Below are 60,789 nucleotides of genomic sequence, written 5' to 3' on the forward strand. Positions count from 1 at the left end.
TTTTCAATATAGAATGGTGTGATGGGCCTTTTTTGTATTCTGGACTGGGTTGTTTCCTGTCGTACTATGGCCCAATAGTTGTTTCCTGCCGTACTTGTGCACAAGCTAGGACCCCTTTTCGCAAAAACCCTGGTCACGTGCCCATGGCAGGGGGCGTTGTCACAAAAACATTATGGCAGGAGACACATAATATAATAGGGTAATAAAAAGATCAACCAAGGATAATATTTAAACAACTTTGCAATAGGAAAGAGAAATGATAATATGAGTATGGCAGAAATAAGTTAGCAACAATGAAAAGAGCAGTGTTTATGCTAAAACAGTCATGATAAAAGAGGGAAAGGGGATTGGTTTGTTAGACTTAGCTCCTTGGCAGATTTAAGTCCAAGAAGGGAACCAATCTCCAATGTGGGCAACCTCTCAGGGTAATCCTGCCGTAAAAATTGCCCACTTTGGAAGAACTGACCTAAACGGTTTATTCTTAAATCTCTTGGCTGACTAGAAGGTAGGTTGTTGAGAGAGAGAGAAGGGAGCAGCCTGTTGGTGCATGCCTTATCACACTTTTGTTTCCTCACTTTTCTTCCTACTCTCTCGTTTTCTTTCTTTCTTTCTTTTGCTTATCCTTTCTGTTTTTTCCTTTAGCTTTCTATTCCTGATGATTTTTTCTACCATCCTAAAGTCTGTTACTTCTGTCCAACCCTTCTTGCGGTCTAGTGCTTTTGAGTTTTGGAGCAGGCGTTTCACGACAATCACTATTCCAAGTTCTTAGAGAAAGGGTCTCTGCACAGCTGCGATGCATGGGTATTGACAGGTTGTGATGACTTTATTTGAGAAGGAGTTGTTTGGTAGCCATGGGTTTTCTCTCATTTCTGCTAATGGTCTTCATGCCATTATATCTGCCAACCCTCAGTTACTTCTTCCTACCAAGTCTGTGGTGGTGTACGCTAGAAAGCAAAGTCACTCTGCTATATTTGAGTGGCAAGTAAAAGAGAAAGGGTGGTATTTGTATGTTGGTGAGTATCCTACAGGTTGGGAAAAGAAAGTGAAGGTGGTGAACCTTCCTACACCTACGAAGAAGAGCTCAGTGTCTCAGTTTGCCAAGCCTAAGCCTGCCAAGAAAGGTGATGACTCCTTTGAGACTTGCTCTAACATTGTCCCCTATAAGGGCAAACTCCTTCCCATAGGTAATATAGTTCTTGAGGGTTCTCCTCCTCCTTCTGCTCGCACCCGTTTCAGCTAGCGGCCTACTGCAGGCAAGCCCAGGCCTTTCGCTCCACAGCCATCCACAGATGCTCCACCTTCTAGTAGGACTTGCAACAACAAGAGAAAGACATCTCTACCACCTCCATCTGCCACTGCTGAGAGGAGAGTATGTTATCTCTAACCTTGCTTCTTCTTTATTTTTTCTTATTCATGAGGCCTTCCTGTGATTAACCCCACATGCATATTTATTTACTTCCCTTCTCTTTGTTCCTCTTTTTTCTTTTTTCTTTTTTCTTTTTCTTTTTTGCTTTTTTTACTTCTTGGTAGTCTAAGCATAAGGAGGATACTTCTACCACCCGCCCTATTTTACTTGACGAGCCCGAGTTGGAGGTATATCCCTTCCTTTTGCATGCATTCCCATTGTCACATGTCACCATGTGCTCTTTTTTTTTTTTTTTTCTTTTTTTCTTTTTTTTTTCTTTTATATATCACTATTCATCCTTCCTTCTTCTCTTCTCTTCTCTTTCTTTTGTTTTTAGGTTGACTCCGAGTCCCTTTCTATTTATCACCCTACAAGTGAGGAGGTCTCTGCTACCATGGGCACACCTATGAAGGGTTTCTTTGATGGGACAGATATTATGGCAGAGGCCATGGCCTCTACTCCTGCTGCTTCACAAGGATCTCCTGCCGAGACTTCGATTCCTTCACCTAAGCCCGGTCCTGTTGAGGAAAGTGCCCAAACTGAGAGGGTTGGTGAGTTCATTTCTATTCTTGCCGAGGCTCCTACTCGTTAGAAAGGAGTCACTCCTACGGATGCATCTCAGACTAGGAGTGCCTCTCTTGCCACTCCTCCTATTATTTGTGGTAGTGATCCCTTCGCTACCTTCTCTCAGGCCATAAAAGATGGCTCTTTCTTGGTAGTTACTCCCTCCTCTATTCCCAGCTCTACCACCAGTGGGCCTGATGCGGATTTATCTTCTGATGAGGGATCCAAAAAGGTCTTTGAGGATTCTGAGGATGATTCCATCACGAAGAAGAGGGTCTCTAATTTTGACGAGGATGATGGTGGCGAGCACGAAACTGAGGCCATGGGTATATGTCTCTTACCCTTGTTAGACCTTCTCTTCTCGCCCCCCCCCCCCCCCCCCCCCCCCCCCCCCTTTTTTTATTTTTTTTTTATTAACTCTCCAATACAATTATTTGATTATTCTATATGTTCATTCCTTTAGCCACAGATATTCCTGAGGAGCCCAAGACTGCAGTAGACACTACGATGCCTACAGCCCCCATTTCTGTCACACCTGCAGCCCCCATTCCTACGGGTCTTAGTACTTTCTTTCTTTCTTTTTCTTTCTCCCATATATTCCTTAATCTCCATTACGAATTCATTCCTTCATTTTGTCCATCCCTCATGCTATATTTCATGCTTCTTTCCAGGTCTGACTCCTGTTAAGGTGTCTCCGTCTTCTTGGTTTGAGGTTGGCAGACGTTCTGCCACAATTCCTGATTCAGTGAGTAAGGCTGCTACTTTTTTTATTCGGTTTGACCAGCCTGAGACCAATGACCTAGATCTTACGGATTTCTAGAGTGCTGGACCTCCTTATGTTAATTTTCATGGCTTTCGAGTCCCTAGGGATTGTATCTCTCATTTGGAGGCAGTGTACAATAGCCGTAGGGACTTCATGCAGGGGTTTCCTTTTGGCTGATCCAGGAGGGAGCACTTCCTCAAGCTGTTGAGAAGCGTGATGAACGATATTGAGCATAACTTCATTGACACCGTGTCTGCTAAGAGGATTTTGCAGTGGAGGGCCGCAGTTCAAAAGTTTATCAGAGTTGGCTTTGCTGTGGAGTTCCTGTTGGATCACCTGCTCGAGCCTTCTTTATGAAGAAGGTTCAACCTACTGTGGATGTCATAGATGCTCGTATTGAGATTTTGAAGAAGGAGGTGGCAGACCTAGAGGCACGTCGCGAGCATCTCCATTCTGGTGTTGTTAGCCCTATTCACTTTAGAGATCAAACCCTTATCTCAGGCCTTTGATGAGACATATTACATCATGTAGTTTCCTATTTATTTTCCCCCATGTCTATTTTCATTCCCTTTTCATTCTATCCAATACACTCCCTTATTTTCTCTAGCACTTATTTGATAAATCTGACATGACTTACATATTTTGGGTTTGTAATCTATTATGATATATCTGCTACTATACCTGCTATGGTTATTACTATGATTATGATACAATATGTTTTTGCTAATACGCCATAGTTTTCATTACTTTTTACAAGTGAAAACATACTAAAATACTTTCTTGTGACATCATCCTTTGTAAAGGTGATCACTTGGAAGGAGAGAGAGGAAAAAAACAACTACACAATGTTTCTTAGGCATAATATTGCTTTAACCATTTGCCATTAATGGGATCCATCAGATCCTTTCCATTCATCTGGGCCAAATAGTAATACCCATTTGCATGTGCTTCCCTTATTACAAAGGGTCCTTCCCACTTTGGTGAAAATTTAGATGGTCCTACCATACCTCATCTGACGTGGCTTGCCATTTTCAGTACGAGCTGTCCTTCTACAAACACCCTCTATTTGGTCGTCCTGGCATAAGCTTCCGTCATCTTTTGTCTATATCTACGACTACGCTTTTGGGCCTTCTCCCTTTTTTCATCTAACCCTTCCAAGTCTTCACATCTTTCTGACACGAAAACTTCCTTCTTCTCCTCCTTCTTTTGTGCTTGCATGACTCTTAAAGAGGGTGTCATTACTTTTGCTGGGCTCATTACCTCTATTCCATTGACTAAGGAGAAAGGTGAAAATCTTGTGGCAGACTTGGGTGAGCTTTGGTAGGCCCAAAGGGCGTTTGGAAAATGCATTGTCCATCCCTCAATATATTCTTGATTCATCTTACTAATGATCTTGATGAGGGTCTTGTTTGTTGCTTTTGCCTGCCTATTCTCTTGGGGGTAATAGGGCGACAACCGGTGGTGTTTGATTTGATAGAACTCCAGTATCTTTCTTACTTCACTATTGACAAATGGTGTGCCATTGTCACTGATGATCCTATGAGGTACTCCAAGCTTGATAATTATGTTTTCCTTGATGAAATTTGCCACGGCTTCTTTTATGGCCTTGCGGAGTGGTATGGCCTCTGCCCATCTGGTAAAGTACTCCGTAGCCACAAGGATCCATATGTACCCATGCGAGGGTGGATTAATCAGTCCCACTAAGTCAAGCCCTCAAGTGTGAAAAGGCTATGGGTGACCATGCTATGCAAATTTTGCAGAAAAGTGTGGATCAAATTGGCTTGTACTTGGCAGTTGTGGCACTTCTTCACGAATTCTAGTGTGTCTTTCTTCATGGTGGACCAATAATAGCCCATCTACAGCAGGCACAAATATAGTTTTTTCTTCCCTTAATGCTCCCCACATTCCCCTACATGTACCTCTTTTATCATCTCTCTTGCTTCTTCAAGACCCAAACATCGTAATGGGTCCCCATCATACCCTTTCTTAAAAAGGATTCCCTTATGCAAAAAGTAGCGTGCTGCCAGCCCTTTAAGTTTATATTTTTTTCACTATGTTTCTATGGCAACATACCCTCTGTCAGGTATTGCACAAACGGACTTCTCCAATCTTCACTGGTGAAAAAACGTAACTCTCTTCCCTGTCTATTGCAATATGGCAGGCCTCACATTAGGTTTGACTAGGTCTGCATCCTTACCCATGCTTGGCCAATAAAAACCCACCCTCTGGAGTCTACGGTAAAGGCGGATCTCTTCGCAGAACCCGTAGGTTCTGTCGTGCACTTCCTTCAATTTTCTTTGGGCCTTCTCTTGCCCCACACATCTTGACAAAATTCCTCCTGGCATTTTGCGATATAATTCCCCTTTCACCAGGGTATAATCCTTTAATGTCTTCAAATCTCTCCTTCTTTTATTAAGAATTCCTTTATGGGGATTCTCCAATCCTCCTCACACCTCTCTTTTTTGAACCTTTCCTGCAGTATTTCAACTATAGATTCCCTTCACTTACTGACTTCAACTCTGGTGTTACTTCCTTCGAATGCTATTTGTGATCCCAACGCAGCTAGCGTGTCTGCATACCGATTCTTGCTCCTTTGAGCGTGCTCTATCTCAAATGTTGAAAATCTTTCCTCCATTTTCTGGACCATCGTCCTATACGGGGCCAAAACTGGGTTCCTTCAAAGATAAACTTCCTTTGGCCTGACAGACCACTAAATTGGAGTCACTTATCACCTTCAAATGCTTGTTTGAGGGTTGTGGTCAACTTGGTGAGATAGGCCTCATATTCTGCAGTATTGTTTGAATAGGGAAACTCCAATTTAAATGAGAGTGCCACGGCTTCTCCTTCACGATAGAGGACTATTCCCGTGCCTCCCAAGTGGGCTGTAGAAGAATTGTCAAACTTCATCACCCATTGCTCTTTGATCATTTCTGATGTGGCTACTTCCCTTAAAACCTCGTCATCTAGCAGGAATTCCTCCTCTTTTGGGGATTGCGCCAGTAAATTTGCTATAGCCTGACTCTTTACTGCCTTACGTGTTCCCTCCTTCAAATCTTATTGTAACAATTGTAACAACCACTGGGATATCTTCCCAAAGAGGATTGGTTGTCAAAGCAGAGCCTTGATTGCGTGGAACTTCGTCATCAACCATTTCTCATAGGCTAAAAAGTAATGACGTAACCTTTGTGATGCGTACACTATTGCCAAGCATGCTCTTTCTACCTTAGGATAGCGGGTCTTCACATCCTTCAAAGCGTGGCTTACATAATAGACTAATTGCTCAACACCACCTCCATCTTCTTGGACGATCAAAGTACCTATGGCATAGGGGCTGAAGGCCAGGTAGAGCAACAATGGCCTTCTGCAGATTGGGGCTTGCACCGTATAAAGGTTCATCATGATTTGCTATAGCCTTCAAAAGGCTATCTGCTGTGCTTCTCCCCACTCGAAGCTTTGTCCCTTCTTGAGTAATTTGGTGAAGGCTGAAATGATTGATGCTAAGCCAGGGATGAACCTTCGAATGTAAGAGACTTTCCCTAAAAAAACTCTTCAATTCCTTCACCGTGGCAGGCGGCTTCATAGTTGCTATAGTTGTAGTTTTGGATGGGTCCACATCTATTCCCCTACTGTGGACCAAGAATCCCAAGAATTTTCCAAAAGACACTCCAAAGGCACGCTTAAGGGGATTCATTCTCAGCTTGAAAACTCTGCATCTTTCAAACACCTTTCTTATTATTTTGACATGGTCTTCTCGTTTCTTTGACTTTACAACTATGTCATCCACATAGTCTTCCAATTCGCGATGCATCATGTCATGGAATATGGCAGTCATTGTGCGTTAGTAAGTTGCGCCTGCATTTTTCAATCCGAAAGGTATCACAGTGTAGTATAAATTGCCTATAGGTGTTCTGAAAGCAGTTTTATCCTCATCTCTTGTCGCCATTCGAATCTGGTTATATCCACTGAATCCATCCATAAAGGAGAACATGTCGTTTCCTGCTGCAGAGTCTTTGGTAGTGAGAATTCGTCCTTTGTGCGGACTCAGTTAAGATTCCTAAAGTCTACGCAGCACCTTATCTGCCCATTTTTCTTCTTCACTAGCACGATATTGGACAACCACCGCGGGTGCTGAATGGGTTTAATAAAACCAATGGCTAATAGATTTTGCACCTCTTTTACTATCTGTTCTTCTATTTTGGTGTGAAATACTCTGGCAGTCTAAGCCACCGGCTTAGCCTCGGGATCTACGTTGAGCATGTGCACTACCAATCTTGGGTCTGGCCTAGGCATTTTGTTGTAGTCCCATGCAAAGACATCCTTGAATTCTTTCAACAATAGTATTAGTTCTGAATTTTCTTCTCTTGATAGTTTCGAACTTATCGAAATTGGTCTTGGCCTCTGTGGGTCGGTGCCCAAATCGACTTCTTCCAATTTCTCTTCTGCTGCTATCTGTGTACCCTTTTCTGTTGCAATTCCCTCACCTTTTTCTGTATCGCTTTCTTCTTCCAAATTTTCTTGGGCCACACAACACACTAAACTCTTATGTTGTGGCCCTTGCCTAGGACCCCCTTGCGGATCGCAAGTGGGCCTTGCACACCTTCATAACTTGTAGACTATTCTACCGTCAGAGGTCTAAACCCTGATGCATCGTGGTGCATCACCTGACTCCAAAGCAGGCACTTCTTTCCTCTTCTTCCTATGCATTACAGTCCCCTTAGATCGGGCTCAGGGTCATTTTGAATATCCTCCCATCTGGGGAGGAAGGTGCTTTGTGGTTTAGATACTGAGCTTTCACCAGATTGTGCCCACTCATCGTAAAACATGTTTTCTACTATATGAGTTTTTGCTTGCTCGAATGGTGATGGGTTTGCCGCTATCCATATCATTCTGCCGTTTAGCCTTCCCTTTACGTATTGATGGTAGGTAGATGGGACCAACCGGTGTTTATGCAACCACAGCCTTCCCAATAATATGTGGTATGAGACTTCTGTTTTCACTACATGGAAGCGGGCCAAAGAGGCTATTGGTCCCACTTTCAACCATAGATGGATATGGCCTGTGGTATATTCACCTCTTCCCCTAAATCCTGTCACCTCCATTAGGCACCCCTGTATTTTCCTTTATGAAATTCCTGCTGCTTGCAATGTGCCCAGCGGAATAAGGTTTATGGAGGCGCCCGTATCGACCAAGGCTCTTTTGATAAGAATTTGGTTTATGAAGGCCGCCAAGTAGAGGGGTCTCCTATGATCTGAATATCCCACTTCCATTTCTTCATCACTAAAAGTGATCTCGTTTGTATCCTGTAAGAAAGCTTTGTCAGCTCTGGCTTTTACCGATAAGCATTCTACTCCTGCCCTTGAGGCAATGCTTACTAGGGCCTCTATGGCAATTCTTTGTTTATTTACTATGAGTTCCAACTGGTCAAACAGGCTCTTGAACCTGGAACTCTTTTGCAAGGTGGTAATTGCTGTGGCAGGCAAGGTTGGCCTTTCCTCCTTGTCTTCCTTTGGTTCCGCACAAATGACAACCGCTGCCACTCCCTTTCCCTTATGGTTCAGGAGCAGGTTTCTTTGGACTTCTAATTGTGATAACTCGAGAGTTCCTTCTTTGATTCTACGATGTACCAGTCTGCGAAGCGGCCAGCATTTTGCGGTAGGGTGTTGCACATAATTGTGCAAATAGCAGAAACGCAGGTTTCTCCGCTTCTCCTCGATAGGTTCCCTGGAAACTTGGTTGGGCTTGTTGGGCTTGAAGACCCCATCTACAATCTATTTGTCTAAGAGCACATCTAGCTCCTTTGGTGTACATGGCAATGGTGGAGGAGTCTCGTACTCCCTTCCATCTGATTTCCTTTTCCTTTCGCCAATGGATACTGTCATGGCTTGTGGAGTGGCCTTCCGTTCTTCTTGCCTGTCAGAGCTTGGCCTTACCGATTGAGTGGTCTTCCTCACTTTCTGCAACAATTGTACAAACTGGGAGATCTCTAAGTTCTCTAAAATAGCTCTATATTCCGTAATCATGTTACCCATACACATCTCCACTAATGTCTTTTCCTCACAATGATCATAGAGAGCTATGTATCTAAATCTCTTGATGTATTCCATTAAGTCTTCGCCACTTCTTTGCTTGGTTGCTTGCAAAGTTGCAAGCGTTACTATCTCCTCTCCATGAAAGTATTTGGTGCAAAATACGTCTACCATGTCATCCCATGTTGGAATTGATCCTGATTTCAGACCGGTGTTCCAAGTGTACATGCAGTCACATAGGGATTTGGAAAATTCCCGAAGACACAAGTCCTCATCTGCCATGTAGGGACCAAGGGTGTCAATGAATTTGCTCACATGTTCGATAGCACTTCCTCTTCTGCCATCATATTGTGCGAAAGTTCGGGCTCATACCTCTCAGGATATGGCTTGCTGAGTATTCTCAGCGGATAAGGGGGCCTTCGTTCATAAAATCTTTCCTTAGGTGCTTTGGCCCATTCTTGTTCTAGAAGCATTGCAATTTCGGCCATGGTAATGAAATGTTGCTCTATATTTTGCGAACCACCTCCCATAGGGGTTTCTTCCTTGTCTGCCTCATGCTCTGGGTCATGCTAGCTTCCTTTTTCTTTTGTCTTATCCACCTTCATTTAGCGAATTTCTTCCATTATCTACTGCTGGGAATGCTGCACAAACTGCAGCACCTCGATGAAAAAGTTGGCATTATCAGTGGAAACTCTTTGCTATTGTTGAGGTTCATCCCTCGCTCCATTGACACCTTCCACCTGGTTGGGCTAGTGCTGATTGGGCGTTGCTAGTCTTGACTCTGCTAGCGAGGGCGCAATGCGCACGTTTTGCATCACCTTTGATCTCGGGGGCATTACTTACGAGGGCTTTTATCTACTTTCTCTGTCTTTTTCCCAACTCCCTAGTAAAGTCGCCAATTTAAATGTGGTGGGCCTTTTTTGTATTCTGGACTGGGCTTTCTCCTACCGTATAGTGGCCCAATAGTTTTAGGGTAGGAGAGTTGGAACTAGCTCAATTGAAACTCATCTCAAGCCAGTTTGTGCACAAGCAAGGACCCCTTTTTGCAAAAACCCTGGTCACGTGCCTACAGCAGGGGGCACTGTCACAAAAACATTATGGCAGGAGACACATAATATAACAGGGTAATAAAAAGATCAACCAAGGATAATATTTAAACAACTTTGCAATAAGAAAGAGAAATGATAATATAAGTTTGGAAGAAATAAGTTAATAACAATGAAAAGAACAGTGTTTATGCTAAAACAATCATGATAAAAGAGGGAAAGGGGATTGGTCTATTAGACTTAGCTCCTTAGCAGATTTAAGTCCAAGAAGGAAACCAATCTATAATGTGGACAACCTCTCAGGGTAATCCTGCCATAGAAATTTCCCACTTTGGAAGAACAGACCTAAATGGTTTATTCTTAAATCTCTTGGCTGACTAGAGGGTAGGTTGTTAAGAGGGAGAGAAGGGAGTAGTCTATTGGTGCATGCCTTATCACACTTTTGTTTCCTCACTTTTCTTCCTACTCTCTCGTTTTCTTTCTTTCTTTCTTTCTTTTTCTTATCATTTCTTTTTTTTCCTTTAGCTTTCTATTTCTTTCTATGTTTCTATTCTTTCTTGTTTTTCCCCCTTCCTTCGTTGATCCTCACTATGCACAGCTAAGGCTTTTTTATATAGCCTGTCGTGATAAGATTTACCATTTTACCCTTCAACTACTTTTGGCCGGTTATGGGTGCCCTTCCCTGGCCACCCACCGGTCTGCTAGCTACCCAGCCACCACCACTACCCTATGCTGGCTGTGCCACGTTCCATTCCCATACAAAAAGGAATTTTGTTTTATTTTTCTTGCTTTCCATAGCATTCCATCCAGATAAGGGTTGGGTGCCTTCTCTCACTAACTTCTATGGCATGCACCTAGTAATTTCAGCTCATCTCTCCCTCTTTTAGGTGGTATGTCATCCCAGCAAGACATTTCCTCCAAAAAAGCTTGAGTGGGAATCCTAGAATAGACTTCCCCCTTCTCCCCACCACCAACCCATACCCTCTCTTACCTCTGGGCCATGGCTCACCATGCTTGTATTGGCTAGGTACAAGTGAGTGGTGCCTGAGCCTTGTGCATGCTCTACTCCCATGTGAGTCCATGGTTTGTCTGTCGTCCATACATTTGTCATTGTCTATGAGTTTGTCTGGTCTCGCTACGCATTTCTGGTGCTTATTTTTAACCTTTTGTGGTGTGGGTGAGTCTGGGTCTTCATTCTTTGCATTTTGTTTCCTTCCTAGGCTAGGTCTTGCTTGGGCATAGGGCCTTTTGTCTTCAATTCGGCCCTTGTTTCCCTTTATTACTGGTTTGTGGGCTGACTAGTATTCCTACCACACCACTCCATTGCTTCTGCCATGTTATTACTTGACATGTGCTTACTGGGCCTCCTTTGGGCTTGCCATGTACTTTTCCTTGATTTAGTTCACATTGCCCAGTATTTCTGCTGGGTTAATTCTCATACCATTTTGTGCTTGCTTGGCCCATTTTATTCTTTTGGGCATCCTTGGCCCGCTTTAGTCTTTTGGGCATCCTTGGCCCATTCCATTCTTATATTCTCATAGGCTTTTGCTAAATCTTTCGGGCTTCCCCGGCCCAATTACCATATCCTTTACTAATTCTTTTCTTTGGGCTCCTCCAACCCATTTTTGCTTGCTTTCTTATAATTCATGTGGGCTTACTACTTCCTTCTCTAGGCTCCCTTGGGCCCGTTTGTTTTCTTTGGGGCCTTTTTTACTATTTTATAGGCTTGTGGACCATTATTCCTACCATTTGGGCTTAATGGTTTTTTTTTCTTGCTTTGCTAATTCTTCATTCTTCACTCTTTGTTATATTGTTGGGCTTTTTCTTGCCATTGGCCCTTTTCTTTTTTGCCAAAATGGGCCGCAACAAATGGTCACCACAAGTTGGCGCTAGGATATACTCAAAATCCAAACATGATCCCCCACAAGGACCATGTGCCTACTGCCTAGTTCATCATATGGATCTCATTGTTCCTCTTAGACTAATAGCAATATTTTTAAGAAACAGAAGTAACAATTTTTTTTTTTTTTTTTTTTTGAGAAGACTAGAAGTAACATGGTCCATCAATTAATGAGAGTAAGGGTCTACTAAGCAAACATTAGTAAAAGTGATAGTGTGTGACCGCTATGCATGCTCCACAAGTTCATAACAATTTATACCATATTTTCATGGTAAAATTTTCAATTTACCTTATTTTAATGACAAAAATTCGATATAGTTCCACATTACATGGTTTTGTGTTTGTGGTTGCACCAACAACATATGACATACAAACGGTGCATAGACTGTGGCAATAGCTTCTTGCAAGGTACATGTCATTAGGCTTGCAATAGAGTACTTGTACTATTAAACCTCATTAGGTCTATATTAAGGGCCTTTAATTTAAGGCTCCATCTTTACAACTTAGTCTTGCAATACAAATAATGTATTCCTTTCAAAAATAAATAAATAAATAAATAATGTATTCAATCTTTTTAGTGTTTATTGTCCACCATACCCAAGGTAGAGGCAAATTGTTGGACTTTGGCCACTAGATTGGTATTAAAGCTCGGTCACGGTTCGACTTCCTACTATGCACATGCAAGTGTTAGGGGTGGAATTGTTGGGTGGAGGGCTAGTGGGTCAAGTCCAACATCCTGCTAGAGGGGGAGGCCAGGTTGGGCCAAGTCTCGGTCAACCCATTGGTGTTGGGTTGCCACCCTTGAGAGAATAAAGTTGCACAACTATAGCTAGGGGTGTGCATGGGTCGGGTTAGGTCGGTTTGAGGGGATTTTTTGACCCAACCCATCATGGTGGGTCAAAAAAAATTCAACCTAACCCAACCCATCACAAAAGTCCAACCCAACCCACATGGGTTGAGTTGGGTCAAGTTGAACCCATGGGTTAGACATTTTTTTTTACTACTATTATTATTAAATTGAGCAAAAAAAATATATATATCACACTTGCCACCTGAGTTGATAAACAAAATATACATTAATATATAAACTAATATTCCAACTTAGTTGTAAACAAAATATGTTTAAGCATTCAATTGAATTGATAAACAAAATATAAATGAACTAGTATCCTAATTCACTTATAAAAAAAATATACATGAGTTCCTAATTCAGTTATAAACAAAATATATCTAAAATTCTAAAAAAAATTTATTAATTATATAATATATTTAAATATATATTAAAATAACTAATAGGATTTTATATTATATATGATAGTAGGAACCAAGAAGTGCTATATAGCTAGTTTTTTTTTAAAAAAAATTATTAAATATATAATATATTTTAAACATATATTAAAATATGGGTGGGTCGGGTCGAGTTTCGCAGGTTTGTAATTTTATGACTCAAACCCAACCTGATCCGCTATAAAAAAATTTTGTAACCCAACCCAACCCGCTATAAAAAAACCAACCCAACCCGACGGGTTAGGTTGGGTCGGGTTTGGCGAGTTGGCAGGTTTTCTACACACCCTTAGCTATAGCTTTTGGTATAGTGGGTAAGCACTTGGTCCTAACACAAATATTATAGCAAAACCTAGATGTAGCTCTGTGCATGTTGATGGAACTTAGGTTTGTGGGAGATCTATTGGCACTGGATAAATTATGGAATTTGTGGGGAATAGACTTGATCTTTGTTTGGAACTAATACGCCTGATGTAATAGTAGTGAAGGATTATGAAGGATTGCTAAACATAGGGGATGTCTAGACAACGCTATTTGTAATGAAGATAAAAGGATTCAGTTCCCCAAAGCTAGAATGAAGCACATGCTTGCACTGCAGCTGACCATAGCCCTTTTATCTAGTCTTTGAATAGGCATCTTAGGTAAGAGATGGAAGTAGTAAAAAATTATTAAGGAGGTGTGAAAGAAGGAAGTGGTTGGTTCTGTTTTTTTCTCTTTAAGTTGATGAGAAAATTGAGGCCATCCATAAAGATATAGAAGGCTAGCATTAATTTTGTTGTCTTTTTGGTCTTTAATCTAATTTGTTAGGTTCATATCTATAATGTTGGCAATACTTGAACAATGTAAGTCTTGCCATAGTTTGAGTCTCTTAATTTGTTCAAGACAATGCACCCATGTGCAAAAAGTGAAGTTTTTGTTTGCTTCTATTCCTCTTAGATTTTTGCTTCTGACTGTTTGAGCTTCTATAGCCTTTGATTCTAGTCAGGGATTTTGGATTTTGCAGAAAAGCTTTTCAACCAACCCATGTCTCATATGATGACCTAATCAGAAAAGTATATATACACAACTTATGGGGAAAAAAAAAGAGAGAGAGAGAGAGAGAGAGAGAAGGTGTTTGTGCCTCCTTTAGAGTTTCTATAACCGTTCTCTCAAATCATCAACCCCATAGAGCATGATTTCATTGAAGATCATTCGGTGAATTCTTGGTGATCACGTAGAAGACATATCAAAAACACAGACATTGCACTTTAGGAGGTTATTGGAGTCAGTCAAAGGTTCCAATGGTGATCACGTGTGCATCATCCGTGGAAGCAATTCAAATGTTAAAGGTTTTCTCTGTAAGTTGTCTACAAGTCAATAAAGCCTAGGAAAATGTTTTTCCTTGATTGTAAAATTTCTTTTATCATGGTGGATTTGCTTTATTGTGGAAGGTCTCTCTCATAGTGGTTTTTCCCTTGGCTAGTTTTCCTTAGGTTTTCCACTTCATCACCATATAATTGTCTCTTTGTGATCTATTTGTGTGATTGGTGACAAACTATTTAATTTTCCTTTACACGCTTTAATTGCTTTACTTGTGAATTGAACATTGGCAGAATTGAACTAGTATAACAATTTGGTTATTTCACTTGAAAATAAACAGTTGAATTCTAAAACCTAACATAATTTTTCTCTTAAAGTCACAAGCCTACAATCTTTTTAACAATATTCAAAAAAGGTAGCTAAGAAGGGACTAACCATCTCCATAAGTCTAAAATGTTTAAGTCTTTAGTTGGCTGTGATATGTGGGTTTGAAACAAAATTTTTCTTACTGATGCAATTATCACAACTGGACAATGCTAACCAAAACTCGCCTTATTTACTTAGGATGATGGAAATGGACAACTCAAATGTTCAATCTTCACAAACAGTTCTAAAGTCATTGCTATTAGTCTACTGTTGTTGTGTTGCATATGTTTTTGGTTTCAGGTTCACACACCTCCATTAACTATCAGTACGAATAAGGATTTTCCAACAATACATAATTTGATCCTGAAATTTGATTTCCTACTCTAGTCAAAATGATACTGATATGTGGCTTAAGAATAAAAGACTTTTGGGCATTAAGACCCCACTATTATGATGGCAGCCATGAATCAAGGAAATGTAATTATGTAGTTATAGATGAATCTGATGTATAAATTGAACTATTGTACTATGAATTAATTAAGCAAGTATTTTCACAAAGCTATTTCTTCTATAAACCTCTCTCATCCTCTCTTCTTCTTCTTCTTCTTCTTCTTCTTCTTCTTCTACTCTCTCTCTCTCTCTCTCTCTCTCTCTCTCTCTCTCTCTCTCTCTCTCTCGTTCTTGTTACTCTTTGTTATTCAATTCACTTGCTTCACTGTGTACTTGCAAATTCAAGCTTTGCTGAGTTTTCTTCATGGTATCAAAGCTCTCACACCACCATCTACCTATTTCTCTATATGGATGATATCATTATTACTGGTAATGATCCTCCTCAGATTTCACATCTTATCACTGTTCTCAGTCATGCCTTTGACTTAAAAGACCTTGGTGCTCTTTCCTACTTCTTTGGAGTCCAAATTGTTCCCACTCAGTTTGGTCTCACCTTATGTCAATCCAAGTATGCCTCTGATATTCTCCACAGATTTCACATGGAGAATGCTAAGCCAACTAAAACACCTTCTTGCTCTTCCACTAGACTTACTCCTTACACTAGTTCTTCCTTACCTAATCCATCTAAGTACAAGAGTATGGTTGGGGCCCTATAATACTTGACTTTTGCTCGCCCTGATTTGGCCTTTAGTGTCCATCAGTTGTGCCAATTCATGCAACATCCCACCACCACGCATTTAGAGGCTGCCAAGCATGTTCTTCACTATGTCAGAGGTACTTTACATTTTGGTATTCATCTCTCTCCAGGTCCTCTTACTCTATCAGCATTTTCAAACGTTGATTGGGCTGGAGACCCCTCTGATAGGAAGTCTACAACTGGATTGTTGGTTTTTCTTGGTTCTAATCCTGTTTTGTGGTCCTCCAAGAAGCAATCTACTGTTTCTCATTCTTCCACTAAGGCAGAATATTGTGCTTTGGCTTCCATTACAGCTGAACTATCCTGACTTCGTACCTTGTTCATGGAGCTTTGCTTGTTTCTTCATCATATTCCAATACTTTGGTGTGATAACATCTCAGCTATTGCCTTAGCTTCCAATCCTTTTTTCCATTTCAGGACAAAGCACATCGAAGTTGATTATCATTTCGTTAGAGAGAAGGTTCTCAAACGTGATTTAGGGATCAAATTCATTTTTGGCAAGGATAATTATGCTGATATTTTCACCAAGCCCCTGCCTAGGCCTCATTTCTTGTTTCTTCAAGGCAAACTCTTGGTTGATTCCACCTCGTGTTTGAGGGGGGATGTTGAGATAACTAAGGATAAACCTCAAGCCACAGCTAAGCTAAAGCTACTAAACAACCAAATGGATAGTTCTAACGGCTAGTTTTTAAATGGAGACACAAAGTCTCAATACGATGTTGTTTCCTTTAATGAAACTAGCCATGAGTACTTTAATGAGGGTTGTGAAACGCTGTCATTCTTGGAAGCCTGGAGTTAGTTAGTTTTAGGCGAGAAAGTTAGTTTTTCAGTCTTAGCTATTGAGCTTAACCACCTCCAAATTTCATGCATTAGATCTGTGAATCAAGAAAATGTAATTATGCAACTATAGATGAATCTGATGCATAAATTGAACCGATGTACTCTGAATTAATTAAGCAAGTATTTTCACAAAGTTGTTTCTTTTAGAAATCTCTCTCTCTCTCTCTCTCTCTCTCTCTCTCTCTCTCTCTCTCTCTCTCTTGTTCTTGTTACTCTTTGTTATTCAATTCACTTGCTTCACTGTGTACTTGCAAATTCAAGCTTTGCTGAGTTTTCTTGAAGGACTTGCATGTGCTGCTAATATGGTTGCCAACATGAGTTGGCATAAGTATTCCCAGTAGCAAAAAGACAAATAAATAAATCCATTGTAGTGAAGATTAGAAATGCTTTCTTGCTTCATTTGTTGTCTCTAATTTTCATTCTTTCTCTTCATCAAGTTTTCTTTTCTTTTCTTTCTCAATTCGCCATCCTTTATTAGTCATTCAACATTGTCAACCTCTCTTACCCCCACAACCCTCACTTGTGACCTCCACAGAAATTCTTCTTCCATTCTAAATGCTCTTATAGTTCCTGATAGGCCAAAAATGTATTAACCCCTTTAGGAAAATTAATCAATTAATTAGCCAAGTAAAATTAATTAGATTCAATTTCATGCAATAAGCGTGGTGGCACAAACAAATTACCAACTAAGTTAAATGCAGCGGAAAATAAATTTGACATAAGTGTTTGTTTACGAATGGGGAAAACCACTGAGGCAAAACCCCACCGGGTGAATTTAAGGTCACTACTCCTAAGAATCCACTATTATCAAAACAAGTAGTTACAAGTAAAAGGAATCTCAGTACCTACTATCAACCTACAGTTGAACCCTTACCCAAATACCCAATTGGACTTGTAGTGTAGCAACAATCTCTCCTTTCAATACACGGCTCCTAGTACGTGACTAACCAATGATGCACGGATCCCAGTACTTGACTAACACACCAACTTGAGGAAGATGTTGACTGCAAAGTTCTTTAGTTCATCCAACAATGAAGATCAAGAAGCTCCTTAGTTACAAAACCCTTGGCACAAAGATGCAGTAGCTTCTAGAGAGAATATAATGAACTAGGGCAAATTGTCTCCGGTCACAATATGCATGTATAATCACTTTGCATCAAGTTGCATCATCTGTGATGGCCATTAAAATAATCCTTATATATGTCTAGGGTTGTGAGAAAAGAAACCCTACACAAATACAGATGGCTATGCGTGAAATCAGATCTGGAAATTCTAATTTCCTAATTCTCAACAGATACAGCTTTTGTCAACCTTCAACATTAAACCTTGATAGATATAATTCTATCGAGCTATTTGCCTAGCTTTAATGAACAACACTTCTTCACTTGTTTCTTAGACAGATTTGCATGGCTTCAATACTAAACTTAAACTCTTATTCCTTGAAGTACTAAACCCATCATAGATCTACCCAATTACAAGTAAAGTGCGTTTTGTCAAAGGATTAGCCAATTTATATAACATATGTTTCTAACACTCTCACATATGTTCTAACAGTTCCAGACTTTGTATTTTGTCTTGCCACAGAGGTACTATACTCAAATTCATTGTTGAATAGCCTTACAATTAATATCAAAGATAGTATTACAAATTCTAATTAATACCAAAATGAAGAAAGAATTCCTATCTCTCCATTCCATATATGTTATCTTCCTTGTTATCAAGACATTTTTAATGCTAGAAACAGCAATGGGAGACCCATGATCCCAAATTGTCCAAGAAATTTGTGGCGATCAACTTGTGTAGAATACCACTGCCTTCAGTTTAAATTTTGCTTCAACAATGGAAAACATCAACCAACAAATGCAAGCTTTAGGTTTTGGAGTTACAGTCAAAGGTTCAAGCCCTAATACTAACTATGGCCTTGGCTAGTGTTATGAAGATCTCTCTTTTCTTGATGGTGAATTATGCTATGCTGAGGCATGCACAATTATTCCCCCATGCTATCCTTACGTACAATTTAAGTTGCATCTACCTTGATGGCTGCTTCATAAGGTACGAGAATTATAGCTTCTTTCAGAAGTATACAAGGGCTGGTGACAAGGTTGAATGTGGAAATACAACTAGGAAGAATCCAACATTTAAAGAATCAGTGATACAGGCTTTGAACCGTGCAATTGTGGCTGCACCACACCAAAAAGGCCATTCAACAACTCAGGAGGCTATGCTTGGGGCAGTGAATGAGTCAGCTTATGTACTGGCGAATTGTTGGATGACTTTGAGTGCAAGTTCTTGTAGAGCATGTTTGGAGAATGCGTCAGCTTCAATATTGAATGCTTGCGTCGGTCAGAGGAGCAAGCATTATACCCCGGCTGCTTCATAAAGTACTCAAACAAAGATTTCCTCGACAAGGGACTAGGAACTCGAAGTTCAAGAGGTAAATGAACTAGGAATTGGAAAAAGGATGGATCATAATATCTAGGGATTGCACTTGTAGCATTAGGGACGTTTCAGTAGTAAACTAGGCCTGATCATGGGTTTCTATCGATGATTTTTGCAAGTACAACAACAAAGACAATCATTTTAGTTGTTAGTTTTCTGGCTGTTGTGGTAGTTGGAATAGCAGTAGGACTTCATATCTAGATCTGGAGACATAGAAAATTACAGAGGGAATGAAGAGGTAAAAAAAAAAAAGCTTTTTTGGGAAAAAGGTAGCAGTAATTGATTCATTCTACAAGGTCATATATATTTTATCACTCAAAAGTTCTATCACTCCGTATACTCGTGCTTTAAGAAGCCTCCAAAAGTGTCAAGTATATATACTTAAAATGAAGGATACATTTAGGCATCTCAATCTGATATCAAATGCATTATCGATTGCCTCCTTCCTTTGATTGGGAATTACCACCTAAGTTCTTCATTTCTATTCTATTCTGGCTCCCTAGTTTCAAACAATGCAGAAAAGCTGGTGTAAACACTCGATTGTAGCCTAAACTTCAAGTATTCCACACTTGAGAAGGCTATTGGAGCTTTTGACAATGCTAACAAATGTTGGAAAATTGCCTCAAATTCCAATTATGACTTGGAAAGTCAATTAGGTTTTCTAGTTGAAGAAGGAAAAATTAATTTGGGTTTCCTTGTTGTTAGAAGGAAAGACTATTCCTTGGTGTGGAATGAAATCTATTCCTTGTTAAAGAGGTAATGTATTCCTAGTCTAAGAGGGAATAGATTCCTTGTTAAAGAGGTAATGTATTATTCCTAGTCTAAGAGGGAATAGCAAAAGAGTATTATAAATAGACAATACTACAAAGAATTTGATGGTTTTGGCTTTGGCTTTGGCTTTGGCTTTGGCCCAAGGGTCCTCCCTATGGAGAGATGGAAAATAGATTGTAAAACCAAGAGAGAGAAAATTAATTTTCGCTTGGGAGGAATGCAAGAGGAAGGAGAGAACAAGGTACTGCTGCCTTCGAGAAGACACAAAGAGAGTATGTGTAAGAGCAAAAAAAGAGGAAGCGGCACAAGAAAGAAAAAGAAGAGAGAGCAGCCAAGAGGGAACCGCTTAGAGAAAAAAGAAGACAGCCAAGAGAGAGCTATGCGTGGAGGAGAAAATAAAAAGGAGAGAGAAAAGTGTTGCTGCCTTTGAAAGAGACAGCCAAGAGAGAGCTATGCGTGGAGGAGAAAATAAAAAGGAGAGAGAAAAGTGTTGCTGCCTTTGAAAGAGATAATTAGAGCGAGCAAAGAAAAAAAAGTGAGATTTTTCTTTAGCTGTGAGACATACATACGAATTATTATAATTGATTTGAAAGAGAGAAAAGTGTTACTGCCTTTGAAAGAGATAATTAGTGTGTGTGTGTGTGTGTGTGTGTGTCTGCGTGTGCGTGTGCGTGTGCGTGTGTAAGAGATAATTAGTGTGTGTGTGTGTGAGCGAGCAAAGAAAAAAAAAGTGAGATTTTTCTTTAGCTGTGAGACATACACACGAATTATTATAATTGATTTGATAATAGTGAAATTATTCAAAGTTTGTCTCGTGGTTTTTCCCTTTAAGGAGAAAGGGTTTTCCACGTAAATATTTGTGTTTTTGTATGTGATTGTTATTTTGGAATGTTAATATTGTTAATAACATTATTTAGGATCCAACAAGTGGTATCAGAGCTAAGATTAGAGTGGAAGCGATGGCCAGAAAAGAAGGCAAGGCTTCAGGAATTAAGAAGTTTGATGGAACAAAATTTGGATATTGGAGGATGCAAATTAAAGATTATCTCTATGGGAAGAAGTTGCATCTGCCTCTTTTGGGGAAAAAACCTAATACTATGAAAGATAAAGAATGGAACCTTCTTGATAGACAAGTATTGAGAGTTATTCAATTAATTCTATTAAAATCAGTAGCGCAGAATGCTATGAAAGAAAAGACAAACAGTGGTATTAGAGCTTGGTTGATTTAGTAGATGACTCTTTGTGTGAATTAAGATGGAAGAGAAGAGATTGCTTTGATTAAGGTGGAGCTATCCCAAAAGGAAAGAAGATAGTTGAGGACAATTGATGGAATTTGAGTCACTGTGAAGATTGTTGGGAAATTGCCTCAAATTCCAATTGTGACTTGGAAAGTCAATTAGGTTTCCTAGTTAAAAAAGAAAAAATTAATTTGGGTTTCTTTGTTGTAGAAGGAAGGACTATTCCTTGGTGTGGAAGGAAGTCTATTCCTTTTTAAAGAGGTAATGTATTCCTAGTCTAAGAGGGAATAAATTCCTTGTTAAAGAGGAAATAGAAAAATAGTCTTATAAATAGACAATACTACAAAGAATTTGATGGCTTTGACTTTGGTTTTGGCTTTTGTCAAAGGGTCCTCCCTATAGGGAGAGAGAATACAAAACGTGAAACCAAGAAAGGGAAAATGGATTTTCGCTTGAGAGGAATGCAAGAGGAAGGAGAAAGTAAGGTACTGCCGCCTTTGAGAAGACACAAAGATAGTATGTGCAAGAGCAAAGAAAGAGGAAGCCGCACAAGAAAGAAAAAGAAGAGAGAGCAGCCAAGAGGGAGCCACTTAGAGAAAAAAGTAGACAACCACGAGAGAGCAAAGTATTGCCGCATTTAAAAGAGATAATTTGAGAAGACACAAAGATAGTATGTGCAAGAGCAAAGAAAGAGGAAGCCGCACAAGAAAGAAAAAGAAGAGAGAGTAGCCAAGAGGGAGCCACTTAGAGAAAAAAGTAGACAACCACGAGAGAGCTGTGCGTGGAGAAGAAAATAAAAAGGAGAGAGCAAAGTATTGCCGCATTTAAAAGAGATAATTAGTATGTGTGTGAGGAAAGAAAAATAAAAGAGATTTTTTTTAGCCATGAAACATACACAAGAATTATTATAATTGATTTGATAATAGTGAAATTATTCGGAGTTTGTCCCGTGATTTTTTCCTTCAAGGAGAAAAGGTTTTTCACGTAAATATTTGTGTTTTTGTGCATGATTATTATTTTGAATTGCTAATATTGTTAATAACATTATTTGGGACCCAACAATAAACTTGGTCAGGGAGGATTTGGAACAGTTTATAAGGTAGTCTATCTCCCTTTCTTACCCTACAAACCTCCCAAAACGAAAAACATTTTATCATACTTTGTCAAAGATTAATTGGTTTTCTCCATCACAGGGAATTCTGCCAGATGGAAAAAAGATTGCTGTCAAGAGGCTTTTCTTTAACAAGAGACACAGAGCAATGGATTTCTAAAATGAAATTAACATTATCAGCAGTGTGGAACATACACACACAAAAAAGGAAGAACAATTTAAAAAAATAAGAAAAATTTATATTTTAGTGAAATATAGTGTAAAATAAATAATCTAATGTGGGGTGTTTTGAAAATTGAGTATGTAAAATAAAATTGGTTTTCTCCATCACAGGGAATTCTGCCAGATGAAAAAAAGATTGCTATCAAGAGGCTTTTCTTTAACAAGAGATAGAGGGTGTGTTTGGATAGAACTTATTTTGCTGAAACTGAAAACTGAAAACTAAAAACACTGTAGCAAAATAATTTTTAAATGTGTGAATAGTACCGTGGGACCCATTTTTAATGAAAAAATTGATAAAAAATTGAATTTGTGGGTCCATGAACAGTGCACGAATGCACTGTTCACTTAAAATTGGTCAAATGTTGTGGCTACTGTTCATGTACAGTACATGAACAGTAACCGCTTGTGAGAAGGAAAACGCGTGAACAAAAAAAAAAAAAAAAAAAAAAAAGGAGAAAACGTAGAAAACGCAACGCAGCGCAGCAAACGCGAACACAAACACACACACAGAGTAGTGGATTTCTACAATGAAATTAACATTATAAGCAGTGTGGAACACATACACACAAAAGGAAGAACAATTTAAAAAAAAAAAAAATTATATTTTAGTGAAATATAGTGTAAAATAAATAATTTGATGTGAGGTGTTTTGAAAAGTGAATATGTAAAAAATATAAAAATAAATAAATTCTTATGCTAAAATAGACAAAAATCCATGTATGGATTGATGCGAATGGTCTTAAGTAAGGGCAAAATGGTAAACCTGACGGTGAATGAGAGGACTCTTCATCCGCACTTGTCAAATACGCAACCCCGCTGACTCTTTTGTCGGAAAACGCGTTGTTTGTTTCACTTCCCACTCCCAACTGCATTGTGAACGACTTGCCTTCCAGTCTAATAATTAACCTTTGCTTTTTTTCGTTGAAATCTCTCCTTGCGATCCTCTCTTTGACTTTTACATTACAGTAATACTATTTCTTTCGCACGACACCTTACCTTTAAACACTATTTATCATTTATTAGTTACAAATACATTAGCTTTTTTTTTTTTAATTTTTTAATCTTTCTTTTCTTTCTTTCTTTCTTTCTTTCTTTCTGGGTATCATTTTTTAGTTCCAACTATATCAAATTCAACCACAGAAGCCCAAGCTCGATCTCGATCTCGTACCCACATCTACCTCAGCATTTCAGCAACCCATTATCCAAAAAAGTAAGTCACTCTAATCTTACCTCTCCTACCATGAGTTCTCTTTTCAAACTTGTTGTAAATTTTGTTTCTTATTGGTGGAATTGAATATGTGAATTTGAGTTGATTTGGTCTTTTGTTTTGCGGATTTCATAAGGAAAAAAAAAAGTATAACAACTTCTCAATTCTCAAACTTTGATAGCATCTTCACAATCATGCTTCTTACCTTGATGGATTTAATTATTTGTGTTAAAGTTTATTGTTTTCTTCTGCTGTTAATTGAGTTTAGTATAATATAGTTCCTGTAATAAAATCATCATCTCCTCTTCATTTGCAACTACTGGAATTCAATGAAAAAAAAAGGAAAAAAAGAAAACCAGAGTTTACAAGTTAAAAGCTAAAACCAGCTCAGCTTGAAGCACGTATACAGTTGTACATAAAATTTATTTATCTGTCTCAAAAAAAATTGATACCTATATGCTTTGTTTTTAAGTACAAGTAATAAAAGATGGGGTTGAACTCCGAATTTTTCTCCCAAAAAAAAAACAAAAATACTCCGAATTTTTTCACTTTGTAATAAATAAAGTTATTACAGGGATTCGGGGTAGGATTTTTAGAAAAACATTTTCCGCTATTGACAGAATTTAAGAGTTACAAAAATAAATAAAATAAAAAGGATAACTATATATATATTTGTTGAATACAAAGTGTAATTTTTTTTTTTTTTTTTCGAAGCATAAAAAGCGTAATCTTGAATAAAGTGGTCAGTGTCCGGTAGCGGGCAGTGACGAATTGGCGGGGGGGTGGAGTAGTAACGACGGTGGGATTGGTGGGGCCTTAAACCTGCTTGGATATTTCTCTGTGGTCGGTTGTGATCTGGTCGAGGCATTTATTTTATTGGGCCGACTTAAACGTTTTGTGGGCCCATATTTTATTCATTTCTTTTGGGCTGTGGGGTCTCTGATTACTACGTTTCTACTCTTTTTTTTTATTAATTGGGTCGCGGACATTGTTATTGCCAAACCACTTAAACCCTATGAAACCCCCTATACACTAATAAAAGTGTGACTACTCACACGAAACTCTCAAAATCGTAGGTGTAACGTGTCAAGAGGGCTTCCACCCTCCTACAAGTCCACCTACTATATTTTTGTTGTGGTCCTTACTCCTTAATCCTTATCTACCATTTTTTTAGTGCAAGGTGAACTTTTATTTGCAATCAAGCGTGGTCCATATGTGACGTTTTATCAAATTATACCCAAAAAAGAGAGAAAAAAAAAAAAAAAAAGTAGGAGAGTGAAGGTTGGGACCAAAGTAGTAGTGATGCAAGTACCATCACACGGAAAATGCTACAACAAAGACGTGCCCTTTTGAACTGGGTTGATCGAAATGAAAAAGTTCATCCGTACAAACTTCAAGGACGGTGTCAAAGAAATCAACGCTATTACTGTCTAATTAATACATTTTTGGTTTTAGTTTCACACCTCTAGATTATGCTAATGGGAATCGAGGATTTTTTTTTTCACAGTATGTCAAAGTGAAATTGTGATTGGTCTATCGTCATTTTCGTAGGAGTCTATTATCGAAAACACTTTTTTTACCTACGAATCATGACTTATTAAATGAGAGCAAAAGTGTGTGGATTTAGACTTTCTCAGTTTCTCTTCTCCAACAAAACATCAAGTTTATCTTGAAATTTGCTCCATATTATACTGTAAAAAGATGCTGATATGTCAAGAATGAAGGCTGTTGGATCCCACAATTACGGTGAGAGGACTTTTGCTAACTGCTAATGATGGTTGCAAGCATGAGTTGACATCAGTAATGTCCTAGTGTGAAAAGAAAAGAGAAAAAAAAAATTGAAGGAACAAGCATTTAAATACATTATAATGAGGATTATAAATGCTTTCTTGTTTGAATTGTCATCTGTAATTGTCATTCTTTATTCTCAACAAATTTTCTTTCCTGTTCTCTTCTTCCTTACAGGTACACAACAACTTCGTATTTTATTCTTGCCACAGGGATAGTACTGAAATTCATTGTTCAACAGCCTTACAATTAATATCAGATACAGTAATACAAATACTAATTTGTACCAAAAATGAAGAAAGAATTCCCGTTTGTTCCTTCCCGATATGTTATCTTCCTTGTTATCAAGACTTTATTAATCCTAGAAACAGCAATGGGAGATCCAAGATCTCAAACAGTAAACTTGACATGTGGCAACCAAATGGAGCACAATTCCTCTGTTTTTGTTCCAAATTTTGTTGCTACAATGGAAAACATCAGCGACCAAATGCGAGCTTCAGCTTTTGGATTAGCAGTTTCAGGTTCAGGCCCTGATACTAACTATGGCCTTGCCCAGTGCTATGGGGATCTCTCTTTACTTGATTGTGTATTATGCTATGCTGAGGCTCGCACAGTTCTTCCCCAGTGCTTTCCTTTCACAGGAGGTCGTATTTATCTTGATGGTTGCTTCATGAGGTCAGACAATTATAGCTTCTTTCAGGAGTATACTGGACCTGGTGACAGGGCCATATGTGGGAATACAACTAGGAAGAACTCAACGTATGAAGAATCAGTTAGACAGGCTGTGAGCAGTGCAGTTCTGGCAGCTCCAAACCAAAATGGCTCTGCAATATTTCAGGGGGCTGTACATGGGGCAGTGAATGAGACAGTTTATGTGCTGGCTGATTGTTGGAGGACTTTAAATGCAAACTCCTGCAAAGCATGTTTGGAGAATGCATCTGCTTCAATATTGGAATGCTTGCCTTGGTCAGAGGGGCGAGCATTGAACACTGGCTGCTTCATGAGGTACTCAGACAAAGATTTCCTCAACAAGAAACCGGGAAATGGAAATTCAAAAGGTAAATGAACTAGGAGTTGATCAAATGCGTATCATTATGTTTGGTGACCCAACTTGTAGGTTTAGGGACCTTTTTACGATAGTAAATTTGGCCTGATTATGAGTTTCAATTGATGATTTTTGCAGATACAACCATAGTGATAGCAGTTTCAGTTGTCAGTTCGGTGATTCTGCTGGTAGTTGGAGTAGCAATTGGATTTTATATCTGGAAGCACAGATATATACAAAAGAAACGAAGAGGTAAAAAGCTCTTTCTGGAAAGATGTGGCAGTCATGGTGCAATAATCTCAATATTATATCAATCCAAAGTTGTAGGAATCTCGATGCTTGTACTTTACAAAGCCTCCAAATGTGTTAAATATATTTTTAAAAAGAAGGAAAAATTTTAGGCAGCTCAATCTGCTATATAATGCATGATTGGTTTCCTCCTTTGATTACGAATTGCTACCCTAGTTCCTCATTACTATTCAATTCTGGCTCCCTAGGTTCAAATGATGCAGAAAAGCTGGTGAAAACACTTAATGACAGTAGCCTGAACTTCAAGTATTCCACACTTGAGAAGGCTACAGGATCTTTTGACGATGCTAACAAACTTGGACAAGGAGGATTTGGAACAGTTTATAAGGTAGTTTCTCTTCTTTCTCATGCCCCCCATAAATTTCCCTAACCAAATCCACTTTATCAAATTTTGTCAGAGATTTATCAGTTTTCTCTGTCACAGGGAGTTTTGCCTGATGGAAGGGAGATTGCTGTCAAGAGGCTTTTCTTTAACAATAGACATAGAGCAGGGGATTTCTACAATGAAGTTAACATTATAAGCAGCGTGGAACACAAAAATCTGGTCAGGTTATTAGGATGCAGTTGTTCTGGACCTGAAAGCCTACTTGTCTATGAATTCCTGCCTAACAAAAGCCTTGATCGATTCATCTTTGGTAATTATTGAAGTTTTACATTCATGTGTGAAAAATGAGTAGCTAAGATTCTAGAAAAATTGGTTGGGAATGCATGGTCTGTCGGTTTGGAGTCAACGTTAGCATGCCCACTTGTCCTTGGATTAATGGTGAACACATATGAAAAAGAAGAAGAAGATGGGTTTTGGCAATTAGGCACCATAAAAAGCAAATGATCCATAGCTATTGGCTACTACTTATAGTTATGTCTCATTTAGTTACTAGTCAGATAAAAGATGATGACACATACTAACAGTTTATGCACTCTATATTGTTTTGAAAAAAAAAAAAATGACAGATGCAAACAGAGGTAAAGCACTGAACTGGGAGAAAAGATACGAGATTATTGTGGGGACAGCAGAAGGTTTAGTGTACCTTCATGAGAACTCCAAGAACAGAATAATTCATAGAGATATAAAAGCTAGTAACATCTTGTTGGACTCAAGACTTCGTGCTAAAATTGCTGATTTTGGGTTAGCTAGATCTTTCGAAGAAGATCAGAGCCACATCAGCACTGCCATTGCAGGAACACTGTAAGTATTACATATCTTTATTGATTGTTTGGATCATTGAAGGGTTTTAAGATATCATAAGATATCAAATTTCTGCAAATCCACATCTAAGAATTTTGTAACTGACTAACATTAAAGCCCAATATAAGAACATGTGATTGAGCATGACCATTTTATTGAGGATCCATAGCCAACGCTAAAAACTTTGTGACTAAGATTTGGTTGTTGTTGTATAAGAACAAATATTTGTGATAAGAGATAATAATTTTGGAAGTTTATTTTCCCATGTGTTCAGAACAATACTAATTTATTTATGTCTATATAGAGGATATATGGCTCCAGAATACCTAGCTCATGGTCAGTTAACAGAAAAGGCCGATGTCTACAGCTTTGGAGTGCTTTTGTTAGAGATTGTTACAGGAAGACTGAACAACAGGAGCAAAACCTCAGAATACACTGACAGCCTAATCACAATTGTAAGCTTTAAAACTTCATCTTCCAAAAATAGTTCTCTTAATACTCCAAATTTTCTGACAAGAAAGATTAATTAACTGAGCTCCTCTATCCTTTGCTCACCTGTAATATGTTTTCTTTTTTTGGACAAAACAGACATGGAAGCATTTTCGATCAGGGACAGTTGAACAATTATATGATCCAAATCTAATGTTGCATAATCATTACAACGTAAATGTTAAGAATGAGATTTTAAGAGTGCTGCATATCGGACTTTTATGCACCCAAGAGATTCAGTCATTACGACCAGCAATGTCAAAGGCACTACAAATGTTGACAAATAAGGATTATGAACTCCCTGCACCTACAAATCCTCCTTTTATAGATGAGAGAACGATGGAACTGACTGACATGTGTGAAGACCCATGTTACCCTCTTAGAGCAGGATATTCTACTTCGATTGCTACTATTTCTGAAATTTCTTTCTGTCCTAGGTGACCATGTTGGTATTGTCTCTGGCAGTTTCTTTCTGTCCCAGTCACCATAAGAGGAGGGACAAAGGATGGTTTCTCATAAAACCAGTGCTCGCATGTTGTCTTTTTTAATGAAAGAAACCACAGACCTCAAGTTGCAACCTCGCCTCGGCTTCTTGTTGGCATTGGCAGCCAACTGATGATGGTGCACACGAAGTAACTCGTAATAAATCAATCACCTCTACCTTATGAAGGTAGAGGTGATTGATTTATTGTAAATTTTTGTTCTTTCTGTACATCATTGCTTGTGTGACATAGGATGTGCCTTTTAAATCGTACAAGTGTCATTTTTTTTTTTTTAATTTTAAATTATTTGAGATATATATAAGCTTCATAAATGTAGTATCTTCTCCATTTAAATGAAAAGCCTGATGAATCAGCCGAACTTCCAAAGAATATATATGAGCAGAATAGGATTGGTTTTTTTTAACATAATTTTCCATTTTAGCACCCACAAGAAAACACAAAATACGAAAAGTTGAGAACTTCATGCCTACCATTTGAGTACAAATCTGATATATATATATATATATATATATATATAAAAGTAAAGACCTCATGTTAGTGAGTATAAGGTTGTACCATGTGGTGCATTCTTTGAAGTTCCTGGATTATAAATCAACAAAGTTTACGTTTATATCAAAGTATTAGTTAATTAAAATAGCCAATAGAGTAAATGCATATATTATTTATCTATAGTTGTGCATTAATAATTTATATCTATATGACATTCTTAATCATGTTTAGTTGCTTTGATAGATGACAACAATTGACACAAAAGCCATAAAATATATATATATATATATATATATATATATATTTGTGAATTCACTAAAATAAATCTTAGCCCTTTAAATTTCCTAATTCCTTTTAGTAACATGTAATATATATATATATATATATATATATACATATGTATGTGTGGGTGTTTGTGTGTTTGTAATAAAATAAATTATTTATTTTGTTATAGCATGATAAAATTTTAATATAATTTTTCTAAAATTTATATAAGAAACAATTTTTTTTTTAAATGTGAGAAACAATTGAAACACCATATCATGCAACAATTAAACCAATGTCCAACAGAAAGGGGAAAAAATTAGTAACACGCAACCAAGAATGTAAAAAAATAAATATAAATAAAAATTAAAATGATGGATATATGCATAATTTTAGTATGCATGAAACATGCTTATCTATATTAACTACAATATCATGCAATTTTTAATTTATGAACACACACATATATAGTGTGATTTCTATTTTGTCTATAAAATAACTAAAGATTACAATTTCTTACAAGGAAATTTAATCAAAAAAAAATTTATACAGCAATAGTTGGGGGATCTGAATCATGAATGTCTCTATTGGAAATTAAGATGCCAACCAATTAAGCTACAAGATTCTTGATAAACTTATTGAACTATTGGAGAAAACTAATAATAGGTTGTACCACACATTGTGCGGGAATTTAACTAGTTGTATACAAATGTGAAATCTTTCTTGTAAATCAATATTTTTTTTCCTAATTTGGGTATTCAGACTCTTTAAGCAACTCATTATCAACATTCAATTTTCAGGATAATACGTTCCACAATACCATGACTTAATCAAGAATGATGCATTTCTCTCAAGTAACGGTATGTGATACATATATGTACTAGATACCTTTGGAAAACACCAACGTGCCCATCCTAACTTTTGTTTTTCCCCCTAAAAAGAATGTTGAAATGTACACCTATGATATAGTCCGAATATGATCATAACCCAAACCTGTGATAGTAAAAGATAGCTCAAATTTGTGAGAATTTTTATTTGTATTTTATGTATTGATTTCAATGTTGAATACTTATCTAGTTATTTTTTATTAATTTTTTGTAATCCTGGTTTGATTTCTAAACATCATTTAATGGTCATAGATTCACTATTTATATTATAACTCTTAAATTGATATATGTTTAAAAATACATGAAAAAAAAAAAAAAAAAAAAAAAACTTAACAATATATAAAAAAAAAAAATTTAATAATTAATTAATTCATGTATCTCTGCAGTATTGTATCCTAATTTTTCAAGAATTTTCATATCACCGGATCATTGTCCTTCCTAGTTTTTATAAAGACATTGAGAAAACATTTTTTGGGGCTTTAAATTTTTTTTTCAAAATAGAATGCTCACTACAAGTTGGCGCTAGGATATACTCGGAATCCAAACATGATCCCCCATAAGGACCATGTGCCTAGTTCATCATATGGATCTCATTGTTCCTCATAGACTAGTAGCAATATTTTTGAGAAACAGACTAGAACTAGAAGTAACTTTTTTCTTTTTGAGAAGACTAGAAGTAACATGATCCATCAAGCAATGCGAGTAAGGGTCAGCAAACATTAGTAAAAGTGATAGTGTGTGACCGCTATGCATATTCCACAAGTTCATAAAGAACTTCTACCATATTTTCGTGGTAAAATTTACCTTATTTTAATGACAGAAATTCGACATAGTTCCACATTACAAGGTTTTGTGTTTGTGGTTGCACCAACAACGTACGACATACATGCCGTGCATAGAGTGCATCAATAGCTTCTTGCATGGGACATGTCATTAGGCTTGCAATAGAGTACTTGTACTATTAAACCTCATTAGGTCTATATTATTGCTTGCAATACAAATAATGTATTCAGTCTTTTCAATGTTTATTGTCCACCATACCCAAGGTAGAGGCAAATTGTTGGACTTGGGCCACTAGATTGGTATTAAAGCCCATTCATAAGTTTGACTTCCTACTATGCATGTATGGATGTTGAGGGTGGGATTGTTAGATGGAGGCCTAGTGGGCCAAGACCAACATTTGCTAGAGGGGAAGGCCAGGTTAGTCTAAGTCTCAATCAACTTGTTGATGCTCGACTATCACCTTTTAAGGGAATAAAGTTACGTAGCTATAGCTTTTCGTGTAGTGGGTAAGCATTTGGTCCTAACACAAATATTCTAGCAAAACCTACAAGTGGCTGTGTGCATGTTGATGGAACTTAGTTTTGTGGGAGATCTATTGGGGCTAGACGAATTTGTGGGGGTATAGACTTAATCTTTGTTTGGAACAAATACACCTGATGTAATAGTTGTGAAGGATTGGTAAACATAAAGAAGTCTAGACAAAGCTGTTTGTAATGCAGATAAGAGGATTCAGTTCTCCAAAGCTAGAATTAAGCACATGCCTGCACTACAGTTGACCATAGCCCTTTTATCTAGTCTTTGAACAGGCAGCTTAGGTGAGAGATGGAAGTAGTATATAAATTATAAGTGGTTGGTTGATGAGAAAATTGAGGCTATCCATAAAGATATAGAACACTGGCATAAATTTTGTTGTTTTTTTTGGTCTTTAATCTAATTTGTTAGGTTTCATATCTTTAATGTTGGCAAACATGATCAATGTAAGTCTTGCCATAGTTTGAGTCTCTTAATTTTGTTCAAGACAATGCAACCATGTTCTAGTTCAAGGAATGAAGTTTTTGTTTGCTTCTATTCCTCCTAGATTCTTGCTTTGACTGTTTGAGCTTCTTCAGCCTTTGATTCCTCGTGGACTCCTACTCAGGGATTTCAGAAAAGCTTTTCAACCGGCCCGTGTCTCATATGATGACCAAAACAAAAAAGTATATATAGTATATACACAACTTATGGGACAACTCCGAGAAAAAAAGGTGTTTGTGCCTCCTTTAGAGTTTCTATAACCATTCTCTCAAATCATCAACCCCATAGAGCATGATTTCATTGAAGATCATACGGTGAATTCTTGGTGATCATGTTGAAGCCATATCAACAACACAAACTGCTACTGTGATCTTCATGAGGTTATTGGAGTCGGGCATAGGTTACAATTATGATCATGTGTATGTCATCTATGATTCCATGGAAGCAATTTAAATGTGAAAGGTTCTCTCTATAAGTTGTCTAAAACTCAATAAAGTCTAGGAAAATAGTTTTCCTTGATCGTAAAACTTCTCTTATTATTGTAGATTTGCTTCATTGTGGAAGGTTTCCCTCGTAGTGGTTTTTCTCTTGACTAGTTTTCCTTGAATTTTTCACTTCATCGCCATATAATTGTCTCTTTGTGATTGATTTGTGTGATTGGTCGTCATCACCATATAATCGTCTCTTTGTGATTGATTTGTGTGATTGGTCACAAATTTTTTAATTTTTCTTAACACGCTTTTTGCTTTACTCGTGAAGTGAACCTTGGAAGAATTGAACTAGTATAACAACTTGATTAATTCACTTGAAAATAAACAACTGGGTTTTAAACCCTAACATAATTTTTCTCTTAAATTCACAACCCTATGATCTTTTAACAATATTCAAAAAAGGTGGCTGAGAAGGGACTAACCATCTCCATAAGCCTAAAATGTTTAATCCTTCTATTGGCTGTGATATTTGGGTCAGAAACATAATTTTTCATAGTGATACAATTATCACAAGTGTCCAATGCTAACCAAAACTCGCCTTATTGGCTTGGGATGATGGAAATGGACAGCTCAAATGTTCAATCTTCACAAACAGTTCTAAAAATCATCGCTATCCGTCTACTGCTGTTGTGTTGCATATGTTTTTGGTTTCAGGTTCACACACCTCCATTAACTATCAGTAGGAATGAGGATTTTCCAACAGTACATAATTTGATCCTGAATTTTGATTTCCTACTCTAGTCAAAATGATACTGATATGCGGCTCAAGAATAAAAGATGTTGGGAGTTAAGACCCCACGATTATGATGGCAAGACTTGTATGTGCTGCTAATATGGTTGCCAGCATGGGATAGCATTAGTATTCCCAGTAGCAGAAAGACAAATAAATAAATCCATTGTAGTGAAGATTAGAAATGCTTTTCTTGCTTGATTTGTTGTCTCTAATTTTCATTCTCTCTCTCCATCAAGTTTTCTTTTCTTTTCTTTTCTTTCTCGCCATCCTTTACTAGCCATTCAAAGTTGTCAGCCTCCCTTAACCCCCACAACCCTCACTTGCGACCTTCACAGAAATTCAATTCAATTTCTTCCATTCTAAATGCTCTTATGGTTCCAGACTTTGTATTTCGTCTTGCCACAGAGGTACTATACTCAAATTCATTGTTGAACAGCCTTACAATTTATATCAAAGATAGAATTACAAATACTAATTAATACCAAAATGAAGAAAGAATTCCCATCTCTCCATTCCATATATGTTATCTTCCTTGTTATCAAGACATTTTTAATGCTAGAAACAGCAATACCCACCATCCCAAATTGTCCAAGTAACTTGTGGCGATCAACTTGTGCAGAATACCACTGCCTTCAGTTTAAATTTTGCTTCAACAATGGAAAACATCAACCAACAAATGCAAGCTTCAGGTTTTGGAGTAGCAGTCAAAGTTTCAGGACCTGATACTAACTATGGCCTTGGCCAGTGTTATGAAGATCTCTCTTTATTTGATTGTGAATTATGCTATGCTGAGGAACGCACGGCTATTCCCCAATGCTATCCTTACAAGGCCTGGTGACAGGGCTGTATTTGGAAATACAACTAGGAAGAACCCAACGTTTAAAGAATCAGTGAAACAGGATTTGAATCGTGCAATTGTGGCTGCACCACACCAAAAAAGCCATGCAACAGCTCAGAAGGCTGTGCTCGGGGTAGTGAATGAGTCAGTTTATGTACTGGCAGATTGTTAGATGACTTTGAATGCAAGTTCTTGTAGAGCATGTTTGGAGAATGCGTCAGCTTCAATATTGGAATGCTTGCCTCAGCCAGAGGGGCAAGCACTGAACACCGGCTGCTTCATGAGTTACTCAGACAAAGATTTCCTCAACAAGGGACTAGGAACTCGAAGTTCAAGAGGTAAATGAACTAGGAATTGGCAAAAGAATGGATCATAATATCTGGGGACTGCACTTTTAGCATTAGGGACGTTTCATAGTAGTAAACTAGGCCTGATCATGGGTTTCTATCGATGATTTTTGGAGGTACAACAACAAAGACAGTCATTTTAGTTGTTAGTTTTCTGGCTGTTGTGGTAGTTGGAATAGCAGTAGGACTTCATATCTGGATCTGGAGCCAGAAAATTAAAGAGGAAACAAAGAGTTAAAAAAAGCTTTTTTTGGGGAAAAAGGCAGCAGTAATTGATTCATTCTGCAAGGTCATATATATTTTATCACTCAAAAGTTCTATCACTCCATATACTCATACTTTAAAAAGCCTCCAAAAGTGTCAAGTATATTCTTAAAATGAAGGAAACATTTAGGCAGCTCAATCTGTTATCAAATGCATTATTGATTGCCTCCTTCCTTTGATTGGGAATTACCACCCAAGTTCTTCATTTCTATTCCATTCTGGCTCCCTAGGTTCTAACGATGCAGAAAAGCTGGTGCAAACACTGATTGTAGCCTAAACTTCAAGTATTCCACACTTGAGAAGGCCACAGGAGCTTTTGACAATGCTAACAAACTTGGTCAGGGAAGATTTGGAACAGTTTATAAGGTAGTCTATCTCCCTTTCTTACCCTACAAACCTCCCAAAACGAAAAACATTTTATCATACTTTGTCAGAGATAAATTGGTTTTCTCCATCACAGGGAATTCTGCCTGATGGAAGAGAGGTTGCTGTCAAGAGGCTTTTCTTTAACAAGAGACAGAAAGCAGTGGATTTCTACAATGAAATTAACATTATAAGTAGTGTGGAACACAAAAATCTGGTCAGGTTATTAGGATGCGGTTGTTCAGGGCCTGAAAGCCTACTTGTCTATGAACTCCTTCCTAACAAAAGTCAAAAACCTTGACCGATTCCTCTTTGGTAATTATCAAAGTTTTACATTCATTCTAGTTTTGGTCTGATCTCACTATGCTAGATTGTAGTATATGATATATACCAACAACCTATATATTATTAATTGTTTCAATAAAAATGACAGATCCAAACAGAGGAAAAGCACTGAATTGGGAAGAAAGATATGAGATTATTGTGGGCACAGCAGAAGGTTTAGCCTACCTTCACGAGAACTCCAAGATTAAAATAATTCATAGAGATATAAAAACAGTAACATCCTGTTGGACTCAAAACTTCCTGCTAAAATTGCTGATTTTGGGTTAGCTAGGTCATTCCAAGAAGATCAAAGCCACATAAGCACTGCCATTGCAGGAACACTGTAAGTACTACATTTCACAGTTGATTGTTTGAATCATTGAAAGGCTTTTAAGATATCAAGTTTCAGAAAATCCACACCAAAGAATTTTGTAATTAACTAATATTTGAGCCCAATATAAGAACATGTATTAGCAATAAGAGAGTAATTTAACAGGTTTATTTTTCACTTGCGTTCAGCACTGTACTAATTTTTTGAATGAATTTATAGATATGCCTCCAGAATACCTAGCCTATGGCCATTTGACTAAAAAGGTAGATGTATATAGCTTTGGGGTGCTTCTATTAGAGATTGCTGCCGGAAGACAAAGCAACAAGGGCAAAACCTTAGAATAATCGAACAGCCTAATCACAACAGTAAGCCTTAAAACTTCATCCTTCCAAAAATAGACATCTTATTTTTAAAATTATTGATTTCTATATACTCCAATTTTTTGTGAGAAGAAAAAATAATTAATTCTCACCTGTTCTTTTGATCTTTTCCTTTTTCTAAACCTTTTTTTTTTTTTTTTGGACAAAACAGACATGGAAGCATTTTTGATCAGGGACGGTTGAGCAATTATATGACCCAAATCTGATGTTGCATAATCAACATAACAACAATGTTAAGAATGAGATTTCAAGAGAGGTATATATCAGACTTCTGTGCACCCAAGAGATTCAGTCATTATGACCAACCATGTCAAAGGCACTACAGATGTTAACAAAGGAGGAGCAACTCCCTGCACCTACAAATCCACCCTTTATAGATGAAAGGACCATACCTAACAAGTGTGAAGACACCTTTTACTCCCAAAAAGTAGGAATTTCTACTTCAATTGCTATGATCTCCAACAGTTCATTCCATCCCAGGTGACCAGATTGCTACTGTCTTTGGCAGTTTCATTCTGTCCCAGGTGACCATAACCGGAGTGAGAATGGATGATTAATCAAGAAAACCAGTACTCACAAGAAGTTTTTCAAATGAATGAAACCACATTTCTCAGGTTAACTTGGCCTCAGCTTCTTTTTATTTTTGATATGTAAAAATATTTAGAAGAAATAAAGAAAAGATAAAAGGAGAGAACATGGGAGATTATTGTAGTTCAGGCATAACAGCCAACCTCCACAATATATAGCCTTAAAGGATTACATATTTTTTATTCAGTGTGTACTACAATGTGCATATTGAAAGGTATATACTGGAAATACAATACGAAAAATATGGTAACCTAAAACTACTATAGCACACGGTATTACAAAACCATGATAACCCAAGCTATGATATAAACCATGGTCCAATATCTATGGTATTCCTATAATATTCTAACATACACTCAAGCTTAAGGTGGAAGTTTGAAGACAACTTTTTTTATTATTAAAAATTTAGGTTTTTAATCATTAAATTGAATAAGTATTACATTTAGAGAAATTATCTCTTTGAGGAATTCAGGGATATCCTCTAGCCATACACAGGTATTATCCATCTTTCAAGCATACATAGCCATGGCATGAGCTGCCATATTTTCTTTCCTGCCTACATGAGCAACTTTCCAACTCTAAAATCTTTTAAGTTCTGCCCTGCTTTGTCAATAAGCTGCCAAACCCCAGATAAGTTTGGTTTGGATGCCCTTAAGGCTTGCATTGTCACAAGCAAGACTCCTAGTATTAAACCTCTTATTCCAATGGTTTTTGCAAACGACAAAGCTCGAATAACTACTATGCGTTCAATGGATTCTGTATCATGCACCATTTGCTCTTTGTTGCTTAATGGTACAATCAAGGGTCCCTTTTCATCTCTAATAATCATTCCCACAATCATTGCCCCAAGATCTTTGAATATTGCACCATCTATATTGACCTTGAACATACGAAATGATGGAGGATTCCATTTTGCGACTTTCTTCACTTGTCCAGTTTGGTTGATTACTGTGTTTTGCATGTATTCACTAAGGGATTCCATCGCTTCTTTTGGTATAACATTCCCATAGCTCCAAATTCTCCACGATATGGTAAAAAAAAGAGCCAGGTCTGTCTCCATGCTGTCAAAAAACTCCAATGAACGAACCAGATATTACCTCAACTATGCTGGATATTGTAGAACTCTCATTCCTCATCTCTCCTATTTTTCATACCCACACAACGCATGTGTGCACTTTCGTTTCATCATTGTTATGGAAACTCTCATAAATCCTGTCTTCTGTTATTCTTATTTGTTCCAGATTGGTTTTGGTTGAAAGAATTCCACTACAAGTGCACCAAGAAAACATCTTGATTTTGTTTGGTGTGTCCATCTGTCATTCTTTTCCAAAACCTTCTCCCCCTTTCCCCCTTTTAACACTCTGCTTCATAATTGTCTTGTCTGCTATCAAGAGAAATTTTGGTAAGCACTTTTGACAGTAAAACCTACATTATGGTGCAAAGCTAGATTAGTCTATCAGCAGGTAGATCTGTGCTAAGCAGAATTTTTTTAATTTCTTTAGCTTTGAAAGGCAAGAAAACCAACTCCCACAGATCCACATTCCATTGCTAGGTTGTTTCATCTACAAGTTTGCTTATTGTTGATTCTTCCTCTAGGATTCTTCTTTGTGAAATCACCTTATGCTATTATTCTTGATTACTCTTCCTGCAGGAAGAATACATCTCCACACATAAGGTGTATGACCAATATGAGCTTCCATGAAAGAGCACGAAGGAAAATATCTATTTTTGAAAACCCTGTAAATCAGAGACTGATTATTAGTCCTCATCCTCCAAACTTGCTTAGGTACTAGAGCCAAGTTGAAAGCTCGTAGATCCCAAAAGCCCATGCCTCCCAATTCCTTAGGTTCACAAAGTCGCTTCCAACTGACCAAATGGATTTTGCTTTCATCTTTTCTTTGACCCCCAAGATTTACAAATCATTGATATTAATTCTTCACATAACGATGCCAATATTTTTAACTTGTAATATACGTGGGATTGCTTAAGCAACTATCTTGATAAGTACCTCTCTTCCCACCTTGAATAGCAATTTTTCTTTACATCCTTGAACTTTTTTCCAAACCCTAGGTAAATTTTTTGGATCTTCCTATGAACAAAGGCAATCCCAAATACTGTTTGGCTCTCAAGTAGAATTTTCCTTTCATGTCACATCCTCAAGTTTACCTCCATCTCTATGCCTTCTTCTTCTTCTTCCTACTTAGTCAAAGAGAACTTCATTTACATCTACTCTAATCAATCTTCCATTCTTTGAATAATTTACAAGCCAGACCTCAGAAATATCCCACTCTGTTGGGGGATAGGAAACTTGTACATGACAAGGCACAACTTCTACTAAACTCAAGAATTACAGAAGCCCTAGGCTCACAGAAGACATAACAGTGAGAGAACTTGAAAACAATTTGAGTTTGGAAGAAAAGTGTAACAGGACAGAGCATTAATTGGATGTGGAATGGAGCATGGATAATAGGCGGTTGGAGGACATTGTCCTAGTGTATGTAGAGTGTATCAGGCAAAGAGTTGGACCGATGCGTGATTGGCACATAGAGGCATGAGACAAGCATTCCTGTTGTTGAGTCTCATGACATTGTGCAGACTATCTACCAATAGACAAACCTGTGTGTTCTGTGACTCAAAAGAGTAGACAGAAGGAAGGAATCTAGAGATAGTAGAGTTGCATGACAATAAAATACATACATACCTATGTATGTGTTTGGCATATAAGCTTCACAGTTGACATTCAACATTTTAATGTCTTCTCTATTAATAGCAAAAAACCTGATGAAGCAGCCAAAACTCCAAAGAAGCTAAATATATGAGCAGAAAAGGAAACAAGAGCTCCTACAAATCCATAAGTGGTAGTGTTTAATGTAATATCACAGTTTAGCAACCACAAGAAAACCCAGATATATAAACAATTTAGAACTTCATGAGTTCAATGAGTACAAATCAAATAGTTAATCAATGAATTGAATCTTTCTCTTAAATCAAAAATTGAAACTTGCTAGAAGAATACCAAGCATGGATTGCATCTAGCGTGTGGCTACCAAGTTCCCCATGAGGCCTCCACTAATCTCATAATGTCTAGCATTAGAAAATCCAACTTGTAAAGCAAGCCTCTCTAACTCTTTCCCTGTATCAAAAGACATAATTTCCAATCACCCAATTGGATTTTAAAATTATAAAATAAAAATAAAAAAATAAAAAAGCAACTATGGTGGCAATACACAGACCCTATGACTAACATAACTTCGGATTCAGCTCATTTATTCACTAATAGTTAGTTATTATCCTGAATCGACATGCTACCATTCATTGTCTTAAGAAATAGCATAATTGACAGTAGTTTATTTTTTCAAAGCCAAGCACTTCTCCAGAGCTTCATATGATTTGAGATGAATGAAAAAACATGGTAGTATCATTATAATAAGTAAAGCCCAAGGAATTCCTTGACATAGAGATACAAAGTACACCAATTAGATATGTAATATTAACATGATTAAGCCAAACGTTGATTTCTAGTTGTTTACTAACAACCAGATACACCTAAAACTGCATGATCCAAAGTTAGCCAGAGGAGATCAACCTGTTAAGAATTCCTTGATTGAGCTTTTCAAATATTCATACTCCTTTGCAAGCCCATAACCAGTTGCCACTGTGACAACTACATTGTCAATCATCCATTCCTTGCAAAACAGATACATTTAAGACAAATTGATTTATTTCCACAACAGGTACATAATAGTGTTGAACTCCATGTCCTATAGTCACAACATTGTCAAATCTAATAAGAAAGAGATTCAATAACTGATATGAACGAAAAGTACAAACTACTATCTCAATTTGAGATAGTGACTTAAAATAAAGCAGAAAGACATTATGATACTCACATGTAAGCAGTGAGAAGAGTGTATTAATAGTTAAATAAAACATTGTTGGGCCCAAATATCTTCTTCTTTTTTAATAAGTAAAAAATGCATTGAATAAGAAAAAAGAGCCTCCCATGTCTACAGGGGGTATACAATAGGAAACACTAAACTTAAACAAGGAAAGTTCAACTATCAAGAAACCTTCCAAGGTATTGAACTTTTGTTTACCAAGGTGTCACAGCATGTTGTATCAAGAAATTATGTGAAATCTTCCAAGGTGTTTACTTTACTTCTAACTCAACAAGTGGTATCACATTTGATAATTCATCATGACAAGTGAATTCCAATATGTAAATATTCAATTCTCACAAACCTAATATCACAACAGAATATTTAAAATTGAGCACTAAAAATTAGTAAAATAAAAAATTCCTGTCACTGTTTTATTGTAATATACATATGTGACTACCTGAATTAAATTAGTAAATGGCTGTGTGCTTTTATTGAAATCAAGAACAGATACTCTTGAGCCTGAAAAGCCCACAACAACGAAAAATATTAGGGTCTCACTATCACAATCATCCAATTTCATATTTTTTTTAAGAGATATAGAGATTGTAAGACCTGGTTTCAGAACTCTAAACATCTCCTGCATGGCTCTTTCTTTATCAACCACATTTCGTAGCCCATAACCCATTGTAATGGCATCAAAGTAACCATCAGAAAATGGTAACTCAAGTGCATCGCCTTCAACCCACCTACGACGAAACACATGATATTAGTGCCTTTGCAGTATTGGCTATTAACACTACTGTTAGTGCACTTTCAATTCACTTATAGACAATATTTTCAGAATCAAATCAGAAGATTCTACTACTAGAAATGGCTTCAAGAAACTTTTCCACTCTTTTAATTTGTTAACCGCTAGATTTACCAATGCTCACTCTATATTGTTGTAGCAGGCATTGGGGGCCAAGCCTTGCCGACACGAAGCAATTGACAATTGGTCCTTTGAGAAATCAAGACCAGTCACCTGAAAATCATGACCCCAAAAACAAAATAATCAAAACTAATTACAACTTGTTACTGCATAAACTAAACTTACAACAATGCTAGTGTTGGAACTTGGAACAATGGAAGAATATACCTTGCCATTGGACCCAACTTTCTCGGACAAAAGAAACGCTAAATCCCCACTTCCACAACACAAGTCCAACGCACAGTCTCCCATTTTCGCTCTAACACCCACAGTTCCAACATTAAACAAACAAACAAACAAAATTTTCAAAATAAAAAAAGACTAATAAGAATAATATTTAAAAAAATAAAAAATACCGAGTCCATGAGACAGTCATTCTTTTCCATATACGATGCTGACCCAAACTCAGCAAGTCATTCAACTGCATTTTTAGTTAGAAAGACATAAAAGAGAGCTCAAAAAAAAAAAAAAAAAAAGAATTGAAGGAAAAGGAGGAGATGAGAGTGGAGAGTTACATTATCGTAGACAGGAGCTATACGACCAAAGAGTTCTTGGCGTTCGAGAGAAGAACGAACCGGTCTGTGTCTGAACCGGTATGAAGGAAGAGGAATACACAGTGCCATTTTCCGACACCGAGGACTGTCACTTTATCCTTGGTTTTTTTTTGAACATATAAATACAAGATTTGGATAAAAATCTGATTTGTTAGTTTGACATTGGGCTCTCTTCCAGTTGGGCCCTCTTCTTGGAGGGACCATTAGAAGCCCATGTTAACTGGGCATGTGCGGCCCAACCATTATACCCAAATTTTTTTTTTTTTTTAAGAGCAAACACAATTTTATTCAAATAGAAACAGAAAGAGAATCCATGTACAAAGCCTCTAAGGCCAGTGGTGGTGAATCTTCTAACCAAACAATATCCTCACTTAGAGTGTATTAATAGTTTTTTTAAGGAAAAAAATATTAAAACATATAAATTTATGTATCAATTTTTAAATAAAGAAAGAAAAAAAAAAGCCTTCTAAACCCAATGGCTTTACTAATTTCTTTTATTAGAAGAATCACGGTTCAAATTCCTCCCCTTGTGATAATAATTGAATTATAAAAATAAATAAATAAATACTATAAAAACCTTACAAATTAACGTGACAATAAATATGATAAGTGCCACAACTACATAATAAATGTTAGGTTAAGATAACTTGACCCTGGTTAATTAATTCAATTACCCAAATTGATTAATTATGTTAAATTGCATGCAAATTGTGGAGGCACCAACAAATTACCAAATAAACTAAATGCAGCATAAATTAAATTGACACGGTGATTTGTTGATAAATGAGAAAACTTTTCGCAAGGCAAAAATCCTGCCGGGTGAATTTAAGTTTACCACTCCCAAGAATCTACTAATTAATAATCAAGCAATTACAAGTATGAGGAATCTTACCACTACCCTAACCTATCCCAAAATACCAACCTACAGTTGAACCTTCACTCCAATAACTAATTGGATTTGATCTTTATGCAACCTTCTCTCCTTTGTTGCACAAATCTCCAATCTATAACAACTCATTTGCATAGATCCCAGTATATGACTAAGTGCCCGTTTATTTCAGCTTTTAGGGGCTAAAACGCACGTTTTGAAGAAAGCTGGACATAAACGCACGTTTGGTTTAGCATAAACGCAACTTTTGGGTAAAAGTTGCGTTTTGGGCCAATGCATAAAACGCGTAAGCCAATTATGGAGCTCTGGAGGTCCATAAACAAAAAGTCCATGCGCATTCTGAAACTATCCATTGGGCTCTTCCGACAATTACCAAATTACCCTTGATTAAATCATCAGTTCTCACACTGTCCCTCATTCCTCTCATCTCATCTCTCTGCTCTGCCCTCTCAATAACAAATTTCCAAATCCAAACACAAAAAAATCTACAACAAATTCCCAAATCAGCTAAGGGGGAAAAAAAATCAATCCCTTGCATGGGTGTTACAGACGATGTGCGAAGAGAGAGGGGGAAAAAAAAAAAAAAAGGAAGAAGGACTGAAGGAGAGCTCTATGAGTCTGTGGAATGTCTGGGAAAAACAAAGAGCAGAAAAGAGTAAAGGAAAAAAGAGGAAAGAAGGAAAAAAAAGAAAAGAGTAAGGGTATATTTTTAGTAAAGGGAGAAAGGAAGTGCTAAGGAAAAAAAAAAAAAAATGGAAGAAGGAGAGTTGGAACGTTCTGGAGTTTGGAGGAAGTGGTAGGTTACAAAAGAGGAAAGAAGTAAAAAAAGAAGAGTGTAAGGGTACGTGTGTGGAGGTGAAAAAAAAAGGGAAAAAAGGGAAAAAAAAAAGTGGTATGTGTGTGGAGGATAAAAAAAGAGGGAAAAAAAAAAAAAAAAAAAAAAAAAAAAAAAAAAAGAGAAAATGGTATCACAATATTTTCACAATACTTTCACAATAAATTTTAAGTATTAAGTTATTATTAGCTAATATTGGTGAGAAAAAAATAATTTTTTTAGAAAGAGAAAAAAATAATTTTAATAGTACATTCAAATTAAAATCAGTATCAATTTTTATCACAATATTTTCACAATAAATCTTAAGTGGTAGGTTATTATTAGCTAACATTGATGAGAAAAAAATAATTTTTTTAGAAAGAGAAAAAAATAATTTTAATAGCACGTTAAAATTAAAATCAATATCAATTTTTATCACAATATTTTCACAATACTTTCACAATAAATCTTAAGTGGTAGGTTATTATTAGTTAATATTGGTGAGGAAAAAATAATTTTTTTAGAAGGAGAAAAATTGATTTAAGTATGATGAAGTAGTTGATTTAAGTATGAACCAAATTCACATCCAAAAAAAAAAAAGTATGAAATAAACTCCCTTATATATATATTATCATTTTTGGTAATTTATCCCTCAAACTGCCATTTTTATAAGTGCTAGCCAAACACTCAGTTTTTTCAAAAAGTACTTTTTAACAGCTTTTACCAAACACTCAACTTTTTGAAAATGCACTTTTTCATTATGCACTTTTTGAAAACTCCACTTTTTCATTATGCACTTTTATAAAAAACTTAAGCAAACTCACCCTAACTCCAGCAACTTGAACAGATGTTGTTGGCTGCAAAATTCTTCACTTCATCAATAATGAAGATTAGGAAGTACTTGGTTACAAAACTCTATGGTGTACAAATACAGTAGCTTCTCCCAGGGAAAAATAATCTCTTTTGTCTTTGTATCCGTGTGTGACGGCTCTTAAAATAAGCCTTATATGTGTCTAGGGTTGTGAGAAAAGAAACCATACACAAATACATAAGCTTGGGCCAAACTTCAGATTTGGAAAACTAAAAATCGATAGATCGAGCTTCTATCGAGCCATCTGTTGAGCTTCTCATTTAGTCTCGATAGCAGTATCTGTCGAGCTATCTGTTGAGATTTAATGAAACATATTTTCTTCACTTATTTCTTGGATCAATCTTCATGTCTTTAATTCAAACACTTGATATGCTTAAACAACAAATTTCTTGATGTATTAAACCCAACTTAGATCTACCCAATTACAAGTAAAATGCAATTTGTTAAAGGATTAGTCAATTACATAAAAATATGACCCTAAAAATAAATTTTTTTTAATTATACATTTTCTATTGTGTTTAAAAGTCGGTGATACATTATTTTGTAAAATCTTTATTTATAGCATCACTCGTATCTTTCCAAAAGAAAAAAAAAAGTTTAAAAAAATTATTTATATTTTTTTTTAATATCAATATTCATTATGTTGTTGATGTTCCAACAATCAATTCCCATTGTCATATTAAGTGTAAGGACACGATTCCTTTACGGCCCATTAACATTTTTGGGCTCACACACGAAAGATCCCTCACAATATGATTTGTAGAGAGTGGGCTTGAAAAGCTTGGGTTTGGTCGCGGGGCGATGTTCCGATCCTGATTTTGGAGGGATTCCTATAAGAAAAGGAGTTGGGCTTGAACATTTAAGCCCTAAGGCGTCGCACCCTATGGGATGGGACTCCTCGGAGTTGATCCGAGGACCATTGAGGCCTTATCCCGGTTACCCAACGACGGACTTTCTTCAGTGAGGTCCGGTGTTGTTGAGAGGTTCTCCCCTATGTAGTCTTTCTTTTTTGGAGGTGGGATGGGACTCCCTCCCAGATTTACTTACTTTCTTCTTTTATACTAGCTTGCATTCGCTGTCCTTCGTCCACGTGTAGGGTCAATCTTTACAGAAACTGACATTTGTCCCATCAGTCCAATCCCGGAATTGTTGGGGATGGTTCGATAAAGCTAAAGAGTACGGCTCTGTCAGGGGCAGCGCATTGAATGACAATGAGAGCAGCTTTCCCGGATATTCTTTGATTCTCTTTTAAGCTTGGCCCTATACCGGTTTTATCCTTCTTCTTTTGGTGAGGTTTTGGATCTGCCGAGGACTGAGTTGTCCTCGGCTGCACCACAAAAATGTTTGGTGCTCTGCATTGTAGAGCTTGGGCCATAGTTCTCCTCGGCTCGGGCCTTTGGACTCTCTAAGGACAAATGGGCTTGGTCCGTGAATTATTGGGCCCCACATTAAGTTATAAACTATTCTATACTAAAATTAACAATATTTTTAACATTTTTCTTATATAGTTTTAGTTGTATAGTTTTTACAACAAATAGTTTTAATTGAAAAACTATTTAATGATTAGACTGTTTGACAAACTAAGATTATAAAGTGCTTTAAAGTTGTTTCACCCATTTGGTAACTAAATGGTCAAAAAGCTTTATATGTGAGAAATGAGAAAAGAGTAAATTATAAAAATGCTTTATATTTTATAAATACATAACAACTAATTTATACTATAATAAACTACATATTTGGTCCTTAACCTTTACATTGTATGTCAATTTAATCCATAACGTTTCAAATGTGTTAATTTGTTCTCTAACCTTTTAATATTGTGTTAAAATAGTCACAATTGTTAAGTAATGGATAAAAAATATTAACGTAGTTAACGGTCAAAATAAAATATTATTTATTTGCCACATGTCAGTATAAACTTAAAAAAAATAATAGTGCACATGTCCTTTATTTTTTTTCCCCTTCATTTTCTTTTGCTTTGCTTTCTTGGGAAACAAATAGGATTATAAACCCATAATTGAAAATTTCAACTTCATTTTCTTGCAATTTCCCAGCAATCAAACAAGGGAAAAGTAATATTAATGAAAAAGCAAAAATTGCAAAACTAACTACAAACCCATTTCTGAAAGGAAAAAAAAAAACACACACACACACACACACACACACAATATTTATGTTGCTTACATAAATTTAAAGGCCCTCCATGGAAATTTATGGACTATTTTGATCTTTGGATGGGACTAGGATTAAAGAAGAGGTATAAAATGATGCCAACAAGCACAGCACTTTGACAGTGTGTAGGAAGAGCAAGAGTAAAAAATTTGATCATTGGTTGAGGATAAAGAAGAGGAAAATGTTGATTCTAGTAAACATGATAGTGTTGATGGCGAGCAAGAAGAACAACAAAATTGGGTGAGTGGCTTTAGCTTCAAAGTTTTGTTTTTTCCTTGGTTTAGTTTTTGGGAAAATGCAAAGAAAATGAATTTGAAATTTTCAATTATGGGTTTATAATCCCGTTTTTTTCCCAAGAAAGAAAAGCACAAAAAAAAAAAAAAAAAAAAAAAAAAGAGGACACGTGGCGCTAGTTTTTTTAAAAGTTTATGTTAACGTGGCAATACATGTGGCAATCAATGCGGCAAAAAAAATATTTTATTTTGACTATTAGTCACATCAACATTTTTCATCCATCACTTAACGGTTGGGACTATTTTGACACAATACCAAAATGTTAAGAATCAAATTGACACATTTAAAACGCTAGGGATTAAATTGAGATACAGCGTAAAGGTTAAGGACCTTTATATAGTTTACCTAGATTTAACAATATAAATAACACAACCAATTAATAATTTAATAATACACCATAGAGTGTGGTGCACTAAAACCTCATTCTCTGTGTTTTTGTGTGTGTGTGTATATATCTATATATAGTAATCACCACCACAATTCAAAAGCAATAAAGATTCCAAAAATAGGGACTTTGGTGAAAAAGTAAAAACCTTTGAAGAACCAGTTAATGGAAAAACCATTCGAATGGCATATCACAGCTTGTGCTTTGATGGGAAAACAATTCACATTTATGCATGGAAAGTGATGATGCGAAAAATCACCAAGTTGAGGACCTCGTCTCATTGGATGGACGATCCCGCAATAGGTCATGTCTCCAATCCAAACCTACAAGAAAACTTGAGAAAGAAGTGCCATACACCGGTGTGATGTTTGCCAAAAACACTCAGATGCTTAAGTCAGAAAGGAAGAGAATGATGTAGCGAGAAAAAATAACTTGGAGCAGTTTTTGGGTGAGTATTTGTGTGTACCTTTGGATTATGTTGTTCCCTTCTTTTATAGTCATTATCTCATCTTTATGGATAATGAATTCTATCATTTATAGGCAACAGCTAATGTGTCATGAACGGGAGCTCTAAAGCACACAGCTCACTTGTTACTGTTGCTCCATCCGTTACTTTTATTATCAATGCGAGCAATAAATGTGTAACGCTTGTTTGGATCGTCATAGGCACGAAATGACGATCCCGTGTTATTTTCGACTCATCAACTACTCTCCCCTGTTCATTTTCTCGTCTTTGAGATGAGGTAAGAACATAACTGTCTGCTGTTTCGTGTCCCGTGTTTGGCACATTCATTGCGAATCAATGTCTTATTTACTGCACGCCACGTGTACGGTCAGGATGTCTTCTTCGTGTCAGCAAATCTCAGCCTTCCCGCGCACGTTCTCCCATTTATTTTGCCTTTTTCCCTCCTTTTCTTTTCTTTCCATTTTTTGCTTCATTTTTTCTTTCTTTGTGACATTTCAATTGCTCTAGAGCCTCTTTTTTCATTGAGCCTCCCTCATTCCCTCTTCATCTTCTGGTAAGTCTTTCATGTTCCTCTCTCTGTTTTTGTTTTTTAATGGTAGACTATTTCTGTGGATTGTCCCTCAATTTCTTTTCTCTTTGCTTGTTTGAGCGGTTTGCTTGAGGTTGTAGGTAGACAAGGCCTTAAGGTCAGGCTTTTTGTGGGTAGGGATTGTTCTTTTAGGTTTGCCTTGTGATCGATGCAAAACTGCAAGTGCACAGTATCGTAGTTTTATAGTAAAGTGATGAGAAGAGTATCGTCCTCAGGGATTGATAACTTACTTTTGACAAATACCAAAATTATGCTAATCTCGATTTTATCTAGAGAAGTCACTAAGGTTTTTGTAATTGGAATTCAAAATAAAATCAATTTAAATAAAAGATACGCAGAGGAAAAGAAAGATGTTGCTTGAAAATCAACTTAATGAGAAAGAAACTTCTAGGAAATCGATTTCACTTAATACCTCACTATGCTTTACTCATCTAGCTAATTGAATTTAATTCTCTCTGTTTGTTAGCAATCTCCAAACTATTCCAAAAGCCTCTTTCGACAGTCAATTGGAAACATTCTTGTTTATCAATTTACACAAGAATATGCAATTTAATAAAGTAAGAAAGCATTAAGACCAACGATTTTAATACTACATAGGTTCATACAAGTCTTTCGATCTCTATATTTACCTATGCTGAAATATTCAAGATATATCCTATAATTCCCTCTTTCGACAGCAAATCACAAGATCAAAATCATCTAATTAATGACCAGTTAATTAGAAGCAATAAGCTTAGAATAAATCAAACAGACATGAAGAGAATTTGTTCAAATTAACATAGAAAAGCAAGCATAGTTCAGAACTAGATTACATCGTTTTCCTAGAATAAAGAAAATTTAGTTCATGCTAAAAATTAAATTCAACATAAACGAATTCACTATAATTTTTCTGAGAAGATTTGAAGGAAAAAATGAACGTAAAAGAATCTCCTTCAGCCTCTACCAGCTTCAACGTCCCCTCTCTGCTTCAGCACCTCTTTTTCTTTTCAGTTTCGGCGCTTTTCTTTCTGCTTTAGCGTCCCCTCTCTTTTCTCCAACCCTCACTTTTTCTTTTCTTTAGACGTGTTGCCCTTTTTTCAACCCAAAATACTTTTTCAGCCCAAAACGTTTTTCAGCCCAAGATACTTTTTCAACCCAAAAATCTCTCCCTGTTTGTGGTTCAACGCCTCCTTCTTTTCTTCCTTTTCAGCGCCTCTTTTCTTTCTTTTAACGTGTTGCCCTTTTAGTTCAGCCCCTCTTTTCTTTTGTGCGTGCCTCCTTCTCTGTTCCTTGCCAACTTCTAAGGCCATAAAGAAATCTTCCTTTGGTTCCGTTTATCCAAGACCCAATATTCTCTCTAGCTGCTTCACATCTCTTTTATTTGAGTAAATCTTTATTTTCTTCAAATCTGGAATAAAATTTAAATAACAAAAATCAAGTCTAAAATCAACAAAATAAATAAAATTAGACTAAAGTTTAAAGTTGAGAAGTGATAAATTACACCCAATTATGCAAGTCATCACCTTGCGTTTCCTCTTTCCTTTGGTTCATCGTTCTGTGGGGATTGCCCGACCTTTGATGATGTCTGGAGAGGGTGAGGTTAGGTCTAGTGAACTTGAAACAGGTTTGTCTTCGTTTGAGGACTATAGGGCTTTTGAGGTCACTTCTCTGTCAACTTTCTATAAGGCTTAGGACATCTGTTGTGTTTTGAGGGGGAAAGATGAGGGTAGGAGTAGGTTTCAATTCCTTTCATTAGTCAGGGTTAGGATTCTTAGTGATGATGATAGGGCTTGTCGTTCTTATCATGACGAGGTATGCTTAAACGAGGCTAACTTCGTCAATGGTCTTTGTTTTCCCATCCATCATTTTCTTAGGGAGCTGTTCAACCATTTGTCGCTTGCTCCCGCCCAACTAGTCCCTAACTCATGGAGGATAGTTATTTGCCGCATGGTAGTATGGATGTCAGCTAATGACAGAAACACCATTAAGATGGATGAATGTTTGCATTTGTACCACCTGAGATGCTCTGGGGATCTTGGTTACTAGGAGTTCAAACCTTGGGATAGGAGTTCAAGGTTGATTCTTGAATCCCCGTCTTCTCTCTGAAATTGGAAGACGAACTTTTTCTTCGTCTATGGTGAAGGTTGGGAAACTGTTCCTGGTGAGGATCCGAATGAAGCTCCCAAGTTGCTTCGTAGTTAGGGGACTTTTGTGTTTGGTGTGTCCTTTATTCATTCTCATGTTTGCCTATTTTTATGTTCGTGTTGTTTTATGAATCTGCTGTGTCTTTTTTGTAGGTAAAGTCCTTCCTAAGCTGAAGAGGCGATATCACACTCATCTAGAAAAGGTTTGGGAGTATTTGGAGATCGTCAAGGATTTTGACAAGCTCATCTCTCCCTAATCTTTATTTTTCCATTTTCTTGGCCTGGAACCTTCCAACAAGGTTCAAAAGGACATTGAAACTGCCAAAAAGAGTGAGTGCGCCAATGATATTTTCTTTTTCTTCTTCTTCTTCTTCTTTTTTTTTTTTTTTTTTTTTTTTTTTTTTAATTTTTTTTTATCTCCTCCATTTTTTTAAAAGTAGGAATAATGACCATATTCAGCAAAGCGAAACTTGCCGAGGTTCAGGAGAAGAAGGCTAGGACTGGTCCATTTGGTGGCCTTCTATGGAGGAAATGCCGGAGAAAGAGCGAACCATCTAAGGATAATATTATGGTGACTTCCCCTGTGGCTAAGTTTCAAGACCACCACCCTGCCTCACCTACTTCTTCTTTGTAGCTAATCGTCTCACCTGGGGGGCTCTAAGGCCAAAGCCACGAGTAAAGTCTCAATTGCTTCCTTTTGGGAAGACGCAGGGACTGCGACACATAAGGCTCATAACGCGATCTCCATGGAGGATCTGGAGCCTTTAATGGGAAAACCTCCTTTTGAGTTGATGTCATCACACGTTCATAAGCTCATGCAATTATGCGTTCTTCTTATGCGCATTTTTTTTTTTTTAACCGTCACCTATTTGTCATTGTAGGTGTTGGGAAAGTCCTTGTACATCTCTAGAAAGTACTTGGACTATAATAAGAAGTTAATTGAGGCTCAATCTAGGATTTTTTTTTCTCTTTTTGCCAAGAATGAATCGTTGACGATCCAGATTTCTGCTCTTGCTAACAAGGTTGAAAAGGACAAGGATCGTCTGAAGACTTTGGAGAAGAATATCGATACTGAGAAGGCATTTTCAAAATTGAAGGAGACGAGGCCCTCATGAAGGTTGACAAGGTAGGTTTTGAAGCGGGGGAGAAGTTTAAGGCTTCTGATGAGTTTTCGGATAAGCTCTGTGACTACTATGTGGATGGTTTCGAGCTCTTTCGTAAGTATCTAGCGAAGCATCATCTTGGGATGGACTTCTCTCAGCTTGACATGGAAGAGGTGGAGAAGGAAGTTTTGGAGGATCATCCTCCTGAGGCTGCCACGGAAGAACTTCCAGAGGATCGTCCTTCTAGAGTGGCGACGAAGGGCGAGGTTATACCAAACGTAACAGAGAGCATCTCTACAGATCCTTCCCTTCCTAGTCTTCCTTGAGGATTTTCCTCATTTTTGCTAGGCAAAGACATTATATCCCTCTTTTTTTGGCGCTCGTTGTTTTAAGCACATCTGTTTGTTTTTTTTTTTTTTTTTTTTTTTTTTTTGAACAATCTTTTGGACAACCTCTTGAGCTCGTCTATTTTGAGCACACAATTTATGAATTTGTTTGGCAATTGCTTTTACGACAATCCTGTCGAATGTTGATAGAGCCATTTCCAAGTCGCATAAAGAGGTCTTATATTTTTACCTTCTCCTTTAGGTCACATATGAGTGATGATCTTGTTATGTTCTAACAACATTCTTCTAAATCATGTATGAATGACGATCTTGTTGTGTTTGATAACATTATTTTTAGTCATTTATGAATGACGATAATATTATTCTAAGTCATGTGTGAATGATGATTTTGTTATGTATTAATAACATTATTCTAAGTCATGTATGAATGACGATTTTGTTATGTATTAATAACATTATCTTAAGTCATGTATGAATGACCATCTTGTTATGTATTAATAACTTTATTTCATGCATGAGTGGTGTTTGTTAATACGTATTAATACTTTTCAACATCATGTATTAACAACGATTTGGCCAATAGTTCGTAAAGGAAGAATCTGCTACGTATAATTCTTGAATAATACCTTGGTAGTATGTTTTATTGATAGAGAGACAAAACATTCCTTCTTTTATGTAAAGCAGATAATAATAAAAAAGAGGAAAATAAAAGTAAATACAGCAAACATTTTGGAATACTTGGAGATTGTTCTTACTGGTAGTATCTCTTTAAGTGTTCTATGTTCCATAGACGAGGTAGTTCTTAGCCGTCCAGGGTCTTCAGGTAGTATGACCCCTCTCTAGAGTGGCGAATGACTTGGTAGGGTCCTTCCTATGCTGGGCCTAACTTCCCTTGGGACGAGTCCTTTGTTGCCTGCAAGACTTTCCTAAGGACAAGATCACCTACGTTGAAACTTCTCACCTTCACCTTCTTTTTGTAGTATCTGGCCATTGCTCCCATGTACTTCTCTATGCGCTTCAAAGCTTCGTTTCTCACCTCATTGATTAGATCCAAATTATTGTTGAGTTCTTGGTGGTTCCTTTGCTCTTGGTATGCTTTGACTCGGATGTTCGTCAGTCCTACTTCCACTGGAATGATGGCTTCAGTTTCAAATGTCAGTTTGAATGGTGTTTCTATGCCCATAGAATGTTAGGCAGCTCTTCTGGCCATACCCCCTTTGCCCCCTCAAGCCGAGTTTTGATAATTTTAAGCAAGCTTCTATTCGTCACTTTTGTTTGACCATTAGCTTGAGGGTGTTTTGGAGAAGAGTAGTGGTTTTTTATGCCTAAATCCTAGAAAAATTTTCGAAACTTGGGGTTGTCGAACCGCTTTCCATTGTTTGATATGATTACGTTTGGAATGTCGAACCTGTAGATTACGTTCTTCCATACAAAATTGGTAATCTTGGCTTTTGTGATCATTGTTGTTGGCTCAACTTCGACCCACTTCATGAAGTAGTTGATTGAGATGATGAGGAACTTGTACTGCTTCCTTCCTATGGGGAGTAGTCCCATTATGTCGATCCTCCATTGAGCGAAAGGCCATGGAGCGGTTATTGGTGTCATTGGCTTACCTGGTCTCGTTTGGACGTTCACGAAGCATTGGCACTGGTCACATGCTTTGACAAGGTCATATGCATCCTTCTGTAGCATTGGCTAGTAATATCCTACTCTAAGTGCTTTTCCCGCCAAAGATCTTGCTCCTGCGTGGTTATCACAGATCCCTTCATATATCTCTCGAAGTACATAGCTGGCTTCTTCCTTGTTAACACAACGGAGATAGAGGAGAGAGTGTCCTCGTCTGTAGAGGGCATCGTCAATAAGGATAAAGCGAGCAACTCTGATCTATACCTTTCATGCTTCATTCTTGTCTTCTAAGAGTCGTCCTTCTTTCAAATAACAGACGATGGTAGTCATCCATTCTTGTTCTTGTATCTTCATCACCCATTCTCCCTCAGTGTTGGGTCGACCCCTTGTTTCCATGCATAATTCAAGGGATATGCCATGCTCGTCTGACGAGGCTAGTCGCGCCAAGAAATCAGCTTCAGCATTCTTTGCACGAGGGATCTACTGGAACTCGACACTGTCGAAATACTGTAGGAGTTCTTTGAAAATCTCAAGATACTTTTGCATTCTTTCCTCCTTCACTTCATAATCTCCTTTTACCTGGCCAACTACAAGCTGAGAATTGGCTTGGATGATAAGGGTCTTGGCTTCGAGGACTTTTGCAAGACTCAATCCTATTAGAAGTGCTTCATACTTGGCTTCATTGTTGGTTGCTGGGACTTGTAATTTGACCACGTATTTCAATTTCGGGTGATATGAGGACCATACCTGCTCCTCTGGCCTTCTTGGTGGTGGACCCATCTGTCTGGACCGTCCATGTCTTCTTTTGGGGCTCTTCTTCTTCGTGAGGATAAGTGAATTTTGTAATGAAATTAGCAAGGACCTGGGCTTTGATTGCTACCTAAGGCCGATATTTTATGTCGAACTAGCCAAGCTCTATAGCCCATTGGGCGAGGCGCCTTACTGCATCTATCTTATTCATCGTCTTTCTTATCGGTTGGTCTGTCATGACGATGATGGGATGTGCCTGAAAGTTGTGGCGCAGTTTCCTGGAAGTGACTACTAAGGCGAAAGCAATCTTTTCTAACCTTAGGTAATTCGCTTCAGCTCCCTAAAATGCTTCGCTGTAGTATGTTGGCCTCTGTATGTCTTCCTCTTCTCTGATCAGTGCTGAGCTTACTGTTGTATTAGATACTGCCAAGTAGAGTTGTAGCTTCTCTCATGTTACAGAAGGGTTCAATAATGGTGGTTGTGTCAGGTATTCTTTTAGCTTCGTCAAGGCTTCGTCACACTCGTCTGTCCACTGAAAGGCCTTCTTCAAGACCTTGAAGAAGGGTAGGCACTTGTTTGTCACTCGAGAGATGAATATGTTCAATGCCATAACTTTTCCTATTAAGCTTTGTACTTCCTTTACTGTTTTAGGGGACTTTACCTCCATTATGGCCCTTATCTTGTCTGGATTAGCCTCTATGCCTCACTGAGATACCATGAATCCCAAGAATTTCCTTGATGAGACAGCAAAGATACACTTTGTAGGATTTTGTTTCATCTTATACTTATGAAGTGTGTCGAAGGTTTCCTTCAGGTCGTCCAAGTGGTTCGCTTCGTCATTGCTCTTCACCAACATATCATCCACATATACTTCCACATTTCTTCCTATATGATGAGAGAACAGGAGGTTCACCAACCTCTGGTATGTGGCTCCTGCATTTTTCACTCTGAAAGGCATCACCTTGTAACAATACAGCCCTTGGCTAGTGATGAATGTGGTCTTCTCTTGATCTTCCTCATCCATCATGATTTGATTGTAGCTAGAGAAGGCGTCCATGAGGCTTAAAAGCTTGCGTTCGGTAGTTGAATCCACTAGTTGGTCGATATTGGATAAGACGAAGCTATCTTTTGGGCATGCTTTATTGAGGTCTGTGAAGTCAACATAAATTCTCCACTTGCCGTTGTTCTTTTTTACCATCACTACATTAGCTAGCCACTTAGGGTATAACACTTCCCTTATGAAGCCTGCCTTCAGGAGATTCTTAACCTCCTCCGCTACTATCTTATTGCATTCAGGCTCAAATATTCTTCGTCTCTGCTGCACTGGTCTGCACTCTGGATTAACATTGAGACGATGTTGGATGACTCCTCTATCGATTACTGGCATATCTTCGTGCTTCCAAGCGAAAACGTCTTGGTTCTCTCTCAGGAAGTTGGTTACCATCATCTTCTCTGAAGTTGAAAGTGCTAAACCTATTTTCAAGACTTTGGATGGATCCCCAGGGACGACCTCAATTTCCTGTGGTACTTCTGACAGTTCGAGTACTGGTTCAAGTTCATCTGTCATCCACATGTGGTTTTCTCCTGATGTTAAGGCAAATTGATAGCATTCTCTTGTGAGGACTTGGTCTCCTCTGATTTCCCCTATGCCATGGGCTGTAGGGAATTTAACCTTTAGGTAATAGGTTGATGTTACCGCTTTCAATTTTTTGAGCGTTGGTCATCCAAGGATAACATTGTATGTTGATGGGCAATCTACTATGAGAAAATTGATCTCCTTGGAGACTTGTGCTAGATAAGTTCCTTTCCTTGTTCAGCTTCATTTGTTAGAAGGCTGGCAAATAAATGATGTCTGCTAAGCTCCCATTGTTTACCAGTACCCGATGCATGTTGAACTCTTCCATCCTGAGCATTATAATGGGGCTGTCTAACCCATGAGCATCCTTCTCAAAAAAGATGATGTCCGGTTTGTAGTATCTAAGCGTTTTTGAAGGTGGGAACCATGAGCGTACGCTATTTACTTCTCTTGCATATGTCTTCTTCAGTGATTTAGAGGATCCTCCTGCTACCAATCCTCCTGAAATCATCCTTATTTCTCTTATGGGGGCTTTATTGCCCCTCGTTTCTAGCTCCCTTTCCTTCTTGTCCCTCTGTTGTCTTCTATACGGCTCCATTCTTTGTACAAACTTCTGCAATTTTCCTTGACGGATTAGTGTTTCTACTTGATCCCGCAGGTGCCTGCATTCGTTAGTGCGATGCCCGTGGTCCTAGTGGATTCTGCAATATTTGTTTTTGTCTTTTACTTCTGTTGGGGTATGAATGGGTCTAGGCCATTATAGAGAAGGTTCGTCCTTTATCTGCATCAATACTTGCTCGATAGGCATCACTAGAGAAGTGAAACTAGTAAACTTAGGTCTTTGATCTGGGAGGTTGTTCTTTTTATCTAATGCATGCCCAATACCACGTGTTTCCTTCTTCCTATCAGGGTTATGACTGGTTCCTTCGTCTCTTTTCCTTTTATTCGTTACTCCTTTAGCTATTACTGCATCCTTTGCATTCATATACTTTTGGGCCTTGTGAAGTAATTCTGCTATTGTTTTCGGCGGGCTCTTGGTGACTAAGAAGAAGAAATCCCCTGGTAGCTATTCTGCTTGGAAAGTCATCAGGATCACTTGATCTTTTGCTTTGTCCACCTGCAGCAACTCTTCATTAAAGCGAGTCACATATTGTCTCAGTGATTCTCCCTTTGCTTGGTGTATGTTGAGAAGATACCCAGTTGGCTTCTTATGTTGTCTGCCAATGAAATGACGACCAAAGCCCTTACTAAGCTAATTGAAGTTTGCAATAGTGCCTGAGGCTGAGGGCAGTTTGCCAAACCACACCCTGGCTGTGCCCTTTAGCATCGTTGGGAAGGCCCTGCACATTACTTCGTCTGAGGTCATCTGTAAAAGCATCAAAGTCTTGAACAACTCAATTTGAGCCGTCAAAGGACTCCAATTGGGAAAGACGAAACTTTGGTAGGAGTGGACGGTTCAACACTTCTGTGGTGAATGGTGAATCCGTCCTTCAAATCATTTTTTCTAAGTTCTCCACGGCTTTATCTTTTACAGCATTCCTAAGTTTGTCCATCTCCCTCCTCACGTTGCAAAGCTCGCTCTCCATTCTATACAAGTTTTCTTCTGGCGTTCTCGTCATCCTGTTCGCCTGACTATCCAATCCTTCCTCATTATGATTTCCTTCAATTCTTCTACACTCTTTTTCATTCTGGTTCTCCATGATCCGCTGTCGTTCCTCGTTCTGGGATTCAGCGGCTCTCCTCAGCTGTTTATTCTGGCGAGTCACTTCTTCCAAGTTGGTTGTCAGGGCTTGGATTTGTTGTGCAGCTTATTCAGCATCCATCTTGTGCTACGAGGTTTTCTTTTGTCACTTAAGGAAGATGGATTTGAATGATCAGCGTTCCTACAGACGGTGCCAAACTGATTATGCAAAAAATCACCAAGTTGAGGACCTCATCTCACTAGATGGACAATCCTGCAGTGGGTCGTGTCTCCGATCCAAGCCTGCAAGAAAACTTGAGAAAGAAGTGTCATACATCGGTGTGGTGTTTGCCAAAAACACTCTGATGCTTAAGTCAGAAAGGAAGAGAATGATGTAGCAAGAAAAAATGACTTGGAGCAGTTTTTGGGTGAGTATTTGTGTGTACCTTTGGATTATGTTGTTCCCTCTTTTTTTATAGTTGTTTTCCTGTCTTTATGGATAATGAATTCTGGCATTTATGGGTAATGGCTAGTGTGTCATGAATGGGAGCTTTGAAGCACACAACTCACTTGTTACCGTTGCTCTGTCCGTTACTTTTATTATCAATGCGCGCAATAAATGTGTAACACTCATTTGGATTGTCATAGGCACGGAATGATGATCCCATGTTATTTTCGACTCATCAAAAAGCATTCCCTCTAATAATCGAGGAATAAAATCTTTTCAAAGTTCCTTCTTTGGAACTCCAAAACACCACATTTTTAACATTGTGTGTAGCCTATTCTGATTCTTTCAAATTACCCCAACATTATTGCCCACTCGAGTATGTACGGGTTAGCCACAAGTATGCACGTCATCACATATAAAGCAATATATGGTTAACAAATAACACAAGATATTGTTGACGAAGTGGAAAATGATGCTAGCATATAAAGGGAAAACCACTACAAGGGCTCTCAAACCCCAAGAAGAAATTCACTACTAAAAGTTATACAATCTGAATCATACCCATGCCATGATCTTAGACTCTACCTAGTAGAAAACTTGTTAATGTGACTCACAATCAACTCCAAGCCACTTAGACTTTTCAATCTTGAATTCCTTCCACAAACCATGTCCGTAACTCCAAGGACCACCTTGAAGATTTTGATCTACAAAGGAAACATACTGGGATGACTTTGTGGTTTTAATTTTGATCACCAAATAGAAACACTGTTTGAGATTTACTTTTTGTACTCACAGATTGGTGAAAATAGGTTAAGGGATCTTTTGCAGCACGCGACACAAGCTCTTAAACCTCTTTTTGAGTCAACTATTATATACCCTTATGTAGGTAGGGCACAAGTTCCAAGTTAGCAACTGACTTGATTAGAACTCATACCTCGATAGAACGAGCCTCAATTGAGATAGTGTTGAGAGGCTTGTTTTGATCTACCAACATTCAATCAAAGTGTAGTTGAAATTCTAGAGTCTACCTTCTCTTGAACTGGATCTTGGACACTTGATCTTAATCTTATGAATGAACATTACAACTCAAACAAGATTATAAGTTATACAATTTACTGACAACAGTATATTTCAGTGGGTGGTTGTGTAGGGGACTTTCTTTATGCACAAGTATAGTTGACCTAAGAGACTCTGATTATGCTAGAATTAATGATGATTTGATTGTCCATTGGTTCAAGCCAAAATAGGAGTTGGACAAATACAATTAACATGTATAAAATAAATAGAAGGGCTAAATACAGATATGAGAATAATAGAAGTTATATGCTCTCACTGTCACTGATTGAATATAGTTCCAAGATAAAATTATTGTGACTGTACAACTAGTATTTATATAACAACCGTGAACTAAATCTATTATGCAAATGATTCCTAACAAATAAAACAATCTCTAACTGATATTAGTTACAGCAGCAATTACAAGGAGCTGCATTAACTACTACTGTTAACTGATACTTGTTGCACATTATGTTATGGTGATATTTACTGACACAGTTAAACTATTGTCTCCTGGGCTAGAAAGAAAGTGCCACAGTCAGTAGCAATATGGTCACCTGGGACAAAAGGAACCGTCGGAGATGGTAGCAATAGAAGCAGAATCTCCTGCTTTGAGAGGGTTACATGGGTCCTCACACTTGTCAGTCAGTTTCATCATACTTTCATCTATAAAAGGTGGTTTTGTAGGTGCAGGGAGGTGATCATCCTTCTTTGTTAACATCTGTAGTGCCTTTGACATTGTTGGTCGTAATGACTGAATCTTTTGGGTGCACAGAAGTCCGATATGCACCACTCTTAAAATCTCATTCTTAACATTGTCATTAGGGTGATTATGCAACAATAGATTTGGGTCATATAATTGCTCAACTGTCCCTGATCGAAAATGCTTCCATGTCTGTTTTGTCCAAAGAAAAAAAAAACACATGAACAGGAGAGAAAAATAAAAAATAAAAAAAATAGAAGAGCTCAGTTAATTCAACTTTCTTTTTAGAAAAATTGGAGCATACTGAAATCAGGATGCTACCCGTGCACAAAGTTCCCACTTTTACGAGGTCTGAAAGTGGTCAATAATTTATAATAATAGTAGTAAGAGGCTAGATGAAGTTTAAGGCTTACTATTGTGATTAGGTTGTTTAAGCAATCTGATGAGTAT

General features: G+C 37.5%; 4 protein-coding genes and 2 pseudogenes across 11 annotated transcripts in view; 4 read left to right on the forward strand and 2 right to left on the reverse strand.

Moving 5' to 3' along the window:
* Positions 1-15,450: 15,450 nt before the first annotated feature.
* Positions 15,451-16,107, forward strand: LOC115981164 (uncharacterized mitochondrial protein AtMg00810-like). Its single transcript, XM_031103338.1, has 2 exons — positions 15,451-15,739; positions 15,911-16,107. The coding sequence occupies exons 1-2, from the start codon at positions 15,451-15,453 to the stop codon at positions 16,105-16,107; spliced, it is 486 nt and encodes a 161-aa protein (XP_030959198.1).
* A 2,198-nt stretch (positions 16,108-18,305) lies between these two features.
* Positions 18,306-22,592, forward strand: LOC115981165 (annotated as a pseudogene).
* Positions 22,593-23,269: 677 nt separating this feature from the next.
* Positions 23,270-29,323, forward strand: LOC115982508 (cysteine-rich receptor-like protein kinase 2). 4 transcript variants are annotated; one of them, XM_031105120.1, is made up of 9 exons: positions 23,270-23,386; positions 23,535-23,631; positions 25,594-26,474; positions 26,600-26,713; positions 26,959-27,098; positions 27,195-27,405; positions 27,722-27,956; positions 28,261-28,411; positions 28,545-29,323. In XM_031105120.1, the coding sequence occupies exons 3-9, from the start codon at positions 25,709-25,711 to the stop codon at positions 28,884-28,886; spliced, it is 1,959 nt and encodes a 652-aa protein (XP_030960980.1). In that variant the 5' UTR covers positions 23,270-23,386; positions 23,535-23,631; positions 25,594-25,708; the 3' UTR covers positions 28,887-29,323. The 4 variants fall into 4 exon arrangements, with proteins under 4 accessions (XP_030960980.1, XP_030960979.1, XP_030960982.1 ...); XM_031105119.1 differs by lacking the exon at positions 23,270-23,386 and having other exon boundaries at positions 23,420-23,631; XM_031105122.1 differs by lacking the exon at positions 23,270-23,386 and having other exon boundaries at positions 23,420-23,631; positions 25,629-26,474.
* A 4,645-nt stretch (positions 29,324-33,968) lies between these two features.
* LOC115981166 lies at positions 33,969-36,959 on the forward strand (annotated as a pseudogene).
* Positions 36,885-42,548, reverse strand: LOC115982511 (2-phytyl-1,4-beta-naphthoquinone methyltransferase, chloroplastic-like). Of its 4 annotated transcripts, none has more exons than XM_031105127.1 (9): positions 42,408-42,548; positions 42,249-42,325; positions 42,061-42,151; positions 41,858-41,946; positions 41,538-41,671; positions 41,383-41,444; positions 40,631-40,730; positions 40,061-40,177; positions 36,885-36,971 (listed from the first exon to the last, which is right to left on the reverse strand). In XM_031105127.1, the coding sequence occupies exons 1-8, from the start codon at positions 42,513-42,515 to the stop codon at positions 40,077-40,079; spliced, it is 762 nt and encodes a 253-aa protein (XP_030960987.1). In that variant the 5' UTR covers positions 42,516-42,548; the 3' UTR covers positions 36,885-36,971; positions 40,061-40,076. The 4 variants fall into 4 exon arrangements, with proteins under 4 accessions (XP_030960987.1, XP_030960988.1, XP_030960989.1 ...); XM_031105128.1 differs by lacking the exon at positions 36,885-36,971 and adding an exon at positions 39,794-39,885; XM_031105129.1 differs by lacking the exon at positions 36,885-36,971 and having other exon boundaries at positions 39,891-40,177; positions 42,249-42,313.
* A 17,363-nt stretch (positions 42,549-59,911) lies between these two features.
* Positions 59,912-60,789, reverse strand: part of LOC115982512 (cysteine-rich receptor-like protein kinase 2) — a 3,638-nt gene continuing 2,760 nt past the window's right edge. For both annotated transcript variants that reach the window (XM_031105131.1, XM_031105130.1), the window contains exons 6-7: positions 60,753-60,789; positions 59,912-60,531 (exon numbers count right to left, since the gene is read on the reverse strand). The exon at positions 60,753-60,789 is cut by the window's right edge. In XM_031105131.1, the coding sequence (XP_030960991.1) occupies positions 60,190-60,531; positions 60,753-60,789 (379 nt within the window). In that variant the 3' untranslated portion in view covers positions 59,912-60,189. The remainder of the gene's footprint in view (positions 60,532-60,752) is intronic.

The sequence above is a fragment of the Quercus lobata genome, chromosome 3, assembly GCF_001633185.2.
Source record: "Quercus lobata isolate SW786 chromosome 3, ValleyOak3.0 Primary Assembly, whole genome shotgun sequence".
Classification (NCBI taxonomy): domain Eukaryota; kingdom Viridiplantae; phylum Streptophyta; class Magnoliopsida; order Fagales; family Fagaceae; genus Quercus; species Quercus lobata.

What these genes read in the sequence shown, in the direction of transcription:
- LOC115982508 (XM_031105120.1), top strand. Translation starts at nt 25,709, where the DNA reads ATGAAGAAAGAATTCCCGTTTGTTCCTTCCCGATATGTTATCTTCCTT. An exon ending in GATTTGGAACAGTTTATAAG is followed by an intron (nt 27,099 to 27,194) that starts GTAGTTTCTCTT and finishes TCTCTGTCACAG; the next exon opens with GGAGTTTTGCCTGATGGAAG. An exon ending in CTGACAGCCTAATCACAATT is followed by an intron (nt 28,412 to 28,544) that starts GTAAGCTTTAAA and finishes TGGACAAAACAG; the next exon opens with ACATGGAAGCATTTTCGATC.
- LOC115981164 (XM_031103338.1), top strand. Translation starts at nt 15,451, where the DNA reads ATGGATGATATCATTATTACTGGTAATGATCCTCCTCAGATTTCACAT. An exon ending in TAATCCATCTAAGTACAAGA is followed by an intron (nt 15,740 to 15,910) that starts GTATGGTTGGGG and finishes ATCTCTCTCCAG; the next exon opens with GTCCTCTTACTCTATCAGCA.
- LOC115982511 (XM_031105127.1), bottom strand. Translation starts at nt 42,515, where the DNA reads ATGGCACTGTGTATTCCTCTTCCTTCATACCGGTTCAGACACAGACCG. An exon ending in AAGTTGGGTCCAATGGCAAG is followed by an intron (nt 41,947 to 42,060) that starts GTATATTCTTCC and finishes CATGATTTTCAG; the next exon opens with GTGACTGGTCTTGATTTCTC. An exon ending in CATTTACTAATTTAATTCAG is followed by an intron (nt 40,731 to 41,382) that starts GTAGTCACATAT and finishes CTGTTTTGCAAG; the next exon opens with GAATGGATGATTGACAATGT.